The following is a 72089-nucleotide window of genomic DNA, read 5'->3' on the forward strand; positions in this document are numbered from 1 at the left end:
TTCAGAAGAAACCCACCGCAATAGCCAGTGGACTTTCAGTCCAAATCAGATAACTAAAACACTTAATCTGGAGCAGTTTTTTAGCAAGTAAAGGACCCAGAGAAGCTAACTGAAAACCAACAGTGTTGTCCAAACACACCAGACCAAAGCAGAGAAAGAACAGGTGCAGAAACACAGTGGTTTCTGCTTGTTATGTTCAGAAAAACAATACTCTTTTTACTCTCCACACTTAAAATTATCCAGCCTCTAGTTTCTGATTTTTCCTTAGCCTTAAACTCTGCTCACCAGCCCTTTTTTTTAACCTTCTCTCTAACCCCCTTTCTCCACCTTAAATGAGCCTATTTATAGGCTAAATACAAGCCAGCCCCAGGCTGCCTCGTTTCCTCCAGCTCTTTAACTCTGCCCATACCCCATTAACAAGTGTTTTGTGCCTCAATGGTATGGGCAGCTGACAGCCTTTAAATTAAACCCATGCTATCAAGTTTTGTTCCCCACTATGGTATTAGTTTAATGTTATTTTAGTACCCTATTGTCAGCCCATCTTAAACTACTTATTTATGCTCTTTTCCCACCCCAAACTACCCCTATTATCTCCTAATTATTACTGTGTTACCCCACTGCAGCAGTGGAACATTTTGACCTTCTGCAAGTTCAAATTCAAGCTGCCCCAAACTGAATTTCTAGCTATTATAGTGTAGCTACAATCCATTCACAGATAATGTCAAGCAATCAACTAAACGATAATGATTCAATCAGTCATATGAAGCTATACAAATCAAAACCTTTGTACATTCAGTCTTATGAAACTAATCGACATCATTTATCTAATCGACTACAATAATCATAACATAGAACAAACAGTCGACCAAACAAACAACACAAATAAAGCATCAGCTGTCTTTGATAATTTTGCACGACACAGGGAAACTACAGGCATTATCGATTCGACGATATTAATCAATTTGAAATATGTATATCACTATACGTATTTAACAATAAACAGAATACCAATCGACCAAATAAAAGGTCCTACGGAGATGGAGAACAACTGACAGAAAATCCCAGAAATAAACAAACTAACTAATTAACCATGCCGATAAACTAAAATAAACTAAAACAAACAACAAAAAAGGAAAAGTGAACTTACTCTGAAAAGCTTAAACACAGACGACCCAGGCCCGAGCTGGATTTTCCCATTTGAGGTCGAACAGATCTTAATCGAGGTGTTCTCGACCGAGAACACTTTGATTAAGGTCTATTAGACCCCAACCTTCCGTTTAATCTGACCGGATTCCAAAAATTCTTGTGTTCTAGGGTTCGAACAGTCAGATTTGGGGTTTTGGGATTTGTGGGTAGATTCGGACCAAACCAAGCTTGGTTTGGTCACGAGTGAGGCTAGGGTAATGGCTGGTGTGAATCTGAGGTGGGTTGGTGTAGATCGGGGTTTTGCTCGAACCTTCAAACGAAAATTCGAGGCGATGGGGAATGATTTGAGGCAAGGGGGTAACAGATCCGTGTTCAGGGTGGTGAGGTGCATCAGGGGATTACTTTGGTGGTCACCGGAGTCGTTGCTGCCGGGTTCACGGTGAGAGTGCATAGGGGCGGCTAGGGTTCGGACCGAGGGTTTGGATTTGTGTTTGGGACGATGAAGGGGGGGGGGTGTTCGGATGGGGGCGTGGGTGTGATGAGGGGCTTATATATGGAGTGTGGTAATTAATCTGAGCCGTTAGATCAAATGGTCTCAACGGCTTGGATTAATTGGTAAGGGACAGGATGGGGTCGTTTGGTATAGAAACGGGGTCGTTTAGTTTTAATGAAGGGTCGAGTTGATCCAGGTAAGTAGGTCAGGTTTGGAATGGGTATGGAGATGGAATCCTGGCCGTTGGATTGATTTAAACCAACGGTTTTGATTAAAGAAGATCGATACGACGCCGTTTGGGGCGTCTCACGGTCTGACCAAATTGGACCGGGTCTGGTTGTTTTGGGCCTGGATTTGGGTTGCATTTTTGGCCCAAATCGGGTATTTTCTTCTTATAATTAAACCCAAAAAATTCCTAAAACGAAAATTAAACTACATAAATATTAATTAACACCAAACAACAATTATCGCACGAATTAAGCATTCAATAAAATTATCATGACAACAAAATAGAATAAAACACTTATTTTTGCGATTTTCGCTTTTAAAAACCCGATAGCGGTTGATTAATTCCCAAATGTACCATTTTCCTAAATGCATGATACATGTATTTTTTGTATATTTTGACTATAGCAAGGCGAGCATTTACGGACAAAACAATTATCAAAATGTCACGCAAATTCTTAAAATTGTCCCCGAAGGCAACCTGTTTTATTTATTTTTCGATTTCTTTTGGAATAGCTTCCGGGAAACAAAAATCACGTGCTCACAATCTCGAACTACTCCTAAGTTTTAGTGGCGCCTATTTATGACTCCAACTGTCTCCTTGCGTGCGGCCATCTCGAGCTACTCATAAGGCTACCTTCAAATGAGTTTGCGCCTATTTATGAGTTTTAAGGTAAAAAAAAGGTAGTTATAACTTTGAACCACCTCGAGCCATTCACAATAGCGAAGCTAACAATTTAAACAAAGGAAATCACGTGTACTTTTTTTCAACATTTCTCTCAGCAATTTATTCTCTCAGCTCCTCAAAAAGAATCACAAGACTTAGAGAGAGCTTGGATTGACTTTTAAACTGGTCAAATCAACTTTTAAATTTTTCTAACTTCTTTTGTGCTTAACATTATTGAGAAAAATTCAGAATAGGTTAAAAAGTGTTTAACTACAACTTGAGGCCTTTTGCCTTTTAAGCTATGGAACATAAAGATTATAAAGATTAAGCCTTCATATATGGATGCTTGCAATTAGAAGTGAAAATGGTGGAATTTGACATTTGGGAGAGTGAGGTCGTTTTTTTTAGAGTGCCCCAAATTTTCTGACTTTTGTTCAAAATGAAACATAGTTACCCGTTAAAGGCTTCTGATGTCGCATTTGCGACCTCTTCTTTGCAATTGCGAACTTTGAAACTCCAGCAGAAGTCGCAAATGCGACCATTTCTTTGGTTTTGCGAGAGGTTCCATGTTCGCAAATGCGAACACTATGGCCTGGACAACAGCTGTGTTCAACTACTGGTTTGGGCTGTCTGAACCACTCTGACCTGCCCCAATCAACTCCAAAAATTCTAAAACTTGGCAGATTAGTGAAAAATAATATTCTAAGATATTCTTCTAAAACAGAAAATCTTAAAAACGACTAAATTTTTTGAAAAGTATGGGTTGCCTCCCACCAAGCGCCGCATTTAATATCGTGGCACGATGAAAATCAACTTTACCACTTTTCTTGCCACTTGGACGATATGAATTGGACACATAACTTGGGATCAAGCTTGTGACCACGAGCGACGAGGGATGGTAAATAGATTATCTGGCCAAACTTTAATTTCTTCATTTTGCATTTCTTGGCTTTCATGTGAGGAATGTCATTTTTCCTTCTTGTTCATTCGAATTGTAACATATATGGCATTTGCCTTTCCTCCTCACAATCCCTAATTGACTCGTGCAGTTCAATTCCCATATCACCACATAATTCAAATATTGAAAAATGCTTGGAATGCGACATCAAGCCTCCAAATTTCAATTCTTTCCGAATTTTGACATCCTCTTGGTCCCCCGGATTAGAGTCAAATTCAACCATATTTTTCAACTACACCGGTTGACTCTAATTCCATATTTTTCTTAGCATCACCAATAAGTATGATGTCGGTTGGCGGATGTTCAATTCTTGATTCCTCAAAATAAAGCTCACTTTATTCCTCGAAGTTGGACTCTTCTTGATCTCTTTCCACACTCTCAAGTTGGTGGGCATAGTGAGCCTCAACCAATATTTTCATTTGCTTTTCCAATGTGAAGATATTATCATCATTTTGAGTTAGTGCTTGTTTTAAGTCCTCGAGTGCCAAGCTTTGCTTCTCCTCATTTTCAAGAATGGCCTCCAACATGAGCAGCATCCTCTCATTTTAAGAATTTGAGAGTTCTTCTTCGTTTTGATCAAGTGTCAAGGAAAGATTTTCGGCTTCAACCTCTAAGTAAGGTTCTTGGCTATCATTTACTTTCGAGGCTTGTTGGACCTCTAAAACTTCAAGCATTTCTCCCATTTGTGAGTTCAACCTTTCAAGCGCCAAATCGTTTTGGAGACTATTTTCCAAAAGCTCCTCCAAGGAATTTTGCTCTTTGTTTCCTCCTTCAAGTAGGCATTCCATCATGAGCTTGAACTCTTCATTTTTACCTTTCTCAACTTCTTCCACTTCCATATTCCTATACTTGTCATCACAAAAAGTAGAATCATCATAGCAGGGGTTTGGGGAAGTGAAGAACAAGTAAGCACAATTATCCCACTGACCATTTTGACCACCACACTTATCACAAATACTGCACTCATGAGTTTGAGATTGTGCGCACAATCCACCACCGGGAGAATCTAAATAATTTTGCCAAGAGTGTGGTCCTCCACAATAAGGACAAGGGTTATCAAAGAATGAACAACTACCATCCGACCAATTTTCATTATATGATGCTATTTGCAAAACTAAGAAAATAAACAAGAAACAAAGATAAGAAAATAATTACAAAAATATTCATAAGTTTGGACCAAAGTACTTACGATTATTTCTCAAATAACCTAAACACGCCAAATTGTTCCCTGGCATCGGCGCCAATATTTATGACGTCCAAATTCACTACTAAAAAGTAAATGGACACGATCGCATGCAATATAATTTACCAAACTATGAGTGGGGATGAATCCCATAGAGAATAATATGTAGGTGATTAGGAGTGTAAGAGAATTATCACTTATTATGCTAAGCCAAACACTTAGAATAATTTTTGAAAATATTTATCACTAAATGCAAAAATGTAAACTAACCTAGAAAGCAAGTAAAATGATCAATGGCTATAAGCATGGATACACAGGGAATTACACTTAAGTAACGATCCAATGTATTTCACGATTTTGCAAATATGAGCGGGTTTATGTTAATTAGCCTCGGGTAATAATTCTATATTAGCTTCTTCCAAAGACAAACAAGACTTTTGATATATCCCTAAAATAATTAAGAGATTAAGAACACCCAAATATGGCTACAAGTAGTTCAATCCTATTCCAAGGAAGTGTTTATAAAGTGAGGGTTAAAGCCTCAAGTTCTAGTAAATTAATCTATCCCAACCCCAAATTATCTTTTCCAAAATTAATTCAGAGTTAATGGACAATTCCTAGGGTTAACTAATCTCTTGGGAAACATTAAAGAACAAGAATAATTAAAGAAGCAATAACTCACTTCATAAAAAATAAAAATCATTCAATACATAAGCATAACTAGATATTTAATACACACTTTAAATATGAATATCTCCATAAACAAGATTCAAGTGTTGGAATAAATACTACACACTTAGATATACAATACAAAGCAAGAAAATAAATAAGTGAACATAAATGGGCAATAAATTATCAACCAAAAGCTTCAAATCTTCAAGACCCAAGTGTGTGTGTATGTGTGTGTGTGTGTGTGTGTGCAAGAACCCTAGCTCTAAAACTTGTGTTTTCTAGTCAAAATAAGCCAAAGATGTCCAAATACTGCCAAAGATATGCCAAAGATATGCGAACAATGAATTTTCTAATGACTTCGCATTTGCGATATAGACTTCGCATTTGCAAAGGTTAACTGTCTGGTTTGACTTCGCATTTGTGAACCTTTTTCGCATTTGCGAACACTGCTTGACTGGGTTGACTTTGCATTTGCGATTTCTTAATCGCAATTGCAATTGCTACTATCTTCGCATGTCCCACATTTATCTTGCAATTGCGACATCTGAGGCCATTTTCTAGATTTTCTTATTTTCAACTTCTTTTTGACTCATTTTCACTTGGTTTCTTCATGATCACTTCTAAATCACATAGAACCTATAAAATAGAAGTAAACAACATTAAACACATGATTTTATCAATCAAACATAGCACAAATATAAGCTTAAAAATGATATAAGTTGGTAAAATACCAACTTATCATGATGCAATGAAATACAGTTATTGAAGTATAGTATCGTCCCTAGGTGGATCAGGAAAATAACTTTAGATGGTCCGCTATGAGACATAAGACATCAACATTAAGGTGAATCAACAATAGATGGATAAAAGTTCCAAAATATGAGATGAGATTAGGTTGTCATTCGTAAGATGAACAGTAATGAGGAAACATTAAAGGACATAGATTAGTACATATGGGATAAGCAGGAGAGAGTAACCTGGATTTGGGTAGCGGACCTCGATAATAATCAATCAAAGTAAGAGTTATGGTATAGTATGACCTACCTAGATGTAGTAAAACCATATAGATAACCAAGGGTATAAAGCAATGTATATCAGTATTCATAAGTTCAACAAAGTACCGAGCGAGGAACTTCAGCACACCTATAGATGCCCAGAGGGATAACTTGTCATAGTTTTATATATGTTCACATAGTGAGGCCTAAAGATTGGCTAAAAGCTGGAGGAAAAAATTATAGAAGAGTCACATAGGCACATATACAAGGACAAAGTCGTATATGCTGGATGACATAAGGTAGCAACAGTTACGAGATTGGAAGAATTCCGACCACAAGTCATGGTGTGAGAAAGAGGCCTAAAGGGGGGAATGCCATGTCCTTTGGATTTATTCACAGACTAGCTGCCTAGATGGAAAGAATTGCATAAAAGTATTCATTAGATATATAGTTAATGAGACTGATAGGTGAATTAGTCAACTTTCGAGGACGAATGTTCCAAAGAGGGGAATGATGTTACACCCCATGCTTTTGTACGTGGGAGTATGTCGTAAATCGAGTGACGTAAGCTCATAAATGAGATTTTTTTTGAAATTATATAAAGTAAGTTAATCGTGTTATGTTTGATGTTACAAATACTTAAGATCATGAATACCAAGTACCAAGAGGGTTTAAAGGCTTAGAAGCTAAACAAATTGAAGAAAATAAGTTTCGTAAAAAGTCGACAAGTTTGGAATATTATAACATGTGCTTTTTGGGTGAGACTAGGGTGCTTAACATGATAAGGAGGTTATATTATAATTTATGTTAGTCATATGATAGTCGTGTGTTATGTTTTGAATTCAAGCGAATTGTGGAACAAAAGTTTACTAAGATCATCACAAGTTACGTTCATAGATGTGCTAAAAATTAGGTCAAATGTAGCGGAGATGTTCTCTCAAAATACTAGGAATTACGGGATTATCCACCTACCAAATTGTATATATACAAGTCTAGTTTCTAACGCATTAAATTGTTTGTCGATACAATATTGGAGTAGAGAGATTTGCATTTTCCCGAGATAGCGCAAGCAGCTCCCAATGGGACCCACTTAGGCAAAGGACGACCCTTGAACATTTTAGAGGGCTTGGAGGGCTTAGTTTTGTTCATTTCGACCAAGGACAGTTCCCAAACTCTCTCAACACCTCTCTAATAGTTCTCAAGGGTTCCAAGTTGAATCCAAAGGTGTTTTACCTAAACCTAACCTCAAAAGTTAGCCTAAGTGTAGAAGAGAGTCACTATGGTGTTGTGAGGTGATTAAGGGTGCTTGTAAGCTAAGGGAAGATTTTGTTCGAGATTTTACAGATTATTTAAGACATGTATAAGATTTGAAATTTCATATAAATTTATATGCTGAACCTATTGATGGTGTTGTAAGTACAAGGGAAATGGAAAAAGAGTTGGGGTTTGGTTCCAATCCAAGCTTGTCACTCGTCGTGTTAAATAGCAGTTTTGTGTGTGACGTTTGTACACTTGTTGTTGTGTAGATTGATTGGTGTTGTTGGGATGTTGATATATGGTATTGGAGAAGGCCCTTGTTACAAAGGAGATGTTGTCCAAATTTACATAAATGAGCTACTAGCTTAAGTTACGGACTAAGCCTTTACTCAGCACCGACTTTAAATCTCATTATGCTATGGTAGACTTAGTTAAGCTGTTTGAAGAGTTGCTCGGAAGATATTAAGGACTCAATGAGGTTAAGGTATATTAAGGCTAAACCTTTCCTTTATTTTTGGCATGATCTACTAACTACATGTGTTTGATAATAAGACATAAAGAGAAGTTCATATTCCTGAATTTATGTACATTTGCCTAGTCTCATAAGTTACAGTATTCTCCCTTATCTGGACTTCATATTCAGTTTAATTTTGTCTTCTTTCAGCCAAGAGAGCAGAGAGTCTATATCAATATTTCACCACTATCGAGCTATAATCGATGGGCAGGTCCTCATTGGGCAACCTCTGATCAGATGGTAAGTTATATACCAAACCTACTGTGGTCGAGAGTCTATGAGGGAGCATAGAATGGCTGAGATACAGAGCTTTGTATGGCCAAGCGCCTACGAGTGAGCCTACTACGGCAGAGTAGTTACACATACTGAGCCTTATAGGGTTGGACAATTATTTTACTTACTATATTGAGAGAGTTGAGCTAGTATCAGCAGGTAAGCATATCTTCAGATTATCTTTGACTCCCAGTTACTTTCAGTTATTACATTATCAATTTCGTTGCAGCTTTCAGTTATTTTATTGTCTACATACTCGGTACATTATTTTGTACTGACGTCCCTTTTGCCAGGGATGTTGCATTATGCCTGTAGGTCCTGATAGACAGTTGGACAGACCCTCATAGCAGACAAAGTCAAACATCAACTTGGTTGGTAAGTTCCACTTCCTTGGAGTTACCAGGTCTAGACCTTGGAGTCCATTTTATATATACAAGTTTGATGGGTAGGTCGAGGCCCTGTCTCGACCATAATACAGTTCAATTATCTCTAGAGGCTTGTAGATGAGTCCAGTATATTTTGTATATCAGTAGATTTTTATGGCAGCTTCGTCAACCTACACATTTATATATATCAGCTTTTAGGTATGTTTACTCCTCATATGAGAGAGACGTTATTTTTAAATGATTCAGAATATGGCCTCATCAGCCTAAGTTGAGGGTTACCCCTCCAGAATTCACAGTTACAGAGTGGCACGCTCGGGCCGAGTATGGCACCGGGTGCCGGCCACGCCTCTTCAGATTTGGGGCGTGACAATTACTGCATCGGCCGCTTAGACTAAAGAGTAGGGCATCTCTCCTTTGCTCGTTTTTAGAGTTGTTCGATAAGCCCACAATACTTCTAGTAATATTTCCTGCCACAATCCTTTAGCGTCTTCAAGCTTTTCCTTTATGATGTTCAGTATCGACTTGTTGGAGGACTCTGCTTGCCCATTACCTATAGGGTGGTATGGTGTCGAGAGTATCCTTTTGATATGCCATTTCTCAAAGAATTCGACGGTATTCTTTCTCGTAAATTAGGGTCCGTTGTTGCAATTAATCTCTTTAGGGAGGCCGAACCGACATATGATATATTTCCATATAAAGGCGATCACTTCCTATTCTCGCATTTGGGTGAATACTCCTACTTCCACCCATTTAGAGAAATAGTCAGTTAAAACCACAAGTAATCGTACGTTACATTGCCCTACCGAGTGGGGGACCCACGATGTCCATTACCCATTTGATGAACGACCAAGATGAGGTGACCGAGTAGGGGTGTTCACCCGCTTGGTGCATCATCAGATCGTACTTTTGGCATTGCTCGCATCTCTTAATGAAGTCTGCGGCCTCCTTTTTCATGGTGGTCCAGTAATACCCTGCTCATATGAGGCATCTAACTAGTGACCGATTGTCAAAGTGGGCCCTGCAGTGGCCTTTATGTACTTTTTCAAGGACACACCGAGTTTGATTCGGGCCTAGGCATTTTGCTGAAGGGCCTCCGTAAGTTCTCTTATACAGGTCGTTATGGAGGATACTTGTCACGACCCAAACCTGGGGAGGCGTGGCTGGTACTCGGTGTCGTACTGGTCCGAGCGAACCAATCTATAACTCATGATCATTCGACGAAAACTAGAACATACATAGGTTGACTTGGATGAACTGATTCTTTTTATAACTATTATGGGACAACATAGCCTCAACTCGTACTGTGTAACTATAAGTGGGTAAATGTATTAGCAAGACTACTCAAAATATTAATACACACGGACCATCAAGGCCTCTAACATGCTGTACATATTGAACCTGTGTCTACAAAGCCTGTAAAGGTATCTAACATCAAAATATAGTAAGAACAGGACACTGACCTACCCATAAGTGTATATATACATAGGACAGTCTGCTAACCTCTAGACTCGACTGTACTCCGGATGAAATGGAGCTTTGCCAATCCTCAGCTGGATATCAGCTCCGTCTATGATAAAAGCCCGTCAAACTGGATACCTGAACCTACAGACATGAATGCATTGCCCCGACGATGGGACATTAGTACAAAGAAATGTACTAAGTATGTAAGGCAAATAACATATGAATAACTTAATTGAAATTTAACTGACATGTATGGATGATATACTAAAAGAAATCTAGCAGGTCAATAAGATTCGAGAATCATACTTTATTCTGACTAATAACGTATCTAAGTATTGAATTATCCAACTTACCTTTCAAAGGATGTAGACTGAAAGGGTAAGGCTCTATTGGCCGAGAACAACTAATGTCATATATACATCTAATTTATGTCATGATATACCTGAACTTGTTCCCATATGCTATCTGTACTAGAAACCATCATATTATGGAACTTCACTTACAATATTCTTCTATCTATCATACCTTATATCTAAATACTTACCTCAAGATCAAACATCTCTAGGTCTACATTGAAACATAAAAGTGGCACTTACGCGTTTCATAAGAGACCGTCTGTAAGGCTCACTCATAAATATGAATAACTTTTGGCTCGTATGAGTAACACAGTAGGCCGTCAGTACGACTCATAATACTGAGGTCTGGCTATGCGTGCAACTAAGACCTTCCATAACTAACTTTAATTATGCACCTATATGTTCATAGACCATCCATAGGGCTTCACTGTACACCTACGCATTCATAGACCGTCCGTAGGGATCATGTCTTATACATATTCATTTCATATCACTCATGCAGACATCATTCAATCATCAATGGATAAACTCATATTCATAAACATACAAGTTCGTGAGTAACTCGTTACAATAACCAATCCTTATTCATTAGCCACTTTATACATCATCCTTTGTATTCTATATTATTTATCCATAAAAGAACGTTGTAACTATTTTGAAATGGTACTTCTATCCTTCTTTCACATCACGACTCGTTGCTGGGGATTACATGATTCTTTCTACTTATAGCTATATAATATTCATAGATTGTGACGCTACTCATTATACATATATATATATCCATTCATCAATACGTAACAAGAGTTGCGGGATTTACGCTATATTAACTTATATTCTTATTGCTAATCTTATCATATTCTGTAGTTTACGACTCCTTAACATGACCCTTATATATAATCGACCTTACTTAACTTGAGAGCAACGTAACTACCTTCGTGGGCCTCCATAAGTTTTGTGAACACAAACGTGTAAGTATCGGAAATCATGGAAGTCTTTAGGTCCAATCATTCTTATCTTTCTGCAAACTATATATTATGCTACCTTGTTGAACTATTCGTATATAGCTAGCCCTCATTATACGGACAATATATTGCTTCTGATTCCTCAGACCATTCGTACGTAATATTTAATTAACATCTCGACGTCTTGTTACATATAAAATACAAGGACCTTTCGGAAGGCTCTATTTAATCCTTAAGTATACATGAAACTGCGACCAACACAATCCATTTAACATTCGTCTGACTGTACACCTACGCGTTCATAGAATGTTAAATGGATGTTCAGTTTGTGCGTGGTGATTTCCTTTTGAATGCCTGGCATATATACATGGCTGAAAGCAAATAAATCTATGTTAGTTGTTAAGAATTGACAGAATTTACCTAGTTCCTAAAGTTTGCAGTCGATGTAAGCTTTCTTGTTGTGGTTGTTGAAGTCCAATTGAACGGGGTCGAGGTCTTCTATGGTCGATTTTGAAGCTTCGACCACATCGGGGTCTCTGATGTTGTCTCCATTATCGCCATGTTCTAACCTCAGCCCTGCTAATTATTATGCTTCTTTTTCCTTATCTCTTTTTTGCTAGGTAGATTTGCTATCTAGAACGATGCGGTAGTATTCTTGGGATGTGCATTCCCCCCTCCCCTATACTAAATACTTCTTTGGAGTTGAAAATTTGATGACTTGGTATAAGCTGGAGGGGACGGCCTTCATGGGATGTATCCATGGTCGTCCCACTATGGTGTTGTACGCAGTGTCCTGGTCCATTGTGTGAAATGTTGCTTCTAGGGTCACGCCGCCGACTAAAACAGGGAGTGTGATTTCCCTAGATGGTTTCTCAGCTGCATTGTTAAAACTAGTTAGCGTGATGCAACATGGCACTATCTTGTCTTCGAGTCTCATTTGGACGAGCACTCGAGGATGGATAATGCACGCACTGCTCTCGGCATAATCATAATACATTTAACATTAGTATCCAAAATAAGTAAAGTAATAAAGAGGGCATTGTTGTGAGGAAATGTCAAACCATCGGCATCTGATTTATCAAAGATGATACTTTCTTCAAGTTCATTGTATCACTTGTGGGTGGTTGATCGCTTGAGGTTGTGGGTAGTGGTGAACTTCACGCTGTTGATGGAAGCGTCATGGATGACACCGATGATCATTTTGATGATTCGAGTCGGTGAGGGTGGTTTTGGTGGCCCTTGGTATTCGTGTCCTCTGGCGAAGTTGGTTCTTCCCCTGTCACTTGATAATTCTTTTAAGTGGCCCTATCGTAACATTTTATGACTTCTTGCCTCACGACGATATTGCCCTCAGTTTTATATCCCCATTCCTTGCGGAACACACATAAGGCATCCGACTTTCTAGTGTTTGAGTATTATTTTCCATAGCGTAGACTATCTCTGTAGGTGATGCACAAAAATTATGAGCAGATAGTAGGGGCAATACCTCGATCGTTGCGATGAGTTCCCGTCTTTGATTTGGATGGACCCTCTTCGTAGCAGGGAGAGGACGCCACGCCGCCCTGGAATATGGTTGATGTCACTCCCTATTAGGTCGTGGATTTGGATGATCTCTTCTGGCATTGTCTATTCGACCTTTCTTGATTCGGCTTGTACTGAGGTTAGCCGGTGGGTGGGCCCATTGAGGTCGTCCTTGTCGGCATAGACTTCGGTGCAATAAGCATTATGGGTTTCATCCCAAGTGGTTGAGGGGTACTTCATCAGCCGACTTAATAGTTTCCTCATTTCCCTTGAACCATCCCTGCTCAGTCCATTCTGAAAAGATGCAACCGCCATCCCTTTTGATATGTCTGGTAGACTCATCCTTACTCAGTTGAACCGGGCTAGGAAGTCCAAAGACTGTTTAACAGAAAATATGTCGTTCCCTATCACCTCATCCTTCTTGGCTCCAGCATGGGCCATTACAAACTTATCGGCCATCTCTTCGAAAGTTTCTATAGAGCGCGCAGGTAGTTGCAAATACCATGTTAATGCTCCACCTGTGAGGGTTTCGCCAAATTTTCAACAACATGGAGGACACTTGTTCTTTGACAAGGTCATTCCCTTTTACGACGGTGACATAGTGAGTCACATGATCTTCTAGGTCTGTTGTGCCATCATATATCCTAAGATAGGGCAGCATTTTAAAGATTTTTGGTATGGCATGTGGGGTGGCGTCGCCACTGTATGGCTGTTTGACGAACCGACCGGCATCTCTCTTCGCCAAGAGCTTAGGGTAGCCCGATATTTTATCGACCCTTTCTTGGTGTTCTTTCATTTAGTCTCGGAGTGCCTTGTTTTCATTTCCATTTCTTCCATCCTTTTCAGAATGGCCACAAGGGCTTTGTCACCTACACTATCAATCACATTGTGAGTAATGCCTGGCGTTGGAGCAAGAGGCTGGTTGCACTATTCGTCCACCTGCTATATTATGCAAGTCCTTGCGTTTGCTATAGTCGTGTCTCAAGCGGGCTTATTTAGGACGCTGGTCAGTGTGTCAGTTAGCCATTCTTTGAGGAGCATTTGTACAACTGCGAGCATCTCTTCCTCCATAGATGTGGTGGCTCCCTTACCACGAGACTTTGTGATGCTGTGGTGAGGGGTAGTGAGATTCACGCCTAGGAGAGGTACTGGGCGTTGCACCTTCGTCCACCGTTTCACAGCTTTCATTGATGACATTCATGAGGTTGGTCGGGAGGTCGTTTATTATCCTCGTATTTCCTTCTTGGTTACTTGCCATGTTGGGATTGGTGTACACAAAGAAAGAAGATCTTGTCTTCCATAATGTTAATGGCTCATGTTAGCTGCAGATCTAGAAGAAGCTAAGAATTTAACTAGGAAATATCCACAGACGGCGCCAAATTGTTTGACCCAAAAACATAAATCTTGGTTCAAATAATTAATTTCAGTTAAACATAGGTTAATATTAATTAAGAATAACTTCTTCAGATCTTAATATCAGAAAAGTAGTTGGAAGACGGTTTTGAAGACAATAATGATATTATGTGATAAATGCCTTTTACTATCAAGATTAGTAACCATGTATATGATATTCAATGAATGAGAACATAATGACACTTATGTAAAAGGGAATAATTAACCACCAAGAGGTTGCACAAAAGAACCTTCCATCTGACAATGATTGAATGATAGATCCTCAAATAGTTGGGGATTCCTTGGATCTGACGAGAATCTTAGTGAAATGAAAAGTAACATAAAGTGTTGTATTGAATGAAGAGTAAATCTTTTTCAAAGTGTTGTTATTACAAAATGAGTTACAATCATATACCAAAGATGGTATATCCAAGCAGACTCCTCGGGCTCGGTATATCCAAGCAGACACCTGGCAAATGAGCCAAATCCAAATAAGGAATGGTACCAACCATACACCGAAGATAGGAGAAATGCCCCAAGGCGTAACATACTCCGAAATGATCGAAGGACAGATTGAGGTCTGAATCATCGGGGACTCGTAAGCAAAGCCAGATTCGACAGACACACAGGACTAACGGAGGCACCCCACTTGTCTGAATACAACTTCAATATTGAAGTTTTAGACATCGTATCTGCCATCGCTAAAATTAGAGACACCAGGTGGCCAAGACCTATACTATCAGATCCATCGCAAAGGATTCCTAACTTAGTGTGCGAATTTCACGGCACACACGGTCATAGGACCGAAGATTTGCAGGCAGCTCCGAGAAGAAGTAGCCTGGCTACTCAGCAAAGGGCACCTCCGAAGTTCCTTAGCGACCGAGCCAAAAATCAGTTCCGGGAATGAGAGGCGAACAGGAAAAATGAAACAGATGAGTCGCAACATGTCATCCACATGATCGTTGGAGGAATCGATGCCCGCAGGAACCCATTGTCAAAAAAACAAAAATATGCATCACCAGGGAGAAGCGAATTCAGAGTTACATACCCGAAGATGCTCTCACATTCAGCGACGAGGACATCGAGACCCTGTCTCAACCTCATAATGATGCCTTGGTAATTTCTTTTCTTGTGAATACATTTCAAATTAAGCATGTGCTTGTGGATCCAGGTAGCCCGACCAACATTATCAGGTCGAGGGTGGTGGAGCAGCTCGGACTGCTTGACCGGATCATGCCCGCCCCTCGAGTCCTCAATGAATTCAACATGGCGAGTGAAACAACGAAAGGTGAAATCATCCTCCTGATAAACGTGGCCAGCACGACCCAAAATGTCATATTTTATGCCATCAAAGGAGACATGAGGTACAAGGCCTTGCTCGAAAAGCCATGGATACACTGCATGAGAGCAGTACCATCAACCCTTCATCAAATGATGAAGTTTCCGACGAAGGACAAAATAAATACTGTGTATGGGGAACAACATGCAGCGAGGGAGATGTTCGCAGTGCATGATGTTGCACCGTTATTAACGCCTTCCACATCGAAGGAGACAAAGGATAAGCACACAGTGAAGTAACAATCACGAGACACATTCTCCACTACACCCGAATAAAATAAGCAAAGGATCGTGTCGTGTCCCCGGAGCAAACGTTTGAAGCATATCGAGGCTCAAAGCACCATCACAAATAAGGTATAACCCTCTCCCTTTTTATTTACATATTACGCTAATCTTTGTGCAGGTGTCCGATCAGAACAGTCGAACCGATATCTAGCTTGAGGACCTTAGGTTTTAAAGCATGCGTTGCACTCTTTTCCTTCGATCGGATTTTATCCCAAGAAGGGTTTTACTGGCAAGGTTTTTAATGAGGCAAACACCTATATGCTACCTAGGTAGAACTCAACAAGTATTCAAGGCTTCTCTTCAATCAACCTCGAATACTGGGGGCATCCCCCTAGGAGATCACCTCCTCGGAGAAGTCAAGAATGTGCCAAAAAGGCTCTCGATAGGAAAACAATATATCGGGCCAAACGGTCGAACGAACTGTATCCGCATAGAATAACTGAACCCTTGACAGTGAAAACATGTATACTTGTGCCAAGTAATTAAAGAATATTTTCTCCTCCATCAAAATGCATTAAGCTTCAATGAAGTCTGCCATTTTTTAAGAAACGGCTCCAGAGCCAGAAATTTCCCGAACACTCGGGGACTGACGCCTGTAAGCACGTGATTTTTGCCCTATATGAGAAATACTCCCAAAAAAATGTAAAATAAAATGATTTTCCTTGGTGTGCAATTTTTGAGTATTTTTGTGACATTTTTGGATTATTATTTGTATTTGTCTGTGTTTGCTTATTTGTTAAATTAATAAAAAAATACAAAAATATGTCGCATTTGCATGTAGGATTTAATTCTATAATTGTTAGTAATTAAATTAGTTTTTACAAAAAATTAAAAATTACAAAAATAGGCATCTTTTGCATTTTTAGCATTTAATGTCCAAATGAACAATTTTATGCTTAATTATTACTTAATTGTGCGTTAATTGTTATTGGAGTTAATTTGCGCTTTTATAACTTAGTTTAGTTCTTAATAATAATTTAAGTACTTTTATAATTTAGTTTTAGAAAATAAAAGAAGAAAAGAGAACAAAAATACAAAGAAAAATCGGATTGGGCCACTTCTTCAATTATAAGCCAAAGGCCCAAAAATTTGCACAATCTTCTCCATGACCCAGTCCACTTCAGACCGGGTCGAGCCGGTCCGCCCCATTAACCCATTAACCCAAGACCCACTCTTCATTTTTGTCCTAACACAAAACAAAACAAAACACAAACAAAAAACCCTAAAGAAAAACCTAAAACTAACGTCCGCCCCCTTTCCTTACTTTCATCTTCTCCAAACTCTAAAACCTTCAACCCCGTCCATGGCTGCCTCCCATGGCTTTCTCTGCGTCCTCGTCGTCACCCTCCCCTCGTCCGAACTCGAGCAGTTGTTGCTGCGTCCTTCTCCTTCGACGACCACGGCTGGTTCGTCGCCGTCGTCACCACCAAGCTCACGTCAAACCTCTCCGGACTGCCCCATCGCCACCACCAAACAACCAGTCAAGACCACCCCACCCCCCTGCACTCCCCAGCAGCGAACCAAACACCACCACCATCCACCACGAACAAAGCTTCAGCCATCGCCACCACCAAGCGACCCTCCCGGCGATCCACCATAACCCGTCACTGCCTTCATATTCCCATCCAAACAACACAGCAGCTCGTCGCTACTTGGTTCGTAGCTGCTTGGTCGCTGCTGAAGGGATGCGTCGCTGCTGGGCCGTACTGCCTCTACTGCTTCGGCGCCGCTTGGTTCGTTTCTTAAATTCGCCTCCATCGTCATTCGTTCGAGCTTTGGTCGACGCTCGTCAAGACAGCCCCTCCGCTCCGAGCCACTGTTTCATCTTCTTCGTCTTTTTGCTTCAGTCAAGTTCTTAAAGTTGTTTGTTCGTCGTTAAGTTCGTTGTTGAGTCCGGACAGATTTATTCCCATTCGAGGTTTGACGAAACAGTCCGTACGTATGGTGTTCATCTCCGGTTAGTAGATTTTTGAGTTTTATTTGTCCATATTTTGTTTTGATATTTTCGAATCTAAAATCGGCAAATGTTTGTTTTGTTTATCGTTTGAATTAATTTTTAGTTCATGTTCATGTGTTGTTTGTTAAATTAATTTTTCAGATTTCAAATGAAGGATTAATTAATTATTTTTCATGTTTATTTCATGTTTGTATTGTTGTTTAAGTGAATATTTGTTTGTTTAATGTTTGTTAGATTCAAATTGAAATTTGATTAATTATTTCTTCAATTTGTTTCATGTTGTTATGTATTTTCCAGAAATTAGTAATGTTGTTTGAATCATGTGAATCCGTCATGTTTTGTTGCTTAAAAATAGATTTAATTCATGTTCATCTTTGTTTGAAGTTCATGTTTAAATCCAGTGATTTAATGTGAGTTTGTGTTTGTTTTGTGATTTGTTGATTTAATTTGAATCATGCATATTGTTGTTTGTATTGTTGTGTTCTTGCTCATACATTCATGGTCTAAATTAACCAGGATTGGTTCCCGATATGGTTAATTCATTCCATTAATTTGGAGTTTGTGTTGTTCATCATGTTCATGTAAATTGTTGTTGAAGATTGTTGAGAAATTGGTCATCTTGACTATATTTTGGTTGAGTTATGATTAATTGATTGTTTAGAGCAGAGGGGTAATTTGGTAAATTGCATTGCATTCGGGGGTAGATTTGTAATTGCAATAAGGTCGGAGGGGTAGTTTGGTAATTAAATATTATTTTGATTCTTTATGTTAAGCATGGGGGACAAATATAATGGGGTGGGGTTTTTGATGTACTTGTGTAATATAATGGGGGACAAGACAAAACATAATGGGGAGGAATCTTGTACTTGTTTAATATAGGCATGGGGAACATATTGTAATGGGTTGGGAGTGTGGTATTTGTTTAATGTAGGCATGTGGAACAAATTGTAATGGGTTGGGAATGTGTTAGTTATTTAATGTAGGCATGGGGGACAAAATTTAAAATAAGGAAGACAAATAATAGTGGGCCAAAGCATGCCATTGGGGGAATAATTTTGGGGTTGGGAATGGAAGACTTGTCTTGCTATAAATAGAGTCATTCTTGACATTAATTAGGAGGTTTTTAAAAAGGAGAACTTGAACCTTGAGAGGATTTTTCGGAGAGAACATTTTTATTGAGAGATTATTATTGAGAGACTTTGACACTTGAGGTTGAACACAAAACATATTTCTACACTTGAGAGTGGGAGACTCGAAACATTTTGAGAGTAAAAGAGAAAGACAATTCGAACTTTCATTCGAACAATTCTGTTTGCTTTTCTTCGAGTGTTATTCAAAAGTCAGAAACTACTGCATCTCGTCTCTTTTCTCTCTTCTGCTTTGACTGCGATTGTACTTTTTTCACTGCTGAGTTTTCAATCTGTCACTGGGTTATTCTACTGGTCGTTACTGGTTTTGCGGTGTTGCGGAACCTGCTGTTGCTGCGTTATTACTGTTGCTGACTCCTACTTCTTTGTTCTTGTACTGCTGTTTCCAGGTACACATTTGTACACTCTTGGCTTGAAGCGAAAAATGAAATATTAATCAGGCTCCTGTTCCTGTTGAATTCTTTTGTTTGGATTTGTGTTTGAATATTAATTTTCCTCTCTTCGTATAAAAATGTAGTCGATTAATTAATGAGTAATGAGGTTGCATATGTATGATTTCTTCATCTAATAATGCTAGTTTAAATTATTTGAAGAATAGTTAATCGGCTTTGATATTATTGTGTATTTATCTCATGTTCTAGCAAATAATAAAATGTGGAATGAAAGCAGTTTTTCCTTGTACAAACGCGATCGCAATTTTCCGTTCACATAAGCCGTAACTTAATAACTAATAAGTTGCGTTTTTCAGCATGTAAATAATTAGGAGATTTTTCTTTTATTTTAGAGACGAACTTAATAGAAAATGTAGTCGCTATAGGTTTATCCTTTTAAAATAAAAATGAGACGAGCCTCGCCAAATAAATCACAAACCGCCGGGGCCCTCAATAAAATACATAACCATTGACTAGACTTTGGATTTGGCCGTTTAATGAACCTTCACGGCCTCTTCCTAAAATAACAATACGTTAGACTCTTTAGGACGCGCCTTAATAAATCTTACCTTCTTAAACTCGGGTGCACATTGATGTGACCCAAATCCAAATCTCAACGGAGTCAAAGTGTGTCGACGACCACGGGTACATTGATTGTAACGCGGTTCGAGATACATTTTCACAACGTTGCAATTCTTGATAAAAACAGTAAATGATAAAAGCGGTTAAAAGTTAAATTTTGCACATAAGTTCACACTTGTATAAAATCAGATAATCAAGCCGAATATAACAGTTGAGCGACCGTGCTAGAACCACGGAACTCGGGAATGCCTAACACCTTCTCCCGGGTTAACAGAATTCCTTATCCGGATTTCTGGTACGCAGACTGTAATATGGAGTCATTCTTTTCCTCGATTCGGGATTAAAATTGGTGACTTGGGACACCCTAAATCTCCCAAGTGGCGACTCTGAAATAAATAAACCAATCCCGTTTCGATTGTCCTTTAATTGGAAAAAACTCCCTTGCGCCCCTCGGGTGCGGAAAAAGGAGGTGTGACAGCTCTGGCGACTCTGCTGGGGATTTGGAGCCAGAACCACTGGTTCAGGGTTAAGAATTCGAGCTTAGAATAATTGTTATTATTTGGCTTTATTTATTATCTGATTTTTACATGTTTTGAGCCTAATGTGCTAAATGTTGTCTTTACCGCTTTGATATTATCTGAACTGTATATAAATTGTGCCGAAACCTTTCTCTTCTTACCTCCGGGGATGTGCTCACTGGTTGAGACTCCCTATTCTGTTAGTGTCATACCCTAAATAAAAGAGGCTCGGAAAGTTTCTAAGCCGGCTGGCCTTTTGGTTCCCGGAAAGGAGCTCCTTCCTCAACTCGAGTTGTCCGCTCGGGTGCACTGTCTAGAACACCGACCCAGGTTTTTGAACATAGAATAACGTGACTTCATGCCGGATCCCTAGTAGGAACGCTTATTTGCATCACGTTGCATTTGACTTAAGGGACTCAACATAGGGGTTGGGTCCGTCTAGGACTAGCAACCTGATATGAAAAGACCATCCTGATGCATCCTATTTGTTTTCCGTGCATTTATTTTGTCTCACTGACCGGTGTTTGAATATTATGAATGTTGTGAAATTGAAAAAAAAAAAGAAATAGCGGTTAGGGAATTGATTGTTTATTTTTGAAAAAAAAACAATACCCAAATACTGTCAAAACTCTGCCGAAATTTTGAGAAAATGAAAAAATGTCTTATTAGTCTGTTTTATTAAAAGCAAAGGGAAAATAGAAGAAAAAAAATCGTTGTTCTGTTTGTTTTTTTTCAAAAAAAAAAACATAGAAAAATAGTTTGTCATGAAAATGAAAATGAAAAAGAGTCTTATGTTTAAAATAGTTTTTTTATTTGTTTATGAAAAGGCCAAAAAATAAAAATAAAATGAGTCGTGCGTTGAACGTGGTTTTATTATTTGTTCCAAAATATATATATATATATATATATAATCCAAAAAGTATTTTTCTTTACTTCCAAAATGTATATATATCTTTATTTGTTGCAAAGAATATTTGTCTTACCAAAAAAATTCAAAGTAAAATTTCAAAAAGATATGTCTTACAAAAAATAGATATATATATATATCTTTATTTTCCATTATTTATTTCTTTAGAAAGTCTTTTTAATTATTTTTTTTAAAATAAAAAATTAAAAAAAATATATATAAAAATAAAAATAAAAAATATTTTCGTTTTAAAAAAAAAATCCGAAAATATTTTTATTCTTCTTTAAAAATTGAAAAGAAAATTCAAATTTCAAAAAATATATATATATTTTTAGAAGTATTTCTTTTATTAAAGGTAAAATTCCAAAAAAAATATTTTCTTTCTTCTTTAGAATAAGAGAAAACAAATGAAAATTCAGACAAAAAATATCTTCCTTTTACTTTTGCAATTTTCAAAGTTCAAATCAAAAGAAAAGGAATTCTTCCAAGTCTTTCTTTCAAAAAAGAAAATCAATCAAAAAAAATACTTCCTTTCTTCTTTTAAAGTAGTTCTTTCGCAAATTAAAAAAAAAAAAAAAGAAGTTAGTTCATCTACTTATCCTTAATTGCCCGAACTACGCGGGTTTGATTCTCACCGGATGTGAGATACGTAGGCAACCCTCATCGGGTCCAACCCCACCTTTTGCTAAAAAGCCAAAAACAAATAAATAATAATAAAAGAATAATATGTCAAATTTTAATTTTGTCATAAAGAAGTCGGGTGACGTTGTTTTATCAAGACATAGCCGAATGTTCCCGAGAGGGACGCCGGAAGGCTGACTTTGCATAAACAGCCACCTTTGGGTCATTTTTTTAAGATTTGGTCCAGTTGACCCACACAGCCTTAAAAATCTTCGTCCCCGAGGCGTTGAAAGGCCGTGTTTTCAATATTGACTTTTCTAATTCGAAAAACGATAAAAAGAGTCATAAATAAGTCGGGTGATGCTGTTTTGTCAGAAATAGCCGAATGTTCCCGAAAGGGACGCCGGAAGGCTGACTTTGCATAAACAGCCACTTTTGGGTCATATTTAAGATTTGGTCTAGTTGACCCACACAGCCTTAAAAATCTTCGTCCCCGAGACGTTGAAAGGCCGTGTTTGCAGTATTGAGTTTTCTAATTTGAAAATCGATAAAAAAGGTCATAAATAAGTCAGGTGATGCTGTTTTGTCATAAATAGCCTAATGTTCCCGAAAGGGACGCCGGAAGGCTGACTTTGCATAAACAACCACCTTTTGGGTCATGTTTAGGAGTTTGGTCCAGTTGACCCGCACAGCCTTAAAAAACTTCGTCTCCGAGGCGCTGAAGGGCCGTGTTTGCAACTCCACATTTTCATTGTAATTTGAAAAAAAAACAAAGAGTCAGCAGTTAGGTGAATACCGTTCAGATTTTTGGTCAAAATAAGCCGACCCAGCTTCGGCCGCGTCTTAAACCGTTCTTGCCGAAATAGCCTTAGAGTATCTTTCAGTTGTCGAAAGGTTATTTTCGTAAAAGAACGGACAAGTTTGTAAAAGTGTCATAAAATAATCCTCCTCGGCCTCGAATTCATGTGGAATTTGGAAGGGTCCACGTTTGCAAAAATAACCGTTCGGTTGCATTTGTCAAATAGAGAAAGGGGGTCAGCCTTTTGTTTTTGAGTTTGTAAATCTTTTGATTAGAATATGTGGGTTGTTTGATTTTCGAGTTTGCAGGTCATCTTCAAACCTTTGAAACCTAGTTTGTTTTAAAATTGAAAAATGTGTATTATTGTTTAGCTTTTATTGGTCCGAACTACGCAAAGTCTGATTCATGCGGGGTCATGATACGTAGGCAATCCCCATAAGATTCGACCGCTTTTAATAAAGAAAGAAAGAAAAAAAAGAGAAAAAGAAAATACAAAATAAAATAAAATACAGGGTTTCCCAAAGTGCTTTAAAAGGGGACAAATGAGCAAGCCGGGATGACGCATGTTGTTTGAAGCAAAGCATGTAGAAACGGTTAACTGCCTAGGAGCATTACATCCTCTATGTGTTGTGATCAAATCTGTTAAACTCTAACGCTAACAAAGCTTGTTGTTGTCTGAAACCAGACAAGTTAGTTGTTAAAGAACTCTGGCAACACACTCCTATCAAACCAGATCCAAAGGACCGGTAACAACAAGCATGACTACTTCAGAGAATAGTAATGAGGAAGAAAGGCCGATGAGCCAGTTGTTAAAAGAAGCGATGGAAAAGATTGAAAGGATGAGACTAGAGATGAATACAATGTAGCTAGCCCTAGCCAAAACACAAAAGAGCCCTGAGACACTGGGGCACATGCTGGAATACCCTCACTCCGGCCCTTCAACAAGCCATCCGAATCCCCGTTATCATCAAGAAAGAAGACCTCATGATTCCCAAGCTCCACCGCCCCATCAACCTCTCCCAATACAAAATGTTCCGACTTATATGGGACCCACATCAGCCACCCTGCAAAGATCAAACAGCGAGCCATTGCTTCAGGCTCCCGATACGCAATACTATCCCCCTGAGCCTACATTCCATGCCCCCGAACCACATGCCTACAATCCACATTTAGAGGCACCGGCAGAAATTGAAAAGCCGGTTAAAGCCCCAGAACAAGATGAGGTATTGAGGAAATTCAAAAGCCTGGAGCAGTCCTTCAGGAACCTGCATGGATTGGGCAACCAGGTCAGCGTGGCCTACAAAGATCTATGCCCTTTCCCGTATGTCCAACTCCCGGTTGGGTTCAAGATGCCTAAGTTTGATTTATATGAAGGGCACGGTGATCCCATGGCACATTTGCGGGGATTATGTAGTAAAATGAGAGGGGCAGGCGGTAAAGATGAACTGCTGATAGCCTATTTTGGCCAAAGTCTGAGCGGATCGGCACTCGAATGGTATACCAAACAGGATTCCAGCAGATGGTACACCTGGGATGATCTGGCACAGGCTTTCGCGGGTCATTTTCAATACAATCTCGAGATAGTCCCTGACCGTCTCACATTGTTGAGGACCCGGAAAGAACCCGGGGAAAGTTTTCGCGAGTTTGGGTTCCGCTGGAGAGAACAAGCAGCCAGAGTCGATCCTCCCATGAGAGAGGGAGAGATGGTGGACTACTTCTTACAAACCTTGGAGCCAACTTACTTTGGTCATCTAGTGACGACAGTTGGTAAATCTTTCAATGAAGTAGTAAAAATGGGCGGTATGATCGAAGAGGGACTCAGGTCCAACAAAATCCTGAGCTATTCGGCAATTAAAGCAACCACTCAGGCCATCCAGAGCGGCACTGAGGGTGTACTGGGGAAGGAGAAGAAAGAAGATGTCACGACTGTTGAGTCTGGAGCCTGGTTCGGATCTAGAGGCCCGTCACCCTACTATAGCCACCCACGACCCTACCACCAAAATTACCCCCGCACTCCATATAGCCCTCCACGACATTATTACTCACTGCCAGATCCCCATTTTTCCGTTCATCATGCACAAACCTATACCTACTCTCCAGCACACGCACAATGGCGTGCGCCGGCTCCCCAAAATACATACCCACCTCCACCAAGCATATATCCACTTCCGAGGGCCTATAGAAATCCTCCAGGGTCAGGTTTCCGGGGGAATCAAGCTTTTAAGAATGAGAGGAAGCAGAAATATACTCCGCTGGGAGAATCCTATACTATTGTGTTCAACAAATTGAGGCAGTTAGGCCTATTGAATCCTATTGAGCCCAAATTACCAAATCCTCTTCCTGAAAATCTTGACCCTTCAGCAAGTTGTGAATATTGTTCAGGGGCTCCCGGACACGATACTGAGAGATGTTGGAAGTTGAAGAATGCCGTGCAAGAACTCATCAACACAAATAGGATCGAGGTTCAGGTTCCAGAGCCGCCAAACATTAATGACGATCCGTGCCGGTGAAAATAAATGAAAATTGGACGGTCAACAATTGGACGGCTACTCCTCGTCCTATCCGAAGGGAGTCTTGGTAGTGGGCTCTGATTTTTCTTTCTTGTTTTGGATTATTGCAGAGTTGTAATCCAGTTTTGTTTTAGTGTGAAACTCTGTTATCCCGTATTTCTATAAAGTGAAAGCTTCTCTTCTTATTTTGTTTTGAGTCTATTTTTCTTCCTTTTCTCTTTCTAAACAATGCTCTTTATACTGATTCCAATGACATGGCATGCATAACGGATCTTCAACTTAGTCTAAAAATCAATCTGATTTCGAACTGATTATACAAAAGGTCAATCACGATGACGAATTGGGATACGATGATAATAAAGCCTTCAAAGAGACAAACAGAGAGTTAAGCTAGTTGGAAGAGAAATCCAAGCCCAACTTAAATGACGCATAAGACATCAATTTAGGGGATGCAGACGATATCAGGAAATTTAAAGAGGGACAAGCAAGTGTTGAAACGGATCCTCCCACATCAGGCCAAAACAAAATGGCAAATTTGTCCCGAATTGGCAGTGGCCGTCTATTGTGACCAAGATGTTATCCAGTTGCACTTCATGTCAGACAGATGTCGAGGGAAGATGCATCGACATGGCTATTAATTGTTGTTTGTTTGTTTATACTTGGCATTTATCGGAGAATGAAATGACGGAGGCAATTTTTTCTTCTATCCAAACATTTTAACATTTGCTTCCCCTTTTGAGCCTTATTTATTCTTTCATACCACTCTTTTGGAATCAGTAATGAAAATAAGAAAAAAAAAAGAGAAGAAAATATAATGATAATAAAAACAAAAGAAAAGTCACAAAAAAAAAAAAGAAAAAAAGAAAAAGGGAGTTGTGAACTACGTTTGACCTGATTCCTCAAAGAAGGATACGTAGGCGCCTCACGGCTCGGTCATAGTGTAACCAAAAAATAAGAATCCCCAAGCGAGAAACTGGGGCAGAAATTATGTTTGTAATGTTGGGAAAGAAGTTCGATTCCAAGAGTTGTAATGGTTTTTACCCATCAGAATTATTTTGAACCCTTTTTGATGCCCTCTTTTTCTTTTAGCCATAAACAAAAAAAAAACCCATGTTGATGTCCAAAAAAGACCTCCCGATCAGAATCCGAGGAAAGCCAAGTTAAGCAAATAAAAGCAGAGAAAGTCGGCAACGAATTGATAACCTAAAGAATCCCCAGCAAAGAGTCATATCGGCACCATAAGGCGACGAGAATTGAGAGAAATGAGAGAGTCTCATCAGTGAAAACCCCTCGAAGGGCACTATGAGGCGACAAGGATATAAAGGGGGCTAGCAAGATAAGATCCGCATCCGGCGAAAGTTGGGCTTCTGCACATCCCCAGCAAAGTAAGGCCGTCAGAAAAATTGATCGATATGAATAGACTGAGTTGGTTAATCCAGAAATGCATGACATGATCATTGGGATTGATTGTACCATTCAGATAAGTTCTTTTATTTTTTCTTTCCCCAACATTTGTTTAGAAAGACTTTTTCTTTCATCTTTTTAAAGTCATCACTTTTTATTTTGGGTTTATAGTGTTTTTCTCCAGTAGTTTGTTTTTAGAAGGATTTTGTTTTTCAGAGCTTACTACTAATTGCCAAAATGCTGCGAAGCAAAAGGCGAACAGGACATGCCAAAGATAATACAATGAAACAGAAAAGACATTCGTTGCAAGACCGAATGATGAGTTGGCCTAAATGTCAAGGGGGTATAGTGAAAAAGGGGTCGAGATGCAAGAGCATCCTTGGCCGATCATCGACCAAATTCCAAAAAAGTCGGACAATGTGGAGCAAGGAAAGAAGAGGAAAACCACCCCCAACGGGAATGTGTTCACCAACAGGGACATGATCCCCAACAGTAATATCATCCCCAATAAATAGTATCATCCCCAGCAAGTTCTGATAGTGTAATGGAACACCGAAAAAAAAAGAAAAAAAAAAGAAAAAAAAAAGGAAAGCAACCATGTTTTTTTCTTTTAAAACTAACAAAATCTTTCTTTGATTTGAAGCAGGGAAAAGAAATGTTACAGATGGCGGAAGAACATGCCATAAAGAAGATCATCAAACCGGGGAAGAAAATTTTCTCATCGCGAAAATTTTCTCAAAAAACAGGCGCCCACCTGAATAACGAGAGGAATACTTTTCTTGTCTGTCCATTGCATATTTCAGGCACCCACCTGTATAACAAGGGAATACATCTCATGTATTTACCATCAGGCGCCCACCTATATAACAAGGGAATACATTCCATGCCTTTGCCAATAGGAGATATACTTCCTAGGTCTAGTTTCGCCAATAGGAGACGCACTTCCTAAGTTTTACCCATAGGAGACGCATTTCCTCCTAAGTTTAATTTTACATATAGGAGACGCATTTCCTCCTAAGTTTACATAGGAGACGCATTTCCTCCTAAGTATAGTTTTACCCATAGGAGATGCATTTCCTCCAAAGTTTAGTTTTACCCAATCCTAAGTTGTTGTTGAAATTGGGAGCCCGCCCAGATAACAGAGGCATACATTCCAGTCTTTATATTTCCAGAGTTGAAGTTGGGAGCCCGCCCATAATAACAGAGGAATACATTCAGTCTTTTCATTTCAGGTGTTGAAATTGGGAGCCCGCCCATAATAACAGAGGAATACGTTCCAGTCTTTACTTTTCAAGTGTTGAAATTGGGAGCCTGCCCAGATAACAGAGGCATACATTTCAGTCTTTATATTTCCAAAGGTGAAGTTGGGAGCCCGCCCATAATAACAGAGGAATACATTCAGTCTTTATTTTTCAAGTGTTGAAGTTGGGAGCCCGCCCATAATAACAGAGGCATACATTTCAGTCTTTACATTTCAAGCGTTGAAGTTGGGAGCCCGCCCAGATAACAGAGGCATACATTCAGTCTTTACATTTCAAGCGTTGAAGTTGGGAGCCCGCCCATAATAACAGAGGAATACATTCAGTCTTTATATTTCCAGAGTTGAAGTTGGGAGCCCGCCCATAATAACAGAGGAATACATTCAGTCTTTACTTTCAAGTGTTGAAGTTGGGAGCCCGCCCAGATAACAGAGGCATACATTCAGTCTTTACATTTCAAGCGTTGAAGTTGGGAGCCCGCCCAGATAACAGAGGAATACATTCAGCGTTAATTTTCAAGTATTGAAGTTGGGAGCCCGCCCATACAACAGAGGCATACGTTTCAAGATCAAGTCATAGGACAATAAAATAGAGGGTTACAGCAGGAATCCACTACAGGAAATAATAAAAATCCCCAGCACCGGGAAGCAGAAGGTTGCAACAAGAGATCCCAACACAAATTCAGGCGCATGAGTCAAAAGGAAGAAAAGAGGCGTCTTGAAAGAAGCAGCTGTTGAACATTAAATCATGCCCAACATAACAAGTCTGATGAAGAAAGTCGTACCCACCAGAGGAACCGCCAAAAAGCTTAATGAAGAAAGCCATGTCCCCAGCGGACCGAGCAAAATGATGAAAACTGGTATTCAGACAAGCAAATGGCCAGTATCATTCCAAAAATTCAAGGAAGAAAAGCACCGGAGGAAACACAAGCCGACAAGAAAGCAAGGCAACAAGAACAAGTTACAGTCTAGCCTAGCTTCTTGTTTTCTTTTAAACATGGTGTAATAAGGAGATCGGTAAGCAGTGATAACAACAGGCAACAACAGTAACATTGCAGTCCCACGGTAGTCCCAGCTACCAAAACTTCCCGAACTACATTAACCTGATTCCCCTTTAGCCAGGGATATGTAGGAAACCTTTGAAGCAAAGGTTCGGTTAAATCTTTTTCAAAAAAATGCTTCACACGGAGTACTCGGATGGGCAAAAATCGCTCGCTTTATCTTTGCACGAAAACCCTTCGTGTCTCCGGGCAAAGAGGGGCAGCTGTAAGCACGTGATTTTTGCCCTATATGAGAAATACTCCCAAAAAATGTAAAATAAAATGATTTTCCTTGGTGTGCAATTTTTGAGTATTTTTGTGACATTTTTGGATTATTATTTGTATTTGTCTGTGTTTGCTTATTTGTTAAATTAATAAAAAAATACAAAAATATGTCGCATTTGCATGTAGGATTTAATTCTATAATTGTTAGTAATTAAATTAGTTTTTACAAAAAATTAAAAATTACAAAAATAGGCATCTTTTGCATTTTTAGCATTTAATGTCCAAATGAACAATTTTATGCTTAATTATTACTTAATTGTGCGTTAATTGTTATTGGAGTTAATTTGCGCTTTTATAACTTAGTTTAGTTCTTAATAATAATTTAAGTACTTTTATAATTTAGTTTTAGAAAATAAAAGAAGAAAAGAGAACAAAAATACAAAGAAAAATCGGATTGGGCCACTTCTTCAATTATAAGCCAAAGGCCCAAAAATTTGCACAATCTTCTCAATGACCCAGTCCACTTCAGACCGGGTCGACCCGGTCCGCCCCATTAACCCATTAACCCAAGACCCACTCTTCATTTTTGTCCTAACACAAAACAAAACAAAACACAAACAAAAAACCCTAAAGAAAAACCTAAAACTAACGTCCGCCCCCTTTCATTACTTTCATCTTCTCCAAACTCTAAAACCTTCAACCCCGTCCATGGCTGCCTCCCATGGCTTTCTCTGCGTCCTCGTCGTCACCCTCCCCTCGTCCGAACTCGAGCAGTTGTTGTTGCGTCCTTCTCCTTCGACGACCACGGCTGGTTCGTCGCCGTCGTCACCACCAAGCTCACGTCAAACCTCTCCGGACTGCCCCATCGCCACCACCAAACAACCAGTCAAGACCACCCCACCCCCCCGCACTCCCCAGCAGCGAACCAAACACCACCACCATCCACCACGAACAAAGCTTCAGCCATCGCCACCACCAAGCGACCCTCCCGGCGATCCACCATAACCCGTCACTGCCTTCATATTCCCATCCAAACAACACAGCAGCTCGTCGCTACTTGGTTCGTAGCTGCTTGGTCGCTGCTGAAGGGATGCGTCGCTGCTGGGCCGTACTGCCTCTACTGCTTCGGCGCCGCTTGGTTCGTTTCTTAAATTCGCCTCCATCGTCATTCGTTCGAGCTTTGGTCGACGCTCGTCAAGACAGCCCCTCCGCTCCGAGCCACTGTTTCATCTTCTTCGTCTTTTTGCTTCAGTCAAGTTCTTAAAGTCGTTTGTTCGTCGTTAAGTTCGTTGTTGAGTCCGGACAGATTTATTCCCATTCGAGGTTTGACGAAACAGTCCGTACGTATGGTGTTCATCTCCGGTTAGTAGATTTTTGAGTTTTATTTGTCCATATTTTGTTTTGATATTTTCGAATCTAAAATCGGCAAATGTTTGTTTTGTTTATCGTTTGAATTAATTTTTAGTTCATGTTCATGTGTTGTTTGTTAAATTAATTTTTCAGATTTCAAATGAAGGATTAATTAATTATTTTTCATGTTTATTTCATGTTTGTATTGTTGTTTAAGTGAATATTTGTTTGTTTAATGTTTGTTAGATTCAAATTGAAATTTGATTAATTATTTCTTCAATTTGTTTCATGTTGTTATGTATTTTCCAGAAATTAGTAATGTTGTTTGAATCATGTGAATCCGTCATGTTTTGTTGCTTAAAAATAGATTTAATTCATGTTCATCTTTGTTTGAAGTTCATGTTTAAATCCAGTGATTTAATGTGAGTTTGTGTTTGTTTTGTGATTTGTTGATTTAATTTGAATCATGCATATTGTTGTTTGTATTGTTGTGTTCTTGCTCATACATTCATGGTCTAAATTAACCAGGATTGGTTCCCGATATGGTTAATTCATTCCATTAATTTGGAGTTTGTGTTGTTCATCATGTTCATGTAAATTGTTGTTGAAGATTGTTGAGAAATTGGTCATCTTGACTATATTTTGGTTGAGTTATGATTAATTGATTGTTTAGAGCAAAGGGGTAATTTGGTAAATTGCATTGCATTCGGGGGTAGATTTGTAATTGCAATAAGGTCGGAGGGGTAGTTTGGTAATTAAATATTATTTTGATTCTTTATGTTAAGCATGGGGGACAAATATAATGGGGTGGGGTTTTTGATGTACTTGTGTAATATAATGGGGGACAAGACAAAACATAATGGGGAGGAATCTTGTACTTGTTTAATATAGGCATGGGGAACATATTGTAATGGGTTGGGAGTGTGGTATTTGTTTAATGTAGGCATGGGGAACAAATTGTAATGGGTTGGGAATGTGTTAGTTATTTAATGTAGGCATGGGGGACAAAATTTAAAATAAAGAAGACAAATAATAGTGGGCCAAAGCATGCCATTGGGGGAATAATTTTGGGGTTGGGAATGGAAGACTTGTCTTGCTATAAATAGAGTCATTCTTGACATTAATTAGGAGGTTTTTAAAAAGGAGAACTTGAACCTTGAGAGGATTTTTCGGAGAGAACATTTTTATTGAGAGATTATTATTGAGAGACTTTGACACTTGAGGTTGAACACAAAACATATTTCTACACTTGAGAGTGGGAGACTCGAAACATTTTGAGAGTAAAAGAGAAAGACAATTCGAACTTTCATTCGAACAATTCTGTTTGCTTTTCTTCGAGTGTTATTCAAAAGTCAGAAACTACTGCATCTCGTCTCTTTTCTCTCTTCTGCTTTGACTGCGATTGTACTTTTGCACTGCTGAGTTTTCAATCTGTCACTGGGTTATTCTACTGGTCGTTACTGGTTTTGCGGTGTTGCGGAACCTGCTGTTGCTGCGTTATTACTGTTGCTGACTCCTACTTCTTTGTTCTTGTACTGCTGTTTCCAGGTACACATTTGTACACTCTTGGCTTGAAGCGAAAAATGAAATATTAATCAGGCTCCTGTTCCTGTTGAATTCTTTTGTTTGGATTTGTGTTTGAATATTAATTTTCCTCTCTTCGTATAAAAATGTAGTCGATTAATTAATGAGTAATGAGGTTGCATATGTATGATTTCTTCATCTAATAATGCTAGTTTAAATTATTTGAAGAATAGTTAATCGGCTTTGATATTATTGTGTATTTATCTCATGTTCTAGCAAATAATAAAATGTGGAATGAAAGCAGTTTTTCCTTGTACAAACGCGATCGCAATTTTCCGTTCACATAAGCCGTAACTTAATAACTAATAAGTTGCGTTTTTCAGCATGTAAATAATTAGGAGATTTTTCTTTTATTTTAGAGACGAACTTAATAGAAAATGTAGTCGCTATAGGTTTATCCTTTTAAAATAAAAATGAGACGAGCCTCGCCAAATAAATCACAAACCGCCGGGGCCCTCAATAAAATACATAACCATTGACTAGACTTTGGATTTGGCCGTTTAATGAACCTTCACGGCCTCTTCCTAAAATAACAATACGTTAGACTCTTTAGGACGCGCCTTTAATAATTTAATTTCCTTAAACTTGGGTGCACATTGATGTGACCCAAATCCAAATCTCAACGGAGTCAAAGTGTGTCGACGACCACGGGTACATTGATTGTAACGCGGTTCGAGATACATTTTCACAACGTTGCAATTCTTGATAAAAACAGTAAATGATAAAAGCGGTTAAAAGTTAAATTTTGCACATAAGTTCACACTTGTATAAAATCAGATAATCAAGCCGAATATAACAGTTGAGCGACCGTGCTAGAACCACGGAACTCGGGAATGCCTAACACCTTCTCCCGGGTTAACAGAATTCCTTATCCGGATTTCTGGTACGCAGACTGTAATATGGAGTCATTCTTTTCCTCGATTCGGGATTAAAATTGGTGACTTGGGACACCCTAAATCTCCCAAGTGGCGACTCTGAAATAAATAAACCAATCCCGTTTCGATTGTCCTTTAATTGGAAAAACTCCCTTGCGCCCTCGGGTGCGGAAAAAGGAGGTGTGACAACGCCAAAAACACAAGGCCATATGACCTCCGGGTCGGAAACTTCGAAATCGTAAGCCCTCAATAAGGAAATACCAAGTTTACAAGGAATGGCTTCAGAGCCAAGAAACATTCGATATCTCTGGGACTGTCACCGACTGTCACCCCATCGATTTGTCAAAAACACGAGGCTATAAGACCCCATGCAAGCAACCTCGAGCTCGTAAGACCTTCATAAGGCAATACCTAATCTGTAAGACCTCAAGCAAGGCATGAATTATACTAGTACCAAGTAACCAAATCTGTAAGACCTCAAGCAAGACATGTTTAAAATTCTAAGACCTTACAAAAGGCATAATCCCAATCTTAAAGTTAAGGCTATACATTCGATACCCTTGATGTAAACGCCGAAACTACTTCACTCGAGGAATGAAAGGCTACGGCCAAATGCAATAACTACGGTCATAAGGCTCCGGCCAAACTCACGTGACTCGGGGATGCCCGACCGCCGCTATAAAATCGCAGGCCTTTAAATTACTTCGAAAATACTTTGAAACTAATCGGTTAATCAGGTTACCCTCGGCATAAGCAAAAGAGCTTCGATCATATCAACTCCAAACAACAGGCTTCGAAACAATTTCAGCCATCAAGCAAAACCTTCTGAGGTGCTCATTTATCACTACATAACAGCTAGCAATGAGGCTTTTATCGAGCCGTCGAAGATTCGCGCGAACATAAAAACTTCAAAAAGTCTTTAGCGAGGGAAAATAAAGCCCACATTAGAGGTCATACTGACACAATGCATAAGAGCCACTATCGCCAGCTTAAATTAAAGGTCGTACTGACCCAATGCGTAAGAGCCACTATCACCAGCTTAAATTAAAGGTCGTATCGATCCAATGCATAAGAGCCACTGTCGCCAGCTTAAAATTAAAGGGCGTACCGACCCAATGCATAAGATCCACTATCGCCAGCTTAAATTAAAGGTCGTACCGATCCAATGTGTAAGAGCCACTATGGCCAGCTTAAAATTAAAGGTTGTACCGACCCAATGCGTAAGAGCCACTATTACCAGCTTAAATTAAAGGACATACCGACCCAATGCGTAAGAGCCTAAGCACCATCCTATGTTTAAGGTCGAACCGACCCTATGCGTAAGAGCATACATTCCATCTTAACGAGCCCCATGTCCGAATTATAAACCTAAGTTTTTTTACTCGAAGGCCAATTCGTCTAGCTAATCGTTGACAAACATCAAAACTTAAGACAAAGAAAGACATACACAAACATATAGAAATTCATGAAAGGAGAAAATCAAAAGGTTTCTTTATATGTGAATATATTTGTAAACACTCTCTGAGAGCCCTGTACAAAGAATCAAAAAGAAAAAGCCTAGTCTACTCTCCCCTCGGGGATTGCGGATCCATCGACCTCCCCCTTATTATCTTTGGCATTACACACGAGGAACTTGGCGTCGTATTCATCCGCCTTGGCCTGCTCAATCTCTTCCGAGAGATCGAAGCCCCTAGCATGGATTTCCTCTAGGTTTCCCACCGAGATTCGCACCGGGCATACTCATTGCTTCTGCTCTCCCGATCGGAATCCCCTCTCAACATAGCTCGAACATTAGCAACGTCTTTTAAATAGACGGCCACTTTCTTGTCGGCCTTAGCTCGAATCTCTTTAGCTTCAGCCCGAGCGTCCACGACCTCGGCCTTCATCTCCAAAAGGTCAGACTCAAGCCTTGCAATCATGTTCATCTGAACCAAGCTATTTTTACGGGCATTCCAGAGCTGTACTTCTAGGGCAAAAACCTTGGCCAAAACATTCTTCTTGGCCACAATATGGGTATCTATCTGAGCTTTTAGCTCGTTACACTCATGCTTGGCCTAGCCAACCTTGCTCTAAAGGCGTTCCAGATCCTCTATCTTGCTCTGCAACTGAAGTATCAAAATATTAGTCATTGAGGATAGAAGAGGAAGCATGCATTCCCTCGGAACAAAGGTTACTTGTTTCTCAAGGTGGCTTTCGTAGTTTAGGCTTCGATTCGCCTCGTACCGAAGGTGACTCAATTTTTTCCCCTTTATCACAAAGAAGCCTAAAGGATTTCTCACCATCTAAGGCTTTCCTCAACCTGGCTTCACAGTGGAGTAGCTCGAACTTGAGCTTGTCAAAGGCCCATGAAAAAGAAACTCAATGAGAAAACGAAAATATGAAATCAAAAGAGCAACAAAGTCAACCAAATCTCACCACAGAACAAAGCCACTGAGCCTCCTCAAAGTTTGAGTGTGCATCTGCTGGCCTGGTCTCACCGACCCCAGTTGAACCATTCTCGGTGGGGATATGGTCGCTCGAGACCCCGTTTGATTTAGGCAACCCCGAGTCTCTAACATCCCTTGAAGTACCTTCGACGGTAAAAGAAGACGACGACAAGGGAGGAACAATTTTTCCAAGTCTAGAAGCCTCAGATACCGCAGGCTCAGCTGATACATCTTCTTTGAGCCTCCGAGCAGGGCTTGACTCTCTATTAGTACCCTCGTCCTTCGAGTACTCCTTCCGTTTGTTATTAGTCCTCGACCCCAAAGCCGACGACCCTTCCTCCTCCCCGAGGGGGAACGATCTCATCTCAGAAAATGCTCCAATGCCTGCGACGACTGAGTTAGTACACATAAAAGAAATTACCTTTCTAAGAAAATGAGCAACACAGCATGTACCATGGTAGTTTGCCTCCCATCTACCCTTGGACAGATCTCGCCACTTATACTCATCATAAGTCGAGCAAGCTGCCAGTTTCCGAGACCAATCCTAGGTCGGGAACCTCGTATGGCATCCATGAGATTGCTGCAAAAAAAGAAGAAAGCATCTTTATAGAATCCACCTCCACTATGGGAAAAAGTAATAAGAACACAAGTGTATCACTTACGTGTGAAATTCCATTTCTGAGGAAATGGGAAGAACTCTGCGAGGATAATATCTACGGTCCGCACTCGGACGAACCTACTCATCCACCCTCGATCCTTGTCTTCTTCATTGTTGGCAACAATGGGCTGGGTGGATCGATGTCGCAAAGTAATCATGCCTCGGTAATTCAAAGGCCGGTACAATCTAATAAGATGGTTGAGGGTCAACTCAAGCCCGACTTTATCTACAAAGTACCTTATCATCAACACTATCCTCTAAAACGACGGGTGAACCTGTGCTTAGGTAACTTGATTTCTTCTACAAAATTCGAGCATGACCCTATTGAGGGGGCCTAGTGTAAAGGGGTACGTATATACGTTCAAAACCCCTTGACATGAGCCATAAAACCTTCTTCCACGGAAGTTTCCTGCAGTACCACCTTTTCTCCCCATCTACAGTCTTTTCTAACCACCTCGAGGTGTTCCTCCCCTATCGAGGAGATGAACCTCGATGCATACTCCCGATGGCCCTGAACATTGGGAGGTCTCTCTAATGTAAAGTCCCTCCTCGAGACAAAGCACCTCGAAGTTAGCTCACCATACACCGGTAGGTACCACCGACCGAGTGCGAAGCAGAGGCGGAGCTCTCCTCTCCTTGGTGAACAAATTTGGACGTAGCAGCCATGGCTATAGTAAAATGAGAAAAGGAAGATGAAGACTTGGGCGAAGGCTTTGAGTTTAAATGGTAAGAGAAATGGCAAAAAGAATAAGAGCTCTATAAGAGGGATAGTTATTCAAAGTAGCGGAGTCCCCAGATAAGAAACAAGCAAATGCATATATAGAGCAAGCAACGGTTGTTCGCCTATCCTGAAGGCTAATTAATTCTGACCATGTCAGTACCATTTTTGAGGAACTATACCGGTGAAGCCACCCTAGTCACTTCTCAACTGTGTCACATAAATGGCACTGTTATATAGAGCTCGGGAGCCATTAAGACCCCGAGGACTCCTGCTATTACAAGCATCGGTTCCAAAAAATTATTGACCTAATATTGAGATGGTGCCCGATCTCGAGGGTCCCAATTACTCGAAGTATGGGCTCCAAAGAGCCAGCATCAATGTCTAGAGGCTAACTCCGCGTAAACGCCGAAACATAAAATTCAAAGTCTTGAAGGAGAAAAATCTTCTTACATTACCAAAAATATATTTACAAAGGGGTGTCTTTACAAAACCTTTCCCCCAAAAAAATTCATACACAAAAAATAAAGGAAGATGATGTGGGTCTATTTTTCACCACCACTATTCTCTGGTTCATCTCCTGAACCCTCGTTTGAAGTGGCCGAAAATGCCGATTCTTCCTCCAAGACTCGGGCTTCCTTAATCTCAGTTGAGATATCGACGCCTTTGGCGCTTGCTTCCTCAAGAGCCTCCCTCCTTGCCTTTGAACGAGAGTAAGTGATAGCCCGGGTCAGCTTTTGCTCCGTCTTCTCTAATATCTCTCGGGATCGTTCATTCATAGTAGCGACATCTTTCATGTATGAAGACGCATTTTCTTCGGCCTCATACTTGGCCACGGATAGTGCAACTGCCTCCTTCTGAGCACTCCGGAGAAGACCCTGGATCAATGCCAACTCCGACTGTAAAAGGTCTCTATCCGAGGTCACAACCTCATTTTTCCCCCTCAGCTCGAGGATCTCCGCATTCTTGGTTGCAACCTCTTCCTAAATTTTCCCCACCAGGGCATCCTTTTGCCCAATCTGCAAAGGCAAAACAAGTTGGTGAGCATCGAATTATAAGAATAAAAAGGTGAGTTTATGGATGCTATGTTACCTTCTCAGCAAGGCCAGCCCTTTCAAGGCGCACTTGTTCCAAACTTGCCCGAAGCCCGCTCAACTCCTCCCCCTTTCGGGCAGAGGAGGCCTCCGACTCCTTCAACACCGAGGTGAGCTTTTTGAGCTCCTTCCTGCAGCACGAAAGCTCATCTTGAAGCCTATAAAAGGCATGATCGTACATTTTCTTAGCCTATAACAACACAGAAAAGTTAGAAAGTCAATAACAAAGATTTGAAGCAAATGATATGTCACAAGTATCATCTGCTGCTGAAGCCTCTCCGCCTCCTCGAGAGCAACAGGAGCATCGAGATCAATATTCTCATCAACTCAGGTGAAGAGGACTCCGAGCACATCTTCCCCTCCATAAGAGGCCCCACATCTGCGGTATCTGGGTCCTGTGCATCCCTGATTTCCCCCAGTGAGTACGAAGGGCCCAAATTAAGGCCACCCCGAGCATTAATTTCTCTAAGGGTCTCATCTGCCCCCGAAAAACTTCAGGTTCAGACTCTCTGAAATCACCAGCCACGAGTTCATCGGTATGGACTGTATGATGTACGACTTGAAAATTGGGGACTGTGCCCGCACCCTCCTCGAGGGTCTCCTCAACATGGGTTTGGTCTAAAAAGACCACCCCCGATTCGGCAGCTTTCTGGCCAACAACTTGCGGAGCTTCTGCACCTCGTTTCGCCATTTGTACTAGAGGGTTTTCATCATCATCATCAACATCACCTTCAACCTCGATACAGGGACTTGCCATAGCAGCCAAAGTCGAGACCTGGGCGTTAGCCCGAGGCCAGCGAGCTTTAGGTTTCTCTGATTTGGGAGAATCAACCGACGCTTCCTTGTTCCTCTTCTTGACCTTATCGGGTTTCGAGGTCCCTTCCTCACCATTAAGAGATGGCCTGATCGACACTCTATCCCCGAGGCCTACACAAGCATGAGGCATCAATCTTACCATGACAAAATATATTCATAAGGAAAAATGGTAAAGATAGCAGTAAAAAGCATATCATGGTTCTTGGCCTACCACCGTGTGTCGCGCCCCCTTTTTCTCATGAAATCGGGTTTATGATATTTGGGAGGACAACTCGTTCCCTTTTGGGAATTGGGTTTTTTGATTTGAAGAGTCGCCACCTAATGATTAAGTGCATTAGGACACTTGGAAGAATTTGTTTAGAAAAACCAGAGTTTGGTTAAGGGCTAAATATTATCTCGAGGGGAAGGTGTTAGGCACACCTCAAGATCCACTACTATGGTTCCCGGCCATGCTACAATTGTGACTTAAGTACAAACAATAAATACGCAAATAAGGGTTTCAAATATGAGGGGTTATCACATTGTGATTGCAAATAAGTTAAAGTTTGAATAAACAAGGAAGCTGAAATTTGAGAAAAATGAGTTTTGAAATTTTGAAAGTAACAAAATAAACAAGTAAAGGGAAGGGGGTCCTAGGTTTATAAATAATATGGATCACATTAATGCAATACCCGGTAATCACTCCTCAGAAGAGGGGTTACACGTGGTATTAGCGCACCGGTCATCATATCCATATCTACTCTTTCCCACCCCGTTGAGGTATTAAATGCGGAATGGTTTCGTTTCCTTATTGCATGCTAGTACCCGCCCCAATCCTATCAGTCCCGGAGGCATTTGGGACTACTAGTTCTAAAGGGAAGGGAGATTTGGGCTTTGTATGGTTTAAAAGGATAAAATTCTAAAACGACAAACAAAAACACATAAGGCAGATATGAGAAACATATAACAATTTAAAAGGCTCATACAGACCTCCTCACTTAAAGACAAATTGTTTAGCATGTCTTGCAGATACTGGTTATGGTCTTAATTAAACATAAACGTTAGGGAGGCAGACCGGTCTATTACACATTTCAGATAAGAAACCGGAATCAGACCTGCCTGCTGGTTGGAATTAGCAGAGTCTGATTCAATTAGCTAATTTACCTTATAGCTTGCTTAGGTGAAACCTATAGGCATGATATCTAAATACGAGAGAAAGATACTGATTTCAGAAGCAGATTTATTAACAGTAGGTACATAAGTTCTGCAAGCGTTTAAGCAATGCTATTACTGATTTTAAACTTATAAGCAAGTTGAGTGATTCAGATTAGTTGCTTATTCCTATAGGCATGCTTTCTAAGTGTGACTGATTTTAACCTTTACGAAAATGCAAAAATCCTATAGGCATGGTATCTAAAATGCTGATTTTTATTATTTAAGCCTATATGTCGTTTGCCTATACATATGCAGTATTCAGAAACCCTATAGACATGCTTTCTATATGATTGGCAAAATGCAAAATCCTATAGTCATGTTCTCTATATGAGATGCAGAAATGCAAAAGCTATTGATATGATATATATGCAGAACTTATAGGCAGGATTTCTAAGATGTATAAGTGCAGAAGTTTATAGACAGGATTTTTATATGAAAATGTAGTAGTGCAGAACCTAAAACAGGATTTCTATATGAAAATGTAGAAGTGCAGAACCTAAAACAGGATTTCTATATGAAAATGTAGAAGTGCAGAACCTAAAACAGGATTTCGAAGATGCCGAAATGTAGAACTTGCCATGATTTGCAGAAACAAAGACCTAATGAGCATGATATCTACCCTTATGCATACATGAGTACCCCTCCCCTTTTCACTATAAGCCCCCATGAGTTATTACAAATTATTACAGCCCAGAATGAAGAAAAGAAAGTAAAAATTACATTAGAAAGCTAAAATCCCAACCAAGGAGAGCATGATTCAGAATTCTGTCTGAAGCATGAAGTAATCCAACTCCAAAGATCAAATTCCAAAGCCTTTCTCCTATTTGGGGTGTGTCAGAGTTCCTTAAGAGTATCAAGTGGACTTCAGGAAGTGCTTACACCCAAATATATTACAGAATTGGATTATAGTGCAGTGTGGAAGGGCCGACCCTCAAATGTCCAAGTTCAGAGGGAGCTCAAAATCCCAAAGCAAGGCTTATAGGAAGGGGGCAGAACTTAGAATCTAAGAGAGAGTGCAAGTTCATAGAGGGGATTTTGGGGAAGGTTAAGACAGGCTGGTTGTCATACCCAGCAATTAGGAGTGCTGACACACCCCTAACCAGCCTATTACCCACATTGTTTGGGAGTTAGGATCCATTAAAGGATCAGGTTAAGACATGAGCAGCAATTTGATACTGCAATGCCTGAACCTTAACTCAAAACATAGAAGGGAATAAGGGTATGGGGAATTCACACAGCAACAGATGCAAAGAGAACAACATATTCAATACAGAACATAAACAGCAGATTAGACAAGATTGTTGAAACTGTAAAGCAAACACATAGGGATGAAGCCGAAAGTTAAATGAGAACATACCAGTTTCGGGGAAATAAGAAGAGAAGATCAGTAGTAAAGCCAAATTGCAAACACACAGCTAGAAGATTTCAGAAGAGAGTAGAGTGTTAAATTGAGAATGTAGGAGTATTGAAATTGAAAGTGTTCAGTAAGTGTTGAACTCAAGGTCTTAAAGAGTATTTCATTGGAAGTCCTCAAAAGTGTAGAAAAGTCGTGCCCTTTATAGTGCAGAAAGCAAGTAGAAATAGGTAAGAGAATAATTCAGACATCAATTACACAAGTTCCCCTTCAATTAAGGGATTCTGATTTTAAATGGGTAAAGGATAATTAAGGAAAGAGTTTGATCAAGATCTTTTCCAAAGTAGCACAAGAAGGGTAAATACACAGAAGTTATTTAAGGAAAGAGTTTGATAGCAACACGGTTGTGCAAATAACGAAAGGTAATCAATCAACAGCCAGTAAAAAATCAGAAATTGAGTTTTGGTATGCATGAATCCAATCAGAAAATGTGAAGAAATGTTTAATTAAAGAAAAATAAGTAACAATCAATCGATCCTTATTAAAAGGAATTTTGAATCAATCACAAATCGGCAAAACCTTTTTTGAAGGAAGAATTCATCATATATAAAGTGGACAGACATGTGAATCAAGAAAGAGTTGTCATGCTAATTAGAAAAGCCTAGCATAGAAAAGTTCAGAGTTAAAGAAGTTTGAGTTCAGTACAAAGACTCAAAACGAGTCTGAGAAACCTAGAGTTCAAAAATAGAACCGTAGTGTCAAACACAAGATCGAAACTCGCCAAAAACCCCAAAACCTAGGGTTTTCAACTCGAGTCAGATACAGAGAAAAGAAGACAAATAATAGAAACAGGCTCAGAGGTCTTCTTTCAGGTATTCATGTGAAAACAAACAGATAAAATAGCAGGTTCAAGGCAAATAGAATGAAGAACTGATTTGAAGCATAAAGAACACATTTTAAGAAAGGCTTGGAACCTAAACAAGTTCAAAAGAGAAAAGATGTAGTATAAACTTAGGAAAACAGTAGAGGGAACGTGTGTAGAGAGAACTCAAACAAGGTTCAGTAAAAGTAAACAAAAACTTAAGGACTCAGTAGGAGATGCATACAGTAGAAGAACACAAAATACTAGAAAAGGATAGCAAAAGAACATATAGGAAAACTGTTACACCCCATGTTTTCGTACGTGAGAATATGCCATAAGTGAATTGATGAAAACTCGAGAATGAGATGTTACATCCTGCATTTTCCTATATTAAAGTTTCATCGTAAGTTAATCGACGTAAGTTCGGGAATGAGATTATTTTGAAATTATAAACATTGTGTTATTTTAAACAAGTGATGAGTAAATTCGTGAATGTGATGTCACGACCAAAACCGATGGGCCGCGACGGGCGCCTGAGTCTTACTTATTAAACACCCCTAAGCAAGCATCTAAAATATGAATCTGAATAACATCTACTGCATTACAAAATTAACATACATGAAAGAAGCCTGCCATCATGGCATATGTATGTATACAGGCAGAATACCGTGGGCGAGCCGGCAAGGCTGCTATAGACAACTATACATCAAAAACTGAAAGCCGACAAGGCCACATATAACCCAACTAGACATACTGTCTACAGACCTCTAACAGAAACATAGTTGTACAAAGACAGGACTAAGCCACGTCATACTCATATACATATATATGTACAAACGTATCGTACCCATATCAAGAGAAGCTCCGGATCAAATGGAGCACGCCAACTCTTGCTGATCAAGGATCCTAAGAAGGAGGACCGTCAGCTTGCCTACCTGCACCTGCGGGCATGAAACTCAGGCCCTGTGGAATAGGGCGTCAGTACGAAAAATGAACTGAGTATATAAGGCATGGAACTTAGTACGTAATAGACATAGATGAAACATGGAATACTGAAACACATCTTTAAATCTGAATAACTTTGTATATTTTGAAACGTTTATAACGTCAGGCACGTGCGTGTAAATGTCAAGCCATTGATAGGTATGGATTTCCATAATATCATCTGCCTCTGAGGGCATCCCATCATATCATATCGGCCACAGTGGGCAAAGTCATAATCGTATACCAGCTGATCAGGTGGTGGTGCGTATATAATGCCATAACCATTCCCGTATCCCATATACATATATATACATACATATATATGCGTATATAACTCCGTTTGAATACATACATATGTATGCGTATATAACGCCATCTGAATACATACCCATATATGCGTATATAACGCCGTTTGAATCATATTTCAGCCACTGGGGGCAACATCATCATCATATACCAGCTGATCAGGTGGTGGTGCATATATAACGCCGTAACCTTTTCCATATCCCATATACCTATATTTACATATATACGCGTATATAACGCCATTTGGTCATGGGTCAATGCACATGTATAAACTAGTAAAATGCATGAAAATACGTAATAATCTCGATATTCCTTCTGGATAAACTTTTCCAGTTGCGTATTATTCTGAGACCCATGAACAGAAGATAATAATAATTCTCATGGGGAATCAAGAATATAGACACCCCTACTATTTCTATGAAAAGAATAATTTATAGAAACCGTGTATTTGCTCTTTTCTTTCGTATAATCTGGACCATGTCAAAAGAAAGAAGGAAGGGCCTTAACATACCTGGAGTAGGAAAACTCCACATAATATTCTTGGAGAAGATTGTACCATACTCCTTTAGAACCGCAAAATTTTACGTTGCTAATGTGCTAAGAAATCTCTTTGGATTTTAGTTGAAGAATGAAAATCTTCACTGCCTCAGTGAACTTAATTTGCTAAAGAATAATTTGAAATTGGTAAACATTGGGTGATCATTGGCTGCTTCTATAGAGTCAAGAACCAAAATGACGGAGAAAGCTTTTCTGTTTAACGAGAATGGCTATTTGAGCAAATCAGATGTTCTAATATTTTCCTTTTCTTGTTCTTTATTTCAAAGGATTGTTGGAGAATGGAATGAACACCTATCAATATAAAAATATTAAAGAAGTATGGAATAGCTTAGTTCATCTAATCTCCATCACTTTATGAACTCTGTACGTTTAGGAAGTGTAGCTTTTGCCACCTTTTATGAAAAATTAAGAGTCACCAAATATATTTGAGTAGCTGACACGTTTTTGGCTATTAAGCCTATCCATAACTTATTAAGCTTATCCACAAATTGTTTAATTAATTAGTTAATTTCCAATTACCTAATAATTAATCAATTATCCACATAATAGAATTATCTCAACTTACTTAAAATGCTACTCATTTTTAGTACACCTTATTATCATGGTCATGTGCTACCTTGTATGGTACTAGTCCATAAGTACTGGGTATTTTAGTTCGGGCCGTATTTTATCCCGAAATGATAAACTTCGATGAAATTCCTTTTCTTCGATTTACTTACCCTCTCACCTTCACAAATTTACTCATCACTTGTTTGAGATAGCATAATACCTATAATCCAAAAATAATCTCATTCCCAAATTTACGTCGATTAAGTTACGACAAAACTTTAACGTACGAAAACATGGGGTGTAACATTATTCCCCCCTTTGGAACATTCGTCCTCGAATGTTGACTTATGCACTTATAATTTTCATAACCCATAGCTCTTGCGAGTATTTTAATATTCTCCTTTCCATTGAGGCAATTCTTCTTTGAATAAATCCACAGGCCAGGGTATTCCCCCGCTTTAAGCCTCTTTATTATACCACGACATGTAGTCGAAATCCTTCTAATCTCGTAACTATTGCTACCTTCTATCATGCAGCCTGTACGATTCTAATTTTGTATGTGCGCCTATGCGACGCTTCTCTCCTCCTTCCTACAGCTCCTAGCCAATCTCTAGGCCTTGCTTTGTGAACATATACAAAAATTATGTTAAGCTGTCCCTTTGAGTGTCATTAGCTTTATTACATCTAAGTAGGTCATACTATACCATAACTCTTACTTCAATTTATTGTTACTAAGATATGCGACCAACTCCAGGTTACTCTCTCGCTACTTATCATGTATGTATAAATCTAAGTCCTTTAATGCTTCCTCATTACTGTTCATCTTAGGAATAACGACCTACTCTCATCTCATATTTTGTAACCCTTATCCAACCATTGTTGATTTACCTCGATATTGATTTACACTCTACTACTGATAAGTTGAAACCTCTTACGTAATCATTAAGGCTTAAGTTGAATTGTGGAACATTTGAAGTGATTTTTCTGATCCACCTAGGGCGATACTATACTCCCATAACCGTGTTTCATCGCATTCTAGTGTGACTTACCTTATGTGGGTATTTTAATTCCGTATAATTCGTGAAATCTTCTTCAAGTCATTACTCAATCGAAGGTCCAAACGTCATTCTTTATCCATCACAATTACACCATCATTCTACTACCAGGGCAATATTCCATTTCTTCCAAATGCCATTTACACATATCCATTTATACTATTCGCAACCTCCTTTCAACATGCTTGTATCATAAATTTCCTTGTGTTATTCTAGAACATCAAGAGAGACATCATATCATTTCTAACTCTTATTTACTCTCTTAACTAGACCTCTCGATACGTAGAAACCGTAGACTGGAAAATATGCCAGTGAAGATGCCACTATCATTCGTGGACATAGAATCCGCGTGATTCTAGCCCTTTTATCCGAAGTATGGACTATTTACGATCTTCTGCCTTTGAGTATCTCATACGTTGTTCGCCTTTACCTTACTTACCTTAAAATCTCACATCGTATCTTCTATCTCTTTCCTGACCTCCCTTCCACCTAGGTGCAATTCACGTCAATAACTTGAAGCTCTATTATAATACTCGCACCTCTGGTACATACACAATCAGATGGGAGCTTCATACTGACTTCTTATGAGGTTGGTACTTCTTATAACTAGCTTCCTTGTAGAGTCATTATAGATTATGGTTGTTGCGATATTGTTGTTACATGACCATTTCCTCTTTAGGTCGTTGTGCTTAGGTTGAAGCCTTCTTTCTTATCTCCTCAGCTAGTCTTTCGTTTAGGGAGAACCTTAACTCTCGTAAAGCTGTGAGTTTATTACAGACCTTTTTGATGTCCTTACTTGTCTATAATCATCCGTAGTTGCTTACTTTCATACCCTTGTGCTTGTATGGTTGCTTCTGATCTAATATTTTGACTGCCTTCCCAGTGGCACTTTCTTTTATCCCCGCAACACTCATACAGTACCTTTAACAACCCAGACTCTTGTTTGAATATATCTCAAGTATTATAATGATGTTCTTTGAAGCTAAATTCTCCATGTTGGGTTCTACTATGTTTATCTTACACGATCTGATGACTTGTGTGTAACCTCCTGTTTAGCCATAACTGGGATCTTCCTGACCAATTACTAATAACTCGTTGGCCCATTCTCATATCAATATTCCTCGTAATCTTTCTTGGGTTATTTCCTTTATCTTAACTTACATCTCACACTGGCTCCTTATTCATTAATAACAGCTCGGGCAGGAACCTTTACTTTCTCTCCTTGACGTCGTGCTTGCACAATATTCTAGAATCGTAATGTATCTGTAAGATTTGGATAAGTGTCGTCTCACTCCTCTTTCATTTATCGCATTCTTCCTTTACCATTCCATAGTCACTAGAACTACTTAATACCAGTTTTGTCACATCATTCCATACTGGTTCTATTATTCTGGGGTCTAACTTTTCTCTTGGTAATCGCATTAGAGTTGCGAACTTATTTCTCGAAATGGGGATATGACCTTATGGCCTATATTCTTTTATTGTCTTAAGGCCCATCACCTTTCGTCTCTTCCTTCATTTGACAATAGGTTCTGTAACACTCTACCGTTTTCATCAATGTATCACACCTTATTCATAATGCTTCTTTATATCTCTTCTCATTATTCTGCAAATATTTCTTCATATCCCTTTTCTTTTGAAAACTTCAATACGACATTCTTTTGCTTTTAGCTTTCCTTTGCTCCATCCAGTGGCTGTTCGAGTTGAAATCAACTTATTCTAAAATAGGCTTTCTTGGAAACTAAAATCAACCCACCTTTGGTCTATACTTGATGTTAGCATAACAAAAGGCCAATCAATCCATATCAATTATAATATCAAGTCCTACCTAACCGAGCACCACGTACCTTATCCTTGTTTGTTCTTAAATCTATCACGAGTCATTACGGCAACATCCATATATATAAGTAACAACATTAAGACTTAACTCGCATAACTAATTTAGAAAAGGGTTTATATACATAGGGGTCGACTAGACCGTAGACATATCATACCCAAAACTATATACATGATATTGTCTGCAAAGCCTCTAAGTAGGCATAGCCTATATATATACAAGTCGGGATGGGGCTCCCTACATCCTCATAAAACAACAAAACACCTTTAAAACCCTGACTTGGTAATATTCTAAGAAGAGGTGGAACTCACTAACCAAAAACTGACAATTGTAGGAAGTCTACAGTAGAGGGTCCTTGCCTCGTCCTATATAAGAACCTCGATCAGAAACACTTTGAAGCAGAATCTTCATGTCCTTATCAGTTACCTTCCTTATCTTGGCCCGACCACTATCTTCTTCTTCTGCGTATCCCATAACATACACTGAAGAACCTTGATTGACGGACTCCCAAGACTGTGTACTATCCGGAACCTCAGAAGAGCTGGTGTCCTCAAATACCTTGACATAGTTTTGAGCCTGAGGGAATCCCGGCTGTGCCAATCCATGCACCACTCCCCTCATACCCTGATCAACGGGCTGTGAAACTAAGGGCCTTGGTGAGGTCGGAACTCCTCTCACCCCATCTACTGCCAGAGTGGTCGAAACAACTCGAACGGATGGCTCATATGGATCCTCGGATGGATCCTCCTCAATAGAACCCATGATCTCTGATGGGTCTGAATCCATAGTATAACTTATCTCTCTTTCTGGCACCTTCGTAGCCTTCTGACCCGTGCTAGCGGCTGTAGTCTTCGGAGGCATCGCTAAAAATGTAACACATCGTTAGGAACACGAATGCTTATATTGCACGATCTAAGATAAGAAGAGAGGATAACATCCTATATGTCTTGTAGTCTCCTGTCTATAAGTGTGGTTCACGACACACCCATAAACAAGACTCTACTAGACATGGTCTGTAGACAACCCTAGGACAGAACGACTCTGATACCACTTTTGTCACAACCCAAACCGATGGGCCGCGACGGGCGCCTGAGTCTTACTTATCAAACACCCCTAAGAAAGCGTCTAAAATATGAATCTGAATAACATCTACTGCATTACAAAATTAACATACGTGAAAGAAGCCTGCCATCATGGCATATGTATGTATACAGGCAGAATACCGTGGGCGAGCCGGCAAGGCTGCTATAGACAACTATACATCAAAAACTGAAAGCCGACAAGGCCACATATAACCCAACTAGACATACTGTCTACAGACCTCTAACAGAAACATAGTTGTACAAAGACAGGACTAAGCCACGTCATACTCATATACATATATATGTACAAACGTATCGTACCCATATCAAGAGCAGCTCTGGATCAAATGGAGCACGCCAACTCTCGCTGATCAAGGATCCTAAGAAGGAGGACCGTCAGCTTGCCTACCTGCACCTGCGGGCATGAAACGCAGGCCCCGTGGAATAGGGCGTCAGTACGAAAAATGTACTAAGTATAGAAGGCATGGAACTTAGTACGTAATAGACATAGATGAAACATGGAATACTGAAACACATCTTTAAAGCTGAATAACTTTGTATATTTTGAAACGTTTATAACGTCATGCACGTGCGTGTAAATGTCAAGCCATGGATAGGTATGGATTTCCATAATATCATCTGCCTCTGAGGGCATCCCATCATATCATATCGGCCACTGTGGGCAAAGTCATAATCGTATACCAGCTGATCAGGTGGTGGTGCGTATATAACGCCATAACCATTCCCGTATCCCATATACATATATATACATACATATATATATGCGTATATAACTCCTTTTGAATACATACATATGTATGCGTATATAACGCCATCTGAATACATACCCATATATGCGTATATAACGCCGTTTGAATCATATTTCAGCCACTGTGGGCAACATCATCATCATATACCAGCTGATCAGGTGGTGGTGCGTATATAACGCCGTAACCTTTTCCCATATCCCATATACCTATATTTACATATATACGTGTATATAACGCCATTTGGTCATGGGTCAATGCACATGTATAAACGAGTAAAATGCATGAAAATACGTAATAATCTCGATATTCCTTCTGGATAAACTTTTCCAGTTGCGTATTATTCTAAGACCCATGGACAGAAGATAATAATAATTCTCATGGGGAATCAAGAATATAGACACCCCGACTATTTCTATGAATAGAATAATTTATAGAACCGTGTATTTGCTCGTTTCTTTCGTATAATCTGGACCATGTCAAAAGAAAGAAGGAAGGGCCTTAACATACCTGGAGTAGGAAAACTCCACATAATATTCTTGGAGAAGATTGTACCGTATTCCTTTAGAACCACAAAATTTTACGTTGCTAATGTGCTAAGAAATCTCGTTGGATTTTAGTTGAAGAATGAAAATCTTCACTGCCTAAGTGAACTTAATTTGCTAAAGAATAATTTGAAATTGGTAAACATTGGGTGATCATTGGCTGCTTCTATAGAGTCAAGAACCAAAATGACGGAGAAAGCTTTTCTGTTTAACGAGAATGGCTATTTGAGCAAATCAGATGTTCTAATATTTTCCTTTTCTTGTTCTTTATTTCAAAGGGTTGTTGGAGAATGGAATGAACACCTATCAATATAAAAATATTAAAGAAGTATGGAATAGCTTAGTTCATCTAATCTCCATCACTTTATGAACTCTGTACGTTTAGGAAGTGTAGCTTTTGCCACCTTTTATGAAAAATTAAGAGTCACCAAATATATTTGAGTAGCTGACACATTTTTGGCTATTAAGCCTATCCATAACTTATTAAGCTTATCCACAAATTGTTTAATTAATTAGTTAATTTCCAATTACCTAATAATTAATCAATTATCCACATAATAGAATTATCTCAACTTACTTAAAATGCTACTCATTTTTAGTACACCTTATTATCATGGTCATGTGCTACCTTGTATGGTACTAGTCCATAAGTACCGGGTATTTTAGTTCGGGCCGTATTTTATCCCGAAATGATAAACTTCGATGAAATTCCTTTTCTTTGATTTACTTACCCTCTCACCTTCACAAATTTACTCATCACTTGTTTGAGATAGCATAATACCTATAATCCAAAAATAATCATATTCCCAAATTTACGTCGATTAACTTACGACAAAACTTTAACGTACGAAAACATGGGGTGTAGCATGTGAGAGGGGAGGCAAGTCAAAGAAAATGATTTTTCATCCAAGTTTGACATGTTGGGATAAAATACGATCCAAGCTATAATACCCCGTATTCATGGACTAGTGCCATACAAGGTACCATATGACTATAATAGTATGATGTATAAGGGTGTATTAAAAATAAGTAGTATTTTAAGTAATTTGAGATAATTCTTAATTACGTGGGTAATTGATTAATTATTGGTTTAATGGGAGATTAACCATATAATTAAGGATTTGTGGATAATTGTGGAGGGGGACAAATCCCCCCATGGGGGACTTATCCCTACACCTTGTCTTCAATTAATACAAAAAAGACATTTGGAAAGTGGGGTTATACATTCGTAACTTGGCAACCAAAGTTGACTAGGCAATGCCCTTTCAAAATAATTGGAATGCTGATTGGAAAAGCTAAAAGCTAAATCCATGTGGTCTAGTAATAAGTCATGATATGCTTGTGTTAGTGGCTAGCCAAAGAAAATAATGAGGCAAGTAAATTCTGCTGATTTTGCTCCAAATCCACACGCCTATGTATTTAAAGTTGGTCGTTGAAATAAATAAGACACCAAATACAGAAGGTTCTAATCTTGAATGAATATCAAGAACCCATTTTCGTAGGTGGGTTATAAAAACGCAAAGGACTCTGAACTTGAATACCAAAGTTCAGTCGGCAAACGAATTATTCAGAATACAAAGAAAGGACGATAGTCATTCCATATTATAATAGCAATGGGATTTTTTCGATTCTAAGAGAGTATGGTGTAATCCTTCTCAAGAATATCACAAGGAAATTTTCCTATTCCAGGTATGTTAAGGCTAAGCTCTTCTTTCATTTTGGCATGATCTTGTCATTACACAAGTTTGATAACGAAGCATAAAGAAAAATTCACATCCCGAAATTTACGTATATTTTGCTAGTCTCGCAAGTTACGTATATTTTTCTAGTTTTGTAAATTACCATATTCTCCTTATGGGGAATTCATATTCTGTTGAGTATTTCCTTCTTCCAGTCAAGAAAGCACAGAGTTTATATATATATATATATATATATATATATTAAAAGTATTTTCATTACCATCGAGCTATAATCGATGGGCAGGCCCCTATTGGGCAAACTCTGATCAGATGGTAAGTTATATACCAAGCCTACTGTGGCCGAACGCTTATGAGCGAGCCCAATTGGTCGAGATACAAAGCCTAATATGGCCGAGCGCTTATGAGCGAGCCTACTACGGCAGAGCAGTTATATATATACCAAGCCTACTATGGTCGAGCGCTTATGAGCGAGCCCAGTTAGTCGAGATACAAAGCCTAGTATGGCCGAGCGCCTATGAGTGAGACTACTATGGCGGAGCAGTTATATATATACCGAGCCTTATAGGGCTGGACAACTATTTTACTTACTATATTGAGAAAGTTGAGTCAGTATCAGCAGGTTAGCATATCTTTAGATTATCTTTGACTTCCAGCTACTTGCAGTTATTATATTATCAGTTCAGTATCAACTTTCAGTATATTACCTTACATACTCAGTACATTATTTTGTACTGACGTCACTTTTTCTGGGGGTGCTGCATTTCATGTGTGTAGGTCAGATAGACAGATGGGTAGGTCTCTTCAATAAGTGTTGCCCGAGTTCAGCTTGATCGGTAAGCTCCATGCCTTTAGGAGTTTCCGGGTCTATAGCCTTATGTACATCTTGTATATATATGTATATATGTTATGAGTAGGTCAGGGAGCTGTTCCGATCATAGTATATCCATCAGTAGAGGCTTGCAGACATATCCTATTAGTTAGTGCAATATGTTGGGCTTGCAGGCCTTGTATGTATATTTGGTTGGTTTGTCAGCTGTAATAGTTATGAAGGCCTTGTCGACCCAGTTTTATATTGACATTTAGTCAGCATTCGCAGTTATCTTGCAATGTGTCCCATGGACAAAGTATGACATCATATGTTCAGAGTCCCTTAGTTGCAAGTTGGTACGCAAGGATAGGTGAGGCACTGGGTGCCGGTCTCGCCTCCTAGGTTTGGGGCGTGACAAAAACACAACGAGATGAACATGTGAGCATGGTGTAGAAGCACAGTAGAACACAAAGCACAGAAGAATCATGTATTGTAGAAAGAAAGCAGAAGAAAAACACATGCGTGGTAGAAAAGAAACATACGAACATAGTATATACAAATACACATAAAGAAAAGAAAAGGAAGAATCAGAAAGACATTTTGAAACTTTTTCAGAAACCCTAAATCGGAAATAAGTAATTTTTGAAAGAAAATTAGGGAAAACGTTTAAGAAATCAAGTAGAGCACAGACATAGCATAGATTTTAAAAAATAATCAGAGATAAACTCGAGTAGCTGGGGTTTCAGAGAAACCCTAGAATGAGAAAGGCTTGGAAAAGTCCGATCTTGAGTCGGAGAGGTTAGAACCAGGCTCGAATTGCTTTGGATGTGGCGGAGCAAGGCTGTAAAGGTCTCAAAATCATGGATCTGAGAGGATCTGAACGGACACCATTGAGGTCAGACCTCAAAACTTCGAACCCCAAATGTTTGAGAGTGGAGGGAGGTGAGTACAGTCCATCCATGGCCTGAGAAGCCATGGATTCCAGTGAGGCTATGGTTGGAGGGGATGGGAGAGGCTAGGGTTCCAGGGAACCTTCGAGAGAGGAGAGTATTCAAAGGAAGCTGAGAGATGGAAATGAGGGAATTAGGGTAGGGTCAGTGGATTAAAAATGGTAATGGGTGATCGTGGTCGTTGATCAAAACGATCAACGACTTGGATTAAAAGGAAGACTGGGTGCGTTGGATAAACGGGTTAAGGGGTTGGGTTGAAATTGAAATTGGGCTGGTCCAATTGGGGGTTAAGATTAGGTCAATTGGGCGCTAAAATTGAAATGTAACGGGGCTACAATTGAAATGAAATGAGGCTAAAATTTACATAGCCAGTTTTTCCCTTTTATTTTACAAAAATAGTAAAATTAATTTTGAAAACAAATTAAAAGTACTGAATCAGTAAATAATATATAAATATTAATTTAAAAATACTGGAACCAATTTTATGATTATAAAAATGCTATTAAATCTTAAAGGGCTAGAATTGCAATTATATGCAATTTAGCTTTAAAAATACCAAATAAATTTGTAAAAATATATAAAAGTTACATTAACTATATTTTGGTATAAATATGGGAATAAAATAAATTATTCACCAAAATTGATGATTTTGCGAGTAATTATTGATTTTGTATTGCTAAAATGGACAATAAATTGGTTTTAAAAATTGAAAAAAATACTAAATCACTTGGGCATGCTTATATATGCGTACATATGTTATTTTAAAAGTATTTTATATATATGAAAAATATACAGGGAAAAATTGGGTATCAACAACTGCCCCTCTTTATCCGGGAAGGATGAAAAAGTTGTCGGGTAAAAATATGATGGCCAATTTTGATCGAACGAAATGACTTGAAGAATTTGACCATGCTCTGGTTCCTGAGCTACCTACATATCCCTGGTCTTACAGGAATCAGGCCATATGTTGTTCAAGATCCATCGGCGGAATATGCTAACAAATATTTTTTCAAGAACGGACGAGATATTCGGGTTGGATGGATGGTCATAGTCTAGTAGGGCTGCGGGAACTGGAGCGGGATCGCTCTTGCTGAGACGGCCGTTGCTAGACGGTTTACCTGAAAAAGCAATACGAACATATATTGTGCATAATTTTAAATGTGATGCAAGTTCCTGTTGAACCATGAATGCTGTATTTGGACGGTTAAGATGACGTCCTCAGACCATGACGTCCTGGGCCATGGAGCGTATAATAAAGGATTCGTAGGCCATGAAATAATGCTCTCGGGATATGAGGATGATGCCTCCGAGCTATGATGCCTTTGAATAATGATATGCAAAAGATAAAATGGGGTCCTCAGGCCATGGCATGGCATTCTCGGGCTATGAAAATGGTGCCTCCGAACAATGATGCCTTCGGACAATTTGGCGATCCTTCAGCCCATGAAATGCAGAAGGAGGCGATCTTTCAGCCAATGCAAAAATGTAAATGAGGTGGCGGTATTTCAGCCGATGCAAGATGTAAATAGAAAGTGGCGATATTTCAACCATGCAAAAATGTAAACGAGGTGGCAGTATTTCAGCCGATGCAAGATGTAAATAGAAAGTGGCGATATTTTAGCCATGCAAGAAAAATAAAAGTGGTGTTATTTCAGCCATGCAAGATTTAGATGAAGGTGGCGATTTTTCAGCCATGCGAGACATAAATAAAGTGGCAATATTTCAGTCGTGCAAGATGTAGATGAAGGTGGCGATCTTTCAGCCATGCGAGACATAAATAAAGTGGCGATATTTCAGCCACACAAGGCATAAATAAAATGGCGATATTTCAGCCACGCAGGTGGAGACAGGGCTTAGTCTTGAAAGGCAAAGGGGTAGCCTTATGCAATGCAAGAAATGTAGGTGGAGACAGAGCTTAGTCCCGGAAGGCAGGATGGTAGCTTTATGCAATGCAAGAAATGCAGATGGAGATAGAGCTTAGTCTCGGAATGCAGAATGGTAGCCTTATGCAATGCAGGAAATGCAAATGGAGACAGAGATTAGTCTCGGAAGGCAGAATGGTAGCCTTATGCAATGCAGTGAAATGCAGATAGAGGTAGAGCTTAACCTCGGAAGGTAGAATGGTAGCCTTATGCAATGCAGGAAATGCAGATGGAGACAGAGCATAGTCTCGGAAGGCAGAATGGTAGCATTATGAAATATAGAGAATGTAGATGGAGGTAGAGCTTAACCTCGGAAGGTAGAATGGTAGCCTTATGCAGGAAGTAAAAATGGCAAATGGCAATAGAGTTTTCTTAACTTATAGCGGATTGAGGTATCGTGATTGCTGGGAATATTGTGCCTGCTGGGGACACTATTGTGAGAATAGCAGTTGCGAGTAAGTGCAACGGTTCGGAGAGTTGTATTCCTGAACTTTGTGAGTGAGCATATAGTACATTTGATGATTTTGCAACTCAAGTGCCTGTAAAGAAAAATCGTGAGTTTGTAGAGGGGGAAAAGTTAGTTCGTATCCCCGCTGGCTTTGCTTGACCTGCTCGGCTTTGATCTGGTGATACTGTATGTATCATTGGGGTAGCGTTGCTAAACAAGGCAATTTTAGTAATGAACATGCATGATTTAGTAAAAGCATAATATAAGTGCATAATTAAGAATAATTTTTTTTAAGATGAACCGACGACTGCGACGTGGTTCAAGACATTGCAACTTCGCTTGCTCCGAAATTTTGAGGGTCCTCCTCAAAATTTTGCCCCAGTTTACTGGGCTGCTTCTCCTGACGACCGTTAATGATAAATGGCTTGAATCGACTTCAAAATTTTGAGGGACCTCCTCAAAATTCTTCCCCAGTTTCCAATAGTGGGGGAAATGAAAATTTTATTGAATTGTGACCGAACCCATAGGGCTGCCTACGTATCACCCCTTAAACGGGAATTAGGTCAGGCGTAGTTCAAATTACATCATAAAAGAAAGCATAGAGGTTACACATAGTATCGCTTGACTGCGTCTGAATTGATCGGCTTTGGCCAAACTTCTCCGTCCATTTCTGCAAGTATGAGGGCTCCTCCTGTCAGAACCCGGTGAACCATGTACGGACCCTGCTAGTTGGGAGAGAATTTCCCTTGGGTTCCTCTTGATGCAGAAAAATTTTCTTTAACACCAACTGCCCAGATGTGAATTGTCTCGGCTTGACTCTTTTGTTGAAGGCTCTGGACATTCTGTTCTGATAGAGCTGACCATGGCGAACTGCATTCATTATCTTTCCATCTATAAGAGCTAGTTGCTCGTAACGACTCTCACCCATTCTGCGTCGTCGAGCTCTACTTCCTGTATGATCCTTAAGGAAGGAATTTCTACTCAGTGGGTATGACTGCTTTTGTACCATATACTAACATGTAGGGAGTTTCCCCAATTGATGTGCAGACTGTGGTGTGATATCCCAATAAAGCAAATGAGAGCTTCTCATGCCACTGCTTATGCTTCTCTATCATTTTCCTTAGTATCTTTCTGATATTCTTGTTGGCAACTTCTACGGCTCCGTTCATCTGAGGTCTGTAAGTTGTAGAATTCTTGTGTTTAATTTTGAAGTTTTCACACATGGATTTCATCAAATCATTGTTGATGTTAGAGCCATTATCAGTAATGATTGACTCTGGTCCGAACCGACACATGATGCGGTCGCGGACAAAGTCTGCACAACTTTCTTAGTCACTGCTTTGTATGATGATGCTTCAACCTATTTGTGAAATAATCAATTGCCACTAGAATGAACCTGTGCTCGTTTGATGTGGTGGGCTTGATAGGTCCGATGACATCCATTCCCCAAGCGGCGAACGGCCACGGAGAGCTTGTTGCATTAAGCTCATTTGGGGGCACCTTTATCATGTCTGCATGTATCTGACAGCGATGGCACTTTCAGACATACTGGACGCAGTCCGTTTCCATAGTCATCCAAAAATAACCAGCCTAGAGTATCTTCTTGGCTAAGAAAAAACCGTTCATATGTGGACCACAGGTCCTAGCATGGATTTCCTCTAGTAGCCTGGATGTTACCCTTGCACCGACACACTTTAATAATCCCAAATCAGGAGTCCTCCTATACAGAATTCATCCGCTGTGAAAGAAATTGTTAGATAACCTCCGAAGTGTGCGCTTCTGAGTGGGATTTGCGAGCTCTGGGCATTCTCCTTTTCCCAAGTATTCCTTGATATCATGAAACCAAGGTCTTCCATCCGCTTCTTCCTCGACATGAGCACAGTAAGTTGGATGATCATGAATCTTAACCGGAATAGGATCTATGAAGTTCTTATCTGGATGTTGAATCATAGATGATAGGGCAGCCAATGGATCGGCAAACTCATTCTGGACTCTGGGAACATGCCGGAACTCTGTCTTTGTGAACCCCTTCCTCAACTCCTGTACATGATGCAAATACGGGAGTATCTTGGAGTTCTTAGTAGCCCATTCTTCTCGGACCTGATGTATAAGCAAGTTTGAATCCCCGATTACTAGCAATTCTTGAATGTTCATGTCAATGGCCATCTTGAGCCCTAAGATACAGGCTTCGTACTCGGCCATGTTGTTGGTGCACGGGAATCTGAGTTTGGCGGACACCGGATAATGCTGACCGGTTTCTGATACTAGATATGCTCCTATGCCAACTCCTTTGAAATTTGTTGCGCCATCGAAAACATTCTCCAACCTTCATAGGATTCTACAATGTCTTCTCTATGAAGGATACCTCCTCGTCAGGAAAATACATTTCCAGGGGTTTGTATTCTCCGTCCATGGGATTTTCAGCAAGATGATCCGCCAATGCCTGTCCCTTGACTGCTTTCTGAGTCACATAAACAATGTCAAATTCACTTAACAGAATCTGCCACTTGGCCAGCTTGCCAATGGCATGGGATTTTGAAAGATGTACTTCAATGGATCCATTCTGGATATGAGGTATGTAGTGTAGGCACAAAAGTAGTACCTCAGCTTCTGGGCTACCCAAGTCAGAGCATAACAGGTGTGTTCCAACAGAGAATACTGGGCCTCGTATGGGGTGAACTTCTTGCTAAGATAATAGATGGCCTGCTCCTTCCTCCCCGTTTCATCTTGTTGCCCCAGAACACAACCAAATGCTCCATCCAATACTGCAAGGTAGAGCAATAGAGGTCTGCCCAGCTTGGGCGGGACCAAGACTGGCGGTGTGGACAGGTACTCCTTGATTCTTTCGAAGGCTTTTTGACAGTCGTCAGTCCATTTGGCAGCGACATCCTTCTTCAACATATTAAAGATTGTCTTACAGATGACAGTAGATTGTGCTATAAACCGGCTGATGTAGTTAAGTCTTCCCAATAAACTCATTACGTCTTTCTTGTTCTTTGGCGGTGGCAACTCTTGAATGGCTTTGACCTTTGACGGATCCAGTTCTATTCCTCGGCGACTCACAATGAACCCAAGTAGTTTTCTGACAGGAACCCCAAATGCACATTTTGCGGGATTCAGCTTCAAGTTGTACCTTCTTAGTCTATTGAAGAACTTCCTCAAATCTTCCATGTGATCAGTTACTTTCTTGGACTTGATGATGATGTCATCTACATATACCTCGATCTCCTTGTGTATCATATCATGGAAAATGGTAGCCATGGCCCTCATGTACGTGGCCCCAACATTCTTTAACCCAAACGACATCATCTTATAACAATACATTCCCCACGGCGTAATGAAGGCCGTTTTCTTAGCATCTTCTTCATCCATCTAAATCTGGTGATACCCAGCAAAATAATCAACAAACAACTATAGCTCGTGCTTGGCGCAGTTGTCAATTACAATGTGTATGTTTGGCAATGGGAAGTCATCTTTGGGACTGGCCTGGTTTAGGTCTCGGTAGTCGACACAGACTCTGACCTTCCCATCCTTCTTTGGTACTGGCATGATGTTGGCTTACCATGTTGGATACTCTACTACTCTAAGAACCTTAGCTTTGACTTGCTTGGTGACTTCTTCCTTGATTTTCAAACTCATGTCAGGCTTGAACTTCCTGAGCTTCTGCTTTACCGGTGGGCATGTCGGATCAGTTGGCAACTTGTGCGCCACAATAGATGTACTCAAACCAGTCATGTCGTCATACTACCAGACGAATATGTCCTCATATTCCTTCAGTAATTCTGTGTATTCTTCCTTTTTTGTCGGTGACAAATAAACGCTGATCTGAGTTTCTTTGACATTTTCTGCATCTCCCAGGTTAACAATCTCGGTCTCGTCCAGGTTGGACTTAGGTCTGTTCACAAAATTCTCAACCTCTTTAACAACCTCTTCTGGTATATCATCTTCCTCTGAGTCCGTTTATCGTGTTGTCTCGTTACATATCACAGTCGTTGGTTCATCAAGATAAGTAATAGAAATACTGTAAATAAAGTAAATAAGCGAATGTAATAAGAGTAAAATTCATAAGAAAAAATTGAAATGTTTTGAAAAATTCCATAACTGTTTTGAACATTGAAGATCTTATTGCAAAATTAAAAGGCAAAAGGAAAGTCAACTAGTAAAAATGAAAAATAGTGCATGATGCTTGTTCAACCTTGCTACCCCGAGGATTTTCGGGCTCTGGTGGTTCTAATGGACCAATCGTTCAGGCGCGCTCCTCGTCTCACGACTTGTATGGAAGGTCCTTCCTCCCCCTCCTCCTCGAAAATGACACATCAATCCATGTCATCCTCTTCCAAAAACAAATCCCTTATCACTGCCAGTGCTTCCTCTTCTTTTGACCCATATATAACATCAACTGGCTGGAAAATCTGCTCCAAGCAAGGTATCGGATGCTCTAGTGGATAATAAGGCATGCGCCATGGCGGCGACCATTCATTGAACTCTTTCCAGGTGTACTCATATCCCAGACCGAATGTGGTGCCATGTTTCTTTAGTTTGATAGGCTTAGCGATTCCTTGGAGGTTCTTGTCAAGTCCCTTGCCTGGCTCATATCCGCACCAGTTCAATATGTTTTTGATTTTGTTGTCCCACCATTTATCCTTATTAACGGCGTTGACTCGCTCAATGTGGTGATAGGTTTCTTTGCCTATCTTCCTTCTTCCTCCGATCATTGGGATGGTCTGGAGACTGTATATGGGATTGCTACCATTGCTGTGGATGATCACCTCTTGGTGATTCCACTTAAATTTCACTGCCTGATGTAAGGTTGATGCTACAGCTCCAGCGGCATGAATCCATGTTCGTCCCAGGAGCAAATTGTAACATGCCGGCACGTCTATTACTTGAAAGTTGACATCAAACCAAGTAGGCCCCATCTGTAAACACAGGCTGATTTCCCCAATAGTGGACCTTTGGGAATCGTCGAAGGCTTTGACGTTAATGGCCCCATCTTTGATCTCATGCAGCCCTTTCCCTAATGTTCTGAGTGTTACCAGCGGACAAATGTTGAGGCTGGACCCTCCATCGATCAGGACCCTGGTGATAAAATAATCCTCATATTGCACGGTGATGTGCAATGCCTTGTTATGGCTTAGCCTTTCTGGTGGCAACTCATCTTCATGAAAAGTGATTTTGTGACTCTCCAATACCTGTCCCACCATATTTGCCATTTCTCCTCCGGTGATGTTGCTTGGTACATACGCCTCACTCGGCACCTTCAATAAGGCATTCTTATGTTCGTTAGAACTTTGTAACAGAGCTAAGATAGAGATTTAGGCTGGCGTTTTTTTCAACTGATCAATGACTGAATACTCTTTGGCTTGTATCTTCCTCCAAAGGTCGTCAGGCCCAGCTTCAGTGATGGCTGGCCGTCTAGATGCTTACTTACTCGACTCAGCCAGGTGTTCTGGAGTATAAACCCTGTCGGTCCTTGTCATGCCCTGTACTGCAACTGCTTCTCTGAACTTGGTTTTCCCTTTCCTTCTTGCCTCGGCTGTGTAATTTCATGGTATGGCCTTTGTGTGGAATGGTGTTATGGTTGTCATTGCTACCGGAATGGGCACCCTTGCTTTGGAAGGTAACAAAGTAACCTCAAATAGCACAGGTAACTTTGGGGACCCAAACTCGACCTCGATTGGTGTTGGCGTCTTTGCAGGGGGTGGTGCTTCAAACTCAAGTGGTACAGACATATTCACCTCGGCATCCCCAGAAGGCTGAATCTGGACCACAATCGAGTTAAGGGTGACTGTTGATTTCTTTGGCTCATCGCCTTCTACGATTAATCCGATCGATCCTTTGGGATCCCAATCATCATCTACCTCAATCATGTGAACGCCTCCACTTTTGTGGTCTGGTTGAGGGTTGTTGCAGACGTTCAGAGCAGGCTCTTTTGCCATGATAATCTTGCTGTCAATCAAAGCTTGGATCTTATCCTTCAGAGAACGGCACTCATCAATGGTATGCCCTTTCATGCCGGAATGGTATGCACAAGTTTTGTTTGGGTTAACCCATTGGGAGGGGTTTTCGGGGGTTATGGCAGGTATAGGGGTGACATAACCAGCAACTTTGAGCCTTTCATATAGCTGGTCAATTGGTTCAGCAATGGCGGTATATTGTTTGGGAGGTCTGCAGTCGAAATTTGGTCGGGGTCTAGGAAAGTTTTGGCGAGGGGGAGGTGATTGATAGTGGGCTTGTTGGGTGTTGTAGTCTTGGTAGACGCATACGGGTTAGGAGTATCTGGGTGAAGTAGGTTGATATGTGGGTGGTGGAGGTGATTAGTAAGTAGGTGGTGGAGCTTGGTAAGAGGGCAAGGGTGCTTGGTAATTTGGGGTAGGTTGATATGTGAGTGGAGGCATCAGGTAGGCTTGGTATTTGATAGGTGATTTGGTTCTCTGTGCAACCATCACAGTGCTCACATCCCTCTTCTTGGACGTTCCACCAGACTGTAGAACCTTGTTGGTAGCCTGCAAAGCTTCAAGGTTTGTGACCATGCCACTTTTGATACCTTCCTCGATCCTCTTCCCTAGCTTGATGATGTCAGAAAATTTCTGGCTTTCAATCAGTATTAACCTTTTGTAGTACTGTGGGTATTGAGATCGGACGAAAAACCTGTTCATTTGTTCTTCTTCTAAAGCCGGTCTGACCTTAGCAGCTTCTGATTTCCAATGAGTGGCATATTCTCAGAAAGTCTCCGTAGGTTTCTTCTTTAGGTTCTGGATGTATAACACATCTGGCATATTCTCCGTGTTGAACCTGAACCTGTCCATGAAATCGGACGCCATACTTACCCAATTCGACCACTTCTTCAGGTCTTGGCTAATGTACCAAGACAGAACATCTCCTTTCAGACTTCTCATAAAAAGCTTCATGCGAATGTTTTTGTCCTTCCCTACTCCGACCAGTTTGTCGCACTATGTCCTTAAATGGACTTGGGATCCCCTGTACCATCAAACATTTCGAACTTAGGAGGTTTGTACCCCTCGGGCAGTTCGACATCTGGTTGTATGCAGAGGTCTTCCTAGTTTAATCCCTCGATTCCTTTGCTTCATTCAACACCTTGAACTCGGCTAGTCAACTTCTTGAGTTCTGGGGTCAGGTTCCTGATAAGGGAGTCTTTGTCATCGGACTCAGGTGTTCTTGAGACGGGTGAAATGGAGTGTGGTATGGTTTCCACATAGATGGGGGTGTTAGGGTGAGTGTGGAGATGATCATTTGCGGAATTCACTGGTTTAGGGATGAGTAGCGGGGGTGTTGTTGGAAGTGTGGCAAGTGTTACAATGGTGATGGGGAGCGGGATGGTTTTGTGGTTTCGGGATGTTTTGTGGAGGTGTGGGGTTTTGAGTGTTAGGAAAATTGACATCTAGGGTGGTGAGGGAAAACAACAAGCTTGCCAAATTCTGGACTTGATCAAGTTCCTCCTAAAATTCAGCAGTTTCTGCTCGAGTTGGGATGCACCTTCTTTGGAGACATGAGTACCCTGAGTGATTTCTACCTGTTCAACCGAGTTTTCCTTCCTGATGTTGCTCAAATCTTCCATTTTCCTTTGTTCCTATTTCTGTCGGGACTAGGAGGAGTGAGTGGAGGGCCCTTGGATCTTGTGGAGTATGATGACAATGCCAGAGTGCACGAACTAACCTTTGGGGAGGGGAATAAAACAAAAATAAAAACAAAAAGGTAGCAAGTTAGTGCGGATTATAAGTAAAAGATGTTGCGATATTTAAACACATAGTGAGAGAATATAAACCGTGTCCTAATTTTGGAGCCTCGTTGTGCCCGATGTAGGCTTAGCGACAAGTTGATTTGGAGAACTTATAATGCTAAGTGGCTCATTTTATTGATAAAGATAAGACGAATCCCAAAACGACACTAAAATAGTAGAAGGTAAAATGTCACTAATGACCATTGGCCTTATTACATTTAAAGCAAAAGAAAAGGAATCCTAACTACTTGGTCCTAGAAGGACCTTCCCCAGACTCGGCATCTTTGGCTCCATCGAATAGCTTCACCAGCTCACGAAGTCCCAGCAGCAAGTAGACTCTGGCCAGGTGTCCACCTTCGTTTCCCTCAGCATTCTGGCAGTCCTCGATCCTTTTGAGAAACTTTCTTTCCAGCTCCACTAAACCCCGCTCCAAGTATCCTAATCGCTTGTTGGCACTGACAGCCATGTCTTTCTATTCTTCAATCAGTTTTTGGTTGGCTTCTTGTATCTCCCGGTGCTCGCTTTCATATTCTTGAATCCTCTTACGCAGTTGGTTGTATTTGACCTGTGCTTCTACCTTTTCATCGATGATTCTGTGACCTCAAACAAACCCGGGTTAGCCCAGACCATTGTGATTATCCTCCAACCAGCCTGAATAGTATGGTGTGCAGCTAGCAAGGTATCTGTCGGGCTCGATAGTATTTCTCCCCATGATGATCTTGCAATGCCACATATGCTGAGCTTGGCACTTATAAGGACTGTCATCAGCTTGGAAGTTGGCCCAGAAGTGACTCATCTTGTCAACCCTTGGTATAACCTGCTTCCTACTAGCCTGTCTCATAACTCGGAGAGGGACATAAGGGTATGTTCCTCTCAAATCTATCAGTATCAGAAATGGAGCATCCTTGGATCGGGCAATGAACTCTTCAGTGGGGAACCACTCAAAGATCCATTGTAGATCCTCAGTTAGATTTTCAAATAGCTCCACCCACCCCTTGGCATCTCCTGGCTGAGCAAACATGTTGGGCATGTAGGTCATTCGCCTTGGTTGATGGAAGGCTATATGCTCGTCCCAGTCTATACGCTGAATCTCTTGCCGATATTCACCCCTTTGAAGATGCTCCTAAGCCAGAGTTGGAGTAGCAAGTTGCATCCCTCGAAGTATGGGGCTCCTTGTTGACAATTTTCTAGGGCTTGGTACATCTCTACAATAATCATGGGCACTATGCTGTATGGTTGCCCGCCAATTCCCTCCATTAAGGTCTTGGTGACCATGGCTAGTATGGTATGGATCCTAGCCTTCTTCATAGGAAATACTATCATCCCCAAAAGCAGAACATAAAGACGAAGACCCTTCGATGGATATGTCCTAATGACGTAAGGGCGAACTCATCAGGATAGGTACAGTAGGATTTGCTGTGACCGTACCTCTCGTATAAATAATCAAAGGGAATGTACGACTCCTTCAGGCAAGTTAATTCCGGATTCTTCTTTATACCCATCATCTTAAGAAAACCTCTACCTTTGCAATTCTCTAGCATTAACAAACCCGGAGTCTCCCATGGTATCCCAGCCAGTCCTCCTATTTCCTCTAGTAAGGGTGTCATCTCAATCTCCCCGAAGCGAAACACAGACCTATCGCAATCCCAGAACAGGGTGGCAGCTTCAATAATTTTGTTGTTAGGTTGGATTTCCAGAAGGGAAGGTAAGTTTCCCAAGTATTTTCGGACGAGGGTCTGATCACTGGAATGAAGGTCTTCCCACCAATTTAGCAATTTCGGGTGGATGTTAGTGACCATGCCGAATCTGGAGACTTCGTGCCTCATTTCTACAAAATAAAAGCGTTAGGCCCTTACCCCCGCCGGACTCGACTATTTAACTATCAATAATTGGCATAAGCAACATTTAGCTCTCTAAATAAATTCACAGAACGTGGTAGTGTCCGTTTGTGTTCCAAGGAAACCCAGTGGACTTCGGACAAGGCTATCTTAAAGAGTCATTATGTGGACAACATAACTGACTCAACTAGGTTTTGACAGTGATGCATGCACAATTAAACAGAGTAGGGTTTCTATGAGGTATTAGACTGGTACCCTTGAGCGGACAACTCAAGAGAGAAAGGCATACCATTGATCGACTGGTTTTACCGCAAATACGCTTTTGCCAAATTTACGGGGTAATAATATCGGAAGGGCGCAACCACTCATTATAAGCGTTGCTATGGTATTTTTCTTGGCACGAGTGGAATATGATGTTGAATATGCAGTTACAATAATTAAACAAATTGTCATGTATTTGCACATTCATAAGGTAATAATTACAATAATTGCTCAAAATTACAAAAGTATTAAAGGAAAGCGGTAAAACAAAGCATTAAGAGAAATAAAGAGAAGAAACGAAGAGCCAAGTCAGTTTTCGATGTAGGAGAGCAAATAAATACTTAAAGGCATTAAAGACATTCAAGGAAGCATAAAGTCACAAATAGCATGAAATGGTAAAAGCCTTAAAGAAATCCCCAGCAGAGTCGTCATGTTGTTGCACCCCTTTTTACTCACGAAATCGGGTTTATTACATTTGAGAGGACAACTCGTTCCCTTTTTGGAATTTGGTTTTTTGATTTGAAGAGTCGCCACCTAATGATTAAGTGCATTAGGACACTAGGAAGAATTTGTTTAGAAAAAACAGAGTTTGGGTAAGGGCTAGAAATTATCTCGAGGGGAAGGTGTTAGGCACCCCTCAAGATCCACTAGTATGGTTCTCAGCCATGCTACAATTGAGACTTAAGTACAAACAATAAATAAGCAAATAAGGGTTTCAAATATGAGAGGTTGTCACATTGTGATTGCAAATAAGTTAAAGTTTGAAGAAACAAGGAAGCTGAAATTTGAGAAAAAGGAGTTTTGAAATTTTGAAAGTAATAAAATAAACAAGTAAAGGGAAGGGGGTCCTAGGTTTATAAATAATATGGATCACATCAATGCAATACCCGGTAATCACTCCTCGGAAGAGGGGTTACACGTGGTATTAGCGCACCGGTCATCATATCCATATCTACCCTTTCCCACCTCGTTGGGGTATTAAACGCGGAATGGTTTCGTCTACTTATTGCATGTTAGTACCCGCCTCAATCCTATCAGTCCCGGAGGCATTTGGGACTACTAGTCCTAAAGGGAAGGGAGATTTGGGCTTTGTATGGTTTAAAAGGATAAAATTCTAAAGCGACAAATAAAAACATATAAGGCAGATATGGGAAACACATAACAATTTAAAAGGCTCAGATAGGCCTCCTCACTTAAAGACAGATTGTTTAGCATGTCTTGCAGATACTGGTTATGGTCTGAATTAAACTTAAACGTTAGGGAGGAAGACTGGTCTATTACACATTTCAGATAAGAAACCGGAATCAGATCTGCCTGCTGGTTGGAATTAACAGAGTCTGATTCAATTAGCTAATTTACCTTATATCAAGCTTAGGTGAAACCTATAGGCATGATATCTAAATACGAGAGAAAGATACTAATTTCAGAAGCAGATTAATTAATAGTAGGAACATAAGTTCTGCAAGCGTTTAAGCAATGCTATTACTGATTTTAAACTTATAAGCAAGTTGAGGGATTCAGATTAGTTGCTTATTCCTATAGGCATACTTTCTAAGTGTGACTGATTTTAACCTTTATGAAAATGTAGAAATCCTATAGGCATGGCATCTAAAACGCTGATTTTTTATTATTTAAGCCTATATATCGTTTGCCTAGTGATAGATATGTATGCAGTATTCAGAAACCCTATAGACATGCTTTCTATATGATTGGCAAAATGCAGAATCCTATAGTCATGTTCTCTATATGAGATGCAAAAATGCAAAAGCTATTGATATGATATATATGCAGAACTTATAGGCAGAATTTCTAAGATGCAGAAGTGCAGAAGTTTATAGACAGAATTTCTATATGAAAATGTAGAAGTGTAGAAGTTTATAGACAGGATTTTTATATGAAAATGTAGAAGTGCAGAACCTAAAACGGGATTTCAAAGATGCCGAAATGCAGAACTTGCCATGATTTGCAGAAATAAAGACCTAATGATCATGATATCTACCCTTATGCATACATGAGTACCCCCCTTTTCACTATAAGCCCCCATGAGTTATTACAAATTATTACAACCTAGAATGAAGAAAAGAAAATAAAAATTACATTAGAAAGCTAAAATCCCAACCAATGAGAGCCTGATTCAGACTTCTGTCTGAAGCATGAAGTAAACCAACTCCAAAGATCAAATTCCAAAGCCTTTCTCCTATTTAGGATGAGTCAGAGTTCCCTAAGAGTCTCAAGTGGATTCCGGGCAGTGCTTACACCCAAATATATTGCAGAATTGTATTATAGTGCAGTGTGGAAGGGTCAGCCCTCAAATGTCCAAGTTCAGAGGGAGCTCAAGGTCCCAAAGCAAAGCTCATAGGAAGGGGGCAGAACTTAGAATCTAAGAGAGAGTAAAAGTGCATAGAGGGGACTTTGGGGAAGGCCAAGACAGGCTGGTGGTCATATCCAACAATTAGGAGTGCTGGTATACCCCTAACCAGCCTGTTAGCCACATTGTTTGGGAGTTAGGATCCATTAAAGGATCAGGTCCAGACATGAGCAGCAATTTGGATACTGCCATGCCTGAACCTTAACTCAAAACATAGAAGGGAATAAGGTTATGGGGAAATCACACAGCAACAGATGCAAAGAGAACAACATATTCAATAAAGAACATAAACATCAAATTAGACAAGATTGTTGAAACTGTAAAGAAAACACATAGGGATGAAGCCGAAAGTTAAATTAGAACAAACCAGTTTCGGGGAAATAAGAAGAGAAGAGCAGTAGTAAAGCCAAATTGCAAACACACAGCCAGAAGATTTCAGAAGAGAGTAGAGTGTTGAAAGTGTATTTCGAAATTGAAATTGAAAGTGTTCAATAAGTGTTGAACTCAGGGTCTTAAAGAGTATTTCATTGGAAGTCCTCAAAAGTGCAGAAGGGTCGTGCCCTTTATAGTGCAGAAAGTAAGTAGAAATAGGTAAGAGAATAATTCAGAAATCAATTACACAAGTTCCCCTTCAATTAAGGGATTCTGATTTTAAATGGGTAAAGGATAATTAAGGAAAGAGTTTGATCAAGATCTTTTCCAAAGTAGCACAAGAAGGGTAAATACACAGAAGTTATTTAAGGAAAGAGTTTGATAGCAACACGGTTTGTGCAAATAAGGAAAGACAATCAATCAACAACCAGTAAAAAATCAGAAATTAAGTTTTGGTATGAATGAATCCAACCAGAAAAGGTGAAGAAATGTTTAATTAAAGAAAAATAAGTAACAATCAATCGATCCTTATTAAAAGGAATTATGAATCAATCACAAATCGGCAAAACCTTTTTTGAAGGAAGAATTCATCATATGTAAAGTGCACAGACATGTGAATCAAGAAAGAGTTGTCATGCTAATTAGAAAAGCCTAGCATAGAAAAGTTCAGAGTCAAAGAAGTTCGAGTTCAGTACAAAAACTCAAAATGAGTCTGAGAAACCTAGAATTCCAAAATAGAACCGTAGTCTCAAACACAAGATCGAAACTCGCGAAAAACCCCAAACCCTAGGGTTTTCAACTCGAGTCAGATACAGAGAAAAGAAGACAAATAACAAAAACATGCTCAGAGGTTTTCTTTCAGGGATTCATGTGAAAACAAACAGATAAAATAGCAGGTTCAAGGCAAATAGAATGAAGAACTAATTTGAAGCATAGAGAACACATTATAAGAAAGGTTTGGGACCTAAACAAGTTCAAAAGAGAAAAGAGGTAGTATAAACTTAGTAAAACAGTAGAGGGAACGTGTGTAGAGAGAACTCAAACAAGGTTCAGTAAAAGCAAACAAAAACTTAAGGACTCAGTAGGAGTTGCATACACTAGAAGAACACAAAATACTGGAAAAGGATAGCAAAAGAACATATAGGAAAACACAGCGAGATGAACATGTGAGCATGGTGTAGAAGCATAGTAGAACACAAAGCACGGAAGAATCATGTATAGTAGAAAGAAAGCAGAAGAAAAACACATGTGTGGTAGAAAAGAAACATACGAACATAGTATAGACAAATACACATAAATAAAAGAAAAGGAATAATCAGAAAGACATTTTGAAACTTTTTCAGAAATTCTAAATCGAAGAGAAGTAATTTTTGAAAAAAAATTAGGGAAAACATTTAAGAACTCAAGTAGAGAACATACATAGCATAGATTTTTAAAAAATAATCAGAGAGAACCTCGAGTAGCTAGGGTTTCAGAGAAACCCTAGAATGAGAAAGGCTTGGAAAAGTCCTATCTTGAGTCGGAGAGGTTAGAACCAGGCTCAAAATGCTTCGGATGTGCCGGAGCAAGGCCGGAAAGGTCTCAAAATCATGGATCTAAGAGGATCTGAACGGACACCATTGAGGTCAGACCTCAAAACTTCTAACCCCAAACGTTTGAGAGTGGAGGGAGGTGAGTACAGGCCATCCATGGCCTGTGAAGCCATAGATTCCGGTGAGGTTATGGTCGGAGAGGATGAGAGAGGCTAGGGTTCCAGGGAACCTTCGAGAGAGTTTGAGAGAGGAGAGTATTCAAAGGCGGCTGAGAGATGGAAATGAGGGGATTAGGGTAGGGTCGGTGGATTAAGAATGGTAAGGGGTGATCGTGGTCGTTGATCAAAACGATCAATGGCCTGGATTAAAAGGAAGACCGGGCAGGTTGGATAAACGGGTTAAGGGGTTGGGTTGAAATTGAAATTGGGTCGGTCCAATTGGGGGTTAAGATTGTGTCAATTGGGGGCTAAAATTAAAATGTAATGGGGCTACAATTGAAACGAAATGAGGCTAAAATTTACATAGCCAGTTTTTCCCTTTTATTTTACAAAAATAGTAAAAATGATTTTGAAAATAAATTAAAAGTACCGAATAAGAAAATAATATATAAATATTAATTTAAAAATACTGGAACCAATTTTATGATTATAAAAATGCTATTAAATCTTGAAGTAGGCTAGAATTTCAATTATATGCAATTTAGCTTTAAAAATACCAAATAAATTTGTAAAAATATATAAAAATTAACTTAACTATATTTTGGTATAAATATGGGAATAAAATAAATTATTCACCAAAATTGATGATTTTGGGAGTAATTACTGATTTTGTACTGCTAAAATGAACAATAAATTGGTTTTAAAAATTGGAAAAAATACTAAAACACTTGGGCATGCTTATATATGCGTACATATGTTATTTAGTATTTTGTACATATGAAAAATATATAGGAAAAAATTGGGTATCAACACCGTATTTTGGCCATGTCATGCTAGGAACGCTCGATATAAGGGAAAGTGGAGTCCAACTATTTGATCTATCCTGATAGGTTCTGAACCACACCGGGGTACCAAGCGATGGCTGCATAATCAAAAGAAGATCACTTTTCAGAAGGGGGTGAAAGGGCAATAAAATATGCTCGAGGTAGGGGCACTTACGATTTATATTCCATTCCTCCGGGAATGGCATCCTATTAGCCGGAGTGATGTCCGAAGTTCTCACTCGAACAAACTGGCTCATCTACCCCCGATCCTTGTCCTCATCCATGCTAAAAAAGAACGACCTCGCAGATCGAAGGTGAAGATTGATCAAACCCCAGAAGAGACGAGGGTTGTATAATCTAAACAAGTGATTAAGGGTGTAGGTCATACCCTCGACCTGGTTGGAAAAGTATCAGAGCATATAAACGATCCTCTAGAAAGAAGTATAAATCTAACCGAGTGTCACTCGGTACTTATGGCAGAAGTTGAGAATCACCGGATCTATTGACAGGGAAGAAGGATCCGAAGAATCTACGGGACCTAGGGTAAATGGGTATGTATACATGTTGAGGAAGCCAGCTTTGTGGTCTACTATGCTTTCCTCAGAATTGGGGATCTCTACTAACATTGCCTCCTCCCATCGACAGTCTTCCTTCACTCTGTTCGTATTGGTCACCACGCTGATGTATCGAGACACATGCTCACATCGGCCTGGTGTTGAAGGGGATTTTCGATAGAGAAATCGGATATAGTATCAAATTGGGTAGGAGTACATTGCTCGACAGTTGGGGGTATTTTTGGTTTACCCCTGGATGGGTGAGATGAAGAAGTAGCACCCTCTTTCTGAGGTACCATTCAAGAGGTCCTAGCCATGACTATAAAAAAGGTTTCTAAGAAAGAAAATATGAAGGCAAGTGCAGAAGGGAGAAGAATATAGAAGATGGTGAACTTAGCTCTAGAAATTTGAAGATGCTATAAAAGTGTGAATAACAAAATGGTTGAGGTATTTATAGAAGCCATATGGGCAGCGTTTGGGAAGCAGAAAGGCCGAACCAATAACGGTTCATGGGC

At 39.8% G+C, this 72089-nt stretch overlaps 2 protein-coding genes across 2 annotated transcripts; both read right to left on the reverse strand.

Moving 5' to 3' along the window:
* Positions 1 to 37640: 37640 nt before the first annotated feature.
* On the reverse strand, positions 37641 to 48565 carry LOC138873666 (uncharacterized). Its single transcript, XM_070152143.1, has 4 exons — positions 48328 to 48565; positions 38818 to 39116; positions 38188 to 38379; positions 37641 to 38078 (listed from the first exon to the last, which is right to left on the reverse strand). Exons 1-4 carry the CDS (start codon positions 48563 to 48565, stop codon positions 37641 to 37643), a joined length of 1167 nt encoding a protein of 388 aa, XP_070008244.1.
* A 9092-nt stretch (positions 48566 to 57657) lies between these two features.
* LOC138873667 (uncharacterized) lies at positions 57658 to 58092 on the reverse strand. Its single transcript, XM_070152144.1, has 2 exons — positions 58060 to 58092; positions 57658 to 57966 (listed from the first exon to the last, which is right to left on the reverse strand). Exons 1-2 carry the CDS (start codon positions 58090 to 58092, stop codon positions 57658 to 57660), a joined length of 342 nt encoding a protein of 113 aa, XP_070008245.1.
* Positions 58093 to 72089: the final 13997 nt, after the last annotated feature.

This window comes from Nicotiana sylvestris, chromosome 7 (assembly GCF_000393655.2).
Source record: "Nicotiana sylvestris chromosome 7, ASM39365v2, whole genome shotgun sequence".
In the NCBI taxonomy this organism is placed as follows: Eukaryota; Viridiplantae; Streptophyta; class Magnoliopsida; order Solanales; family Solanaceae; genus Nicotiana; species Nicotiana sylvestris.

Bases quoted from the DNA above. Each gene is read 5' to 3' on its own strand.
- LOC138873667 (XM_070152144.1), bottom strand. From the start codon at position 58,092: ATGGCCATTGACATGAACATTCAAGAATTGCTA. The intron at 57,967-58,059 runs GTAATCGGGGAT...CATCATGTACAG, and splicing joins TGAACATTCAAGAATTGCTA to GAGTTGAGGAAGGGGTTCAC.
- LOC138873666 (XM_070152143.1), bottom strand. From the start codon at position 48,565: ATGCCTCCGAAGACTACAGCCGCTAGCACGGGTCAGAAGGCTACGAAG. The intron at 39,117-48,327 runs GTATGAGGGGAG...ATGCTTGTGTAG, and splicing joins TTCACAGCCCGTTGATCAGG to GCCTCGGGGATAGAGTGTCG. The intron at 38,380-38,817 runs GTCTTTTTAGAC...GTGTTGTTATAG, and splicing joins AAGCTGCCGAATCGGGGGTG to GCTAAGAAAATGTACGATCA.